Source organism: Haematobia irritans, chromosome 2 (genome assembly GCF_050003625.1).
Source record: "Haematobia irritans isolate KBUSLIRL chromosome 2, ASM5000362v1, whole genome shotgun sequence".
Lineage (NCBI taxonomy): Eukaryota > Metazoa > Arthropoda > Insecta > Diptera > Muscidae > Haematobia > Haematobia irritans.
The window spans coordinates 234960849-235032937 of record NC_134398.1 but is presented as its reverse complement, the minus strand read 5'-3'; the positions used below and the strand labels follow the sequence as shown (position 1 = coordinate 235032937).

General features: G+C 34.3%; 1 protein-coding gene across 1 annotated transcript; it reads left to right on the top strand.

The window, feature by feature from the left end:
* Positions 1-44372: 44372 nt before the first annotated feature.
* LOC142225332 (uncharacterized) lies at positions 44373-51876 on the top strand. The gene is made up of 4 exons (XM_075295106.1): positions 44373-44444; positions 44923-45106; positions 46172-50032; positions 50162-51876. Exons 1-4 carry the CDS (start codon positions 44373-44375, stop codon positions 51874-51876), a joined length of 5832 nt encoding a protein of 1943 aa, XP_075151221.1.
* Positions 51877-72089: the final 20213 nt, after the last annotated feature.

Genomic DNA, 72089 nt, shown 5'->3' with positions numbered 1-72089 from the left:
GACGTGTATCACATAACGAATGCAAATGACACGGGACGTGCCGCAAAGAGGTCGTTTTATTGGTGACATGTTCAAATTGTAAATTGTGGTCATAAAGCAAACAACATTCGCACAGCCATTCGATATAAAAGTTCAATGGAAATTTGAGTAAATACAAAACTGTGATTTAAAATTTCCATCGAAAATGGAACAAAAAGTAAACTTTTCCAATGAAAAGATATTGGAGTGCGGTCGAATTTACCCCACTCTCCAATTTTTCAATTGGACTGCAGATGATATTTTTTGGTATACCAATAGTTGAGCTAATCATTTCGCTAATGAGTAGCTAATTGTAATAAATTGTAAAATTTTATCAAAATTACACTTTTAATTCCATTGGGGTCAGTTATTAGCTAAGTACTGCGTCATTCGTCTTCCCATGCATTTTTCTTCTAAGGGGAAAACAACAAACAAAGATTGGTATAGCCTCTTTTAACCTGGAGGTTACTCGCTAACCATGCATGCAAATTATGCTGAATGAGCGATTGAGCAAGCATGTATTGAGGTGATGTTTACACATTGTGCCATTTCGTGTTTAATTAGGCTAATGAGAGTTTACACAAATATCAGAATGCATCCAACAGCCCCGGACATGTCCTCATCAAACTCTAGCAAACAAACAAACAATCTCATAAATGAGGCATACCTTCACAGGGAAACACCCATTTAATAAGTTCCCTTTTCCGTCACATATTCTCGAATACGAAAGCGAGTTAGTAAACGAGTAGGAATAAATGCGACAGCACTTACTTACTCGGTTACTCTTGATTGTCATTTGTGTTGTTAATTAACAACCATTCACGATATCATACGAGAGTAAGTGGACACACCATTCCAAACAAATCCCACGAGAGTATGCGAATACAACAGGCAAACACATAAACACATGCCAGGTGTGCGTCTATAACGACGTAAACGGGAGCAAATATACGATCGTAATGGTAGTGTGTATTGGTGGACCATTTATGGCACCGCACAGTGCGACGAAAAAGTTGTACACTAATAGAAATGAAATGACGGAATTGGTGTTCATGAAAGCCAGTTTGCCTTGAACTGCTGCTCGTCCTTAGCAGTTTTTTTGGGCTTCTTTAGGTTCCGCTTGTCAATAGCCCAGTATTTCTCAATTGGGCGGAGCTCTGGCGTGTTGGGAGGGTTCTTGTCCTTGGGAACCACCTGCACTTTGTTGGCGGCGTACCACTCCATGGCCTTTTAAGATGCCAAATCCGGTCAAAACAGTACGGAACAACCGTGTTTCTTCAGGAAAGGCAGCAGACGTTTATTCAAAAACTCTTTCACGTAAATTTCTTGGTTGACAGTCCCGGAAGCTATGAAAATGCTGCTTTTCAAGCAACAGGTACAGATGGCTTGCCAAAATAGATATTTCTTTGCGAACTTTGACAGTTTTATGTGCTTGAAAATATCTGCTACCTTTCCCCTTCCTTTTGCCGTATAAAACTCCTGTCCCGGAAGCTGCTTGTAGTCGGCTTTGACGTAGGTTACGTCGTCCATTACCACGCAGTCAAACTTCGTCAGCATCGTCGTGTACAGCCTCCGGGATCGCGCTTTCGCCGTCGTATTTTGTTTATCATCGCGAGTCACTACCTTCTTGTAAGTCGATAGTCCGGCTCGTTTTTTGGCTCGATGCACGGTTGTAGACGATACACCCAGCTTATTTGCGGCATCTCGGAGAAAGAAGTTAGGGTTTCGCTTGAAACTACCGGCAACTCTCTTTGTCGTCTCAGCGGCTTCCGGTTTTCGATTTCCCCCCGATCCAGACTTTCTGGCTGTCGACAAACGTTCCCCAAAGACTTTAATTACATTTGTAACGATTGATTTGGCAACTTTTAGCGATTTTGCCAGCTTTGCGTGCGAGTAGCTCGGATTTTCGCGATGCGCGAGCAAAATTTTGATACGCTGCTCTTCTTGCTTGGACGGCATTTTGACAACTGAAGAGTGAATTCCAAAATCAAAATAGGAGCAACACACACACCTTCAAAATGAGGGGTTTTCAGGTTTTTTAAATGCAAAATTGAAAGAAATACGTCAAGTTTATATTGACCAAATTTTGACCGTATCTTAACTTAAGGAGATTGTGAAAAGTCATGTTATACAAGAATTCGGAGAAAGCTGAAACAGTGTCATATCTTTGTATACCATATGTGTACATAGCGAGTAATGCTATTGAACGTGAGTCTCTACATTCTGAGAGCGTCTCACTTAGCAAACAGTTCACAACCGTATAGCATAATAGGTATCAAGATAACCTTTATACTTAGCGGAGTACAATGTTGTGATCGCAGTAATGTGATCAGAACATGGCAGAGTGCTGTTGAATATTACCCCAATATTCCTGGCACGCTCTACTATTCTAATTGTCAGGTTATCTATGTCGACATTAATTCTAAACTTCAATGTTTGCCCTTTAATCACCAAACACTTAGATTTCATTGCGTTAATATTTAGTAAGGCCATTGACCGATGCGATGTCCGATGTCTACGGGGTAAAATGCTTTAGAAAGATCTAAAACCATTAACAACACATACTATGGAGCGGCAGATATACTCCGACACTTCAGCAAGTGCAGTAATACAGCTATTTATCTCCCGAAATCCAGATTGTACGATGAGTTTTCCCTTTCAATTTGACGTTACTGATGATGCACATCTGAAATTAAGGAACAAGATATATCTGATCTGAAATCCAACTATTGGCCCATTGCTTAATAGACGTTGCACTGTAGAAGAGTTTCAATGAAAGACAATTTTTAAATTTTAAAATTAAAACATTTTAGAATTCGATTCGATTTAACGTTTTCCTCACAACTTCTGCTAGGATCCACAATGCATTCATTTTATTCCATGTTAAATGGCATGGCCAGGCCAAACGATAAGTAGAAAACTTGAAATGTGTAAGCGATGTGATTTCATTATCATACCTTGGAGCATTCAGAATAGTCACCATTCCATTGGATTCAAACACTATTGAACAAAGCCATACTTGCTGTGCATAGCTATAGATGGATTCTGTGGCACAGGTGTGTATGGATGAGACCACAACAGCATTTGTATAAATCTTCCATTTGGTTGTCACTTATCTTGGACATTAGCATCAATATGTTTCGAATCAGTAATAACATTTACTTGCCGGACGCATCTGCATGAACGCTTGTTATTTGTTTGTGTTTGTATGGGCCTTCTGCCGGACTGGAGGTTTGGTCTGACAACTACGATATCTCAATGATGTCCCATTGTTTTGCCTCCATGTAATTTATAACTTTAGTTTCTGTTATTGATGAGTTTTGAATTTCTAGACCGAACACAGACACATTCACTGCATGTACATAAATTAACAACACAGTGAGCGAGTAAAGTATTTGTACAATTGAAAATATTACAATATCTTGTGCACAAATGATCTTGGTCCTTAAATGTTTTCCCAACTGAGTGGCGATTTATTAGAAAATATACTTATGAATATTTACCATTGCAAGAGAGAAGTAACGTAAAAAAATCACACTGATCAAGTAATGGCAAGTTTGTAATATCCCCATTCTGTATAAAAATCGTGATACTCTCATATAGAAATATGGAGGTGTATATTTCTTACACTTCTTGGGAATCAAAAGCACGTAATTTGAATTGTACACTGAAAAAAAATGTTGTCATAAGGACAAATATGTCCTTAAAATACATACGCCGATTTTGTAGTTTAAAAGATTTATTTTTTTTTGCTGAGTGCGCGCTTTTCATTGAAGGCGTTTTTTCCTTGTAGTTGGGCGATTCGACTTAATTCAGAAATATTCTTCAATGTTATTGAAATCCTTTTTAAATGTATTGTATTTTTGTATCAACTATAAGCTAGGATATGTTTTCCAGGACTTTATTTGAAAGGCGCTATTTACTTGAATGACAGATTTTCTAATTGAAGTCGAGTTTGGATTTGGAAATACTAGTTGAGGTTAATGCGTCTATTAGGGAGCCTTAGTATCCTCAGTATAATTGCTAGCTTTTTTGGGATAGGAAGCAATACCGAAATAATTAAAGTAAAGACAAAATTTTTGGAATCCCTTAGATTATATTTTCTTACAAATTTTAAATAAAACGCAACCACTCTTCTAAGTCTAAGTTTAGATCCAGTGATCACAACATTTTACCAAAGTGACTTAGACTTTGAGAGTCTAGAGTTCACTTGGAAAAGTAACGATTTCAAATGCTTGGAGATGTACGAAACTTTATTCGGGCACTGTTCATAATCATATTGTCACGTAATGATGAATGAACATCTGTTATAAATGTGTACAGAGTGTAGACATATTTACACAAGTTTTGTGCATATCATCTATTCATTGTTGGTCTGTCGATCCGAGGTTTACATTTTTAGGATATTTCACACTAGTGATGGGCTATGTGCGATGGGAAATGGAAATTTTTAATGAGCTTTAATTCATTTGAATGACACATTTGTACAGAGCCCAGATGTGTGCATCCGCATAGGATTTCGATTTCAGAGTCAAATAGAAAAAGTGTTTATTGGAATAATGTTGTAATGGCATCTATGGTCCAAGCCAATGTCATTCGAATGATTCTGCTCGCCAGCACGAGGATGAGGATACTTTGATATATTCATTTATGCTGTAACTGTACTGAAGTGAATCTACCAATGCATGCTTGTTCACATCCATGTAGGCATGTTTATTCTCACAGCAGCTGTGAGTGAGAAAGCAAATCAATTATGTATGACATTAAATAATGCAAATTAATATATTTCATTTGCATATTGTGCACTTTAAACTCGTGCCTGCTCACAAATACTGCCATTTACTTGAGTGGCCGCCTGCATTGCTTAAGGAGCAACATTTGGTTGTATCCAGAGGATTATTTTGCTAATGCCAAATGGTTTGTCAGTAAAGTTGGCAAATATGTATGAAGGTAATTTAAATTAAAATATGCAATTCCAGGATTTGTGGTCATAATACTTGGGTGAGGAGAGTATAATTTCAAGAGAAACTTCTTCTTTAACAAAATTGGTTGACATTGTTAATAGGATGTTCATTGAATTTCGTATTCGTTTTCAATAGTAGCTTTGTGCTAAAATCTCTTTACAAAATTGAAGTAAGACTTTAGTTTGACTATTCCAATCGGTACACTTTTTAAATTAAAATTAATCTGAAGGTGCGGTTTCTCGGGAATAAATACTGGGAAAGTTAACTTGGGCATGATTTGTGGAGTTTTTCCATTGTACTTCTGCAAATGTGAACTGGTGCTGCATAAATTGCTACCATATACTAAGAAATAGCATATCTTGGGAAGATTTTATAGAAGCCTATGGGTTTGTTTAAATATTCTTGGCTACATGCACTCAAAAAACAATGAAAACAATGATGAAAAAACCAGGAAGGAAAATGTTGGTTAATTTTAAAAAATATTAACTAATTTATATTACCAATGTAGATGTCATGCTGATTGCACAAAAATAGGTAAATATTTTTCGACAAAGAAAAATATTTATTTATTAGAAATAATTATTTTTATTTTCACTTGTAAAAGAAAATTTCGTTGTTTGAAGGAACAAAATTGGAGTGCAAAATTGCAAAAAATGTCTTTAGCGCCATACGGAGTATTGGTAATATTTTATTTATTATTTTTTTTTTCCAATTAATGAATTGTTGATTGAAACGAGCTCGAGGTCTGTATTTTTTAATTTATTTTTTTTATTCAATATTTCGTCTTTTCATTGAAAGTCTGAAGTATTTGAAGTCTTTCAATGAAAAGACGAAATATTGAATAAAAAAAATAAATTAAAAAATACGTACCTCGAGCTCGTTTCAATCAACAATTCATTAATTGGAAAAATTAAATACAGGTCGAATACAATAAAAACAAGTTTGTATTATTTTTTTTTTAAGAAATTATGAGCAATTTTTGCGGGAGGCACGAATTTAGTAAATCTTTGTGTATTATTTGTGTACAAGTTTTACCCTTTTTTATTTCATTTAGCTAACGTACAAAGTTATTAAATTCAAGAAAACTTTCTCAAAATATAATAACTCCTTGAAAGAAAATAGAATAAAATTGGCTTTAGTGGCACATAGGGTTTCACTTTGTTTTGTCAGTGTAGAAGGTAGACTTTGTGTTGCTTGGACTCTAGATTGATATTTGTATAGCCCCCATTTTTTCCCCATTTCATAACACCAAATTGATAATGATAGGATAAATAAAATAAATAAAATATTTAAATAATAATAAAAATATTGATTAAAATTAGAGAAAATTTTTAATAATTGTTGGTTTTTCTGCCACAATGTTGGACTTTCACTCATAATCTAGCTCATAAAATTAAAAAAAAAAATGTAAATTTGTTTGTATGATTGGTTGTACAACTAATCTCATTACAAATCGGATACCTTCAATTTGACTTTACAATGGAAGAAATTAGTCGGCTTCTTTGTCTGGCCACGAAATGTTGATTAGATTTTACCCCCCGTATGGGACATGGCGTCGTATACGGAACTGATATTTATTTCTGTTACACATACGCATGGGGTGCATTTTTTCCAATAGTTGGAATATAGGATTGGATAATGAAGCTGTCGTATATTTGTGTTTTGCAGCATAACCATTACCCAGAAGTCATTTTCCAATTTAAGTGAATTACAGCCGAACATGTTAATATAGAACACCGGTTATAACAAACTTTAGGTCTCAATTATTATTCTTGGATTGGACAACAAATGAGTGCGTTTATAACGAATATGGTTAGCGAACAACATTTGACATAACAACATAAACTATTAATTTTTCACTACTAGTATTTTGTTAATTGCAACATGTACATTGAAACCTCTTCGAAGTGGACCCACGGTCGCCTACATTTTGCGCACAGTTGGGAAGTGTCCACTTACGAGATGTTAATTTTTAATGTGATACGTAGCAAAAAACTCGCGGAAGTTGTTCACTTTTGATGTAGCTGTATCAATTTTATAAGGGTTATTGAAGAGTAGAAGTTTGTTCATTCTTTATCGATGGAGTGTATAACGCTACAACCTTTCCTAGTAGTTGGTTACTCCAACCAATTTTGTGATTGAAATCGTTTTTTGTTGTTGATGTTAACAAAATTTGTAATTGACTTTATGGAAAAGATTTTAACTTCAAAAACTAATTAAGTCAGTTTACTTTCTCAGAAATGATTAAAAAAATCAATAGATTATTATATGACCTTTGTGGACGTTTGTATGGAAAAAATCGTTAATTTTCACATAAGTTTAAGCATTTATTCATTCATATATTAAGTTTGTATTACTCTTTTTAACAGTGTGTTAATAAGTATTGTAGATATTTTAACAGGATCAATTCACCTGAAAATTTTCCACATCTGTGAATGTAAATATGCTCTTTATTCATTATTTTCAATGACCCAATACATCCATTGTTAACAATTTTTATTGACTAAAAGGATCCGTAATAGACTACACTGTTATTTTTTCTTTGTGAGATAGAAAAATTGGTAGCATAAAATCACAGAATATACTCCCTGTGTGTATAAATGAGGATATGGCGAGCGAGAGTGGTTTCATCAAAATTCGATGAATGACACTTGAAATTCCATGCAAATGTGAATGAATTCTGTTGAAACACTGTCACTGGATGTTCAATCAAAACTGTCCAATTCAGTCTGAGTACTCTCCGATTGAAGAGACCCCTTCCCTCTCGGATGTCATAGCTAACCTTAAGTTTTTAATGTCGATGAGAATGATGAGTTTTTGTTTCTATACGCCACTCTTAAGTGCAGTTCATATCAAATTTCACAGATACAAATGCATTGGGCCATCTCACAACTGTCATGCCATCCCCTCCCACGATTCCATCTCTCAAAACTACAGTCGTTCTTTCATGAATATTTAAAAGTTTTGCTGCAAACACACACACACCCACACATTTCGGAATTCATCATTAAAAGTTTGCTCTTCAGTTGCTATAGCTGGCAAAGTGAGTAAATATGATAAAAACCATTTGAGGGAGTGGGTACTTTAAAGTACATAGAGTGCACTGGAAGGGAGACGAGAGTGGCATGTTCTTTTTGGTATTTGATAGATGGATGTGCTGATGTCGGAAGATGATGCTACAGAATGTTGGTTTTACTGCAGCCAATAGCTTTAAGCTGAAGGCATTCTCAACACCTTTTGCGGCATTCCTTGGTTCTCCTATGTTTTTTTTTTGCAAAATGTTAGTTTTTTTTGCGGAATAGTATTATGAGTTTTGTTGTGAGAAAAAATTTCAAGTTGAACAATTAAAAGAGTTTAGAGTATAGGAGTGTAGTAACTTTTCTCAAGGATTGTTAAGCTGTTATATCTTTTGTTTGATTTCAATAGAATTTGAATATTTTAGCAAAACGCAAAAACAAAAAACGAAATTAAAATAAAATTTCTGGAAAAGATAAAGTTTGAAAAATTAATGGTCAAGTGGACTTTTACAGTTTGAGTTTATTAGTCAGAATAAAAATTAAATCCTCAGTCATAAGCTATAAGCCATTGTATTTAAGGGAATCGCATTATCAATATGGAGAAGGATGCAATTTGTTTTACGCTATTCTTTATTTTTTGATTTTTTGTGTATGGCCAAATTTTTGTAACTGAGTTAATATGTCCGCCATGTATACTGATGGTTAATTCATACTAAACACCAATAAATTTATTGCATGTGTTTAAATCTGTAACCATTTTTCGATATTTCAATAGCCATCCAAGATTAACACAAAAAATTTTGGTGCAAATGTACATTTAAAACTATGGAAAGAAGCAAGGAGGAGCAAGAAGGTTGCTTTAACTTTGCACTATGGGCGAAATCACGATTTTAGCTGCAAAAAGTCATTTTTTCAACTTTAAATTTTTAAAATTTTCTAGATGCTGTTTACTAGCCAACATATTGATAAGAAAAAATCAAAACAAATTGGTACAGTTGGCAACTCTGTTTGTGTGGGAGCCACCGTGGTGCAATGGTTAGCATGCCCGCCTTGCATACACAAGGTCGTGGGTTCGATTCCTGCTACGACCGAACACCAAAAAGTTTTTCGGCGGTGGATTATCCCACCTCAGTAATGCTGGTGACATTTCTGAGGGTTTCAAAGCTTCTCTAAGTGGTTTCACTGGAATGTGGAACGCCGTTCGGACTCGGCTATAAAAAGGAGGTCCCTTGTCATTGAGCTTAACATGGAATCGGGCAGCACTCAGTGATAAGAGAGAAGTTCACCACTGTGGTATCACAATGGACTGAATAGTCTAAGTGAGCCTGATACATCGGGCTGCCACATAACCTAACCTAACCTAACTCTGTTTGTGTACAAACAGCTGTTAATGTTTGCAAAATTTTTAACAGGTGTAAACAAGATTGAAGCAACGCAATATTTATAAAATTAAATAGGGGTTTTTAACTTAATATTTTTATAAAAAAAATCAATGTAAATATGAGTTTTAATTCTCGAGGTATGTATTTTTACTGTATATAAAAAAAGTTTGCTATATGTTTGTATTTCGTACTTATTTTGATGTTTTTTGTGTGTACTTTTTTGTGAAATTTTGAACAGTTTTATCGTTTTTCGTGGAGTAAAACTAAAAATGTTTTGAAGTGGCATGGTAAATTTTTACATGTGATTATTTGTAGAACTCTCACGTTTTATGTCATGGTAAAACTGTCTGCATTTGACTGCTAATGAATGAATTATAAATGTTTTTTCAGAAACACTCAGGTTTAAAAATTCTGAAATATTTGAGTTTTGGTTGGGAAACAACAGAAATGTTGTGAATTACATAAAAGGAAAGATTCCACATGACCTACACACTAAATTAAGTACATTAATATGTACTAAAGCTCGGAGCTTATCGAATTTCATTAAAATAAAATGGGAAAAACAATCCAGAAATGAACAAGCATTCAGAAAATATAACGAGGAGTGGTTGAATCTAGACACAGTTTTTGTTATACCGAAAGTAAGTAACGCTACTGGGAGACCAAAAACAACTTATGTTAACAGCAGAGAAAGAAATAAAAGGAGATTAGCTTCCGAATTAGCTTCCCAGCAGGGAGATAATGCACAATTATTGGTTCATGCTGCCTCTATATCGGCCAAAATCTCCAACGAAACGGATTTGAAATTTGTCCTTAACCAAGTTGCTATGTCTCCAAACCGGCCATCTAAAATTCGGAAACTTCTTAATACTAGCCGTAAAGAAGTTACACCAGTTTCACCTGATGAAGCTCTAATGTTTTTGTTAGAAAACGGATTAACTAAACAGCAGTACTGCAATATGCGCCAATTAAACATAAAACACAATAGTGGTATTTTTCCGAGTTATGATAAAGTCTATAAGAGAAAATTACAATGTAGACCGGATGAAATTAAAGCGAATGAAAGTTCTGTCGAAGTATCGTTGCAAAATTTGGTAGACCACACAGCTAAAAGAATTTTTGCATATCAAGACGAAGTATTGTGTACAATGGATATTGAAGAATCAACCCTAATTTTGAGCTATGGGTTTGATGGTTCTACTGGACACAGTTTGTTCAAACAAAAATTTGTGGAAAATACCTCAGAAAGTTTCGATCAGTCCCTGTTTGTCACATCAGTCATTCCAATTAAAATAATTTCATCAACTGGTGATAATATTTGGGTAAACCGTACACCTCAATCAGTACGCTTTTGTAGGCCTTTAAAAGTGGAGTTTGTTAAAGAAACAAAGGAGCACATTTTAACTGAAAACCATAACATAAACGAGCAGATTGAGAAGCTGAAATCTTTGCAATACACGCTAAGTAATGGGAGACAAATTAGAGTAACATATGATTTATATATGACATTAATAGATGGTAAAGTGTTAAACGTGTTGACGAAAACTAAAAGTGCACAGCAATGTCCCATCTGTCACTCTGGTCCAAATCAATTTCGAACTATAAAAAACTTTGATTCTCCTCAGTTTGAAGCAAAATCTGACGCCTTGAAGTTTGGAATAAGCCCTTTGCATGCGTGGATTCGTAGTTTTGAGTTTGTTTTAAAACTGTCATATAAGCTAGACTTGAAAAAATGGCAAGTTCGAGGAAAAGAAGAGAAAAAAGTTTTAGCAGAAAAGAAACAACAAATTCAGAAACAGTTTTTGCTTCAAATGGGCCTCCATGTCGATAAGCCTAAAGCAAATGGCAGCGGCAACACTAATGATGGGAACACAGCGAGAAGAGCATTTTCTCGTACAGAACTTTTAGCATCTATTACTTCTGTAAATATTGACTTTTTGAAACATTTACACACAATTTTTCAAAGGTTTCGTGCTCATTGCATTAAAACCAGTAAAATATATTTCAAATACTACGAATGGTACCCGATGTCTGCCACAATGCACAAGATACTAGTGCATTCATCTCAAATAATTGAGGCTTCTATCGTACCCGTGGGTTGTCTTGCAGAAAATGCATCTGAGGCCCGAAACAAATATTATAAAAAAGATCGAATAGGACACGCTCGAAAGGATTCAAGAGTGCATAATATACTTGACATGTATCATAGGGCTATGGATAGCTCTGATCCATATATATCAAGTTTTTGTTTGCGAGAACGTACAAATAATTCAAAAAAACTTCCATTTCCTCGAGAAGTTATACACCTTTTCAAAATGCCTGAACTTCCACCAAAATTATTACAACCTTCAACATCTAAAGAAGCCTCCAATTGTAACTATAGCTCTGATTCTGATTATAGTCTAGAGTCTTTAAATAATTATTCACTGCAGTTAGAAGCAGATGAAAACGAAGAAATATAATGTGATTAATTAAGTCTTTTATATTTATTAGTAACGTTTTTCTTTTATTTAAATTAATAACTTCTTTAAAAATATTAATAAATTATCTAAAAATAAATTAATTGGTTTGTAGAACTCAATATTTTTTATAGTGGGCGTGGTCCGCCCACTTTTCTTAATTAGCTTTTCACATTTTAGCTAAAACGTATTTCAGCCATTACTTTGAAAAAAGTGGGCGTGGCCCGCCCATTTTTTTCTGAAATATTTTTTTTATAACTACAACCATACTCGCCAAATTTTGTGAAGCTAGCTTGGTGGGAAGTACTTTTTGACGCTAAAATCGTGATTTCGCCCATAGTGCTTTGATAAGGATATGAATAAATATAGACATTTTGTTTTTAATCGCTTTGAAGTTTTGGATAAATCTAGCGATTTCTGTCTGTATGTATGGAATATAAATAGAAACAATATATGCTTAATTTTTATTGCTTTAAGACGAAATATTTAAGATGTATTCTACACCCATGACCAACATGGTTCCTTCCAGAATCTCAGCATCTGATCATCTATACCTACCAGTTTCGATTAGGCTTAGGTAAGCTTAGTCTGTTGTGATGGACTTCACTCTTATCAATGAGTGCAGTCTAATTTAGGATTGAACCCATGATCCTTTCTATGAAAAATCGGAATGCTCATCATCGCACCACAGCGAATCGATTTTTATGAAAATTCTTATGGAACCATTTGCATAAAATTACCCTGAAATTCTATAATATACTCTGAAAAAAATATTGACCTAATATGGAATATTATGTAACTTAAATTTTGGGACTCAAAATTTACGCAATGCTAAGGACAAAATTCTTTAAAACAATGACATTTTAATTAAAAGAAAGTTATAATCTTCAAAAATTTTTTCATTAAATTTAGGACACAAATCTTGAAATTTTGCGTCTCTCTGCTGAAGTTGTAGATCTTTGAAGTAAGACAAATTTTCCTTAAAATAAAGAAAAATATTTTTAATTTAAAGAAATCGTCTTTAACTTAGCTGACATATTGAATTTTTAAATTTAAGATAAAAACGCTTCAAATATAGGCTAATACTTATTTTAAGGAATTGCATCTTTGGTTTAAAGTTTTTTTAGCATTAAGAAAACTGTTTTTACTTGGAAGTACCTGGCATAAATTGGATTTTGAAATTGGAATAATTACCTTTATTAATATATCGCAAAAAGAAAATTAAAACCCGATGAGTGAGATCTGTATCCAATTTTAATTTTATCGATCCTAGATTTAAAGCCAGGGAGGTTCGTAAAAATATCTTTATTTTAAAGAAGCCGCATTTTTCGCTCGGAATCAATACCAAAATCCTTAAAGGAAGGTCAAAATCTTTGGATCCAAGTAAACTTTTTTTTTGAGTGTGGTGACTTCAGAAAAATTTATGTTATATGATATTTGTAACATATACAACACATTCAACACATATACAACACATGCTTCAAGCACATAGATTTGATTTGGTTTGATCCAAACAAAATATTGTTTGTATTTTCTTTGTGTATATATATTTTTAAGGCGCCAATTGGTTACTTCCATTATTTTACTTGCAGCATACTCTTTAGGTCTCTCTTTCTAAACACATATATGTTTATGGTCTATTTCTAAATTAATATAAGTTTGCTTCCAAGCATATTATATTTACAAAAATTTTATGTCCCAAACATAATATGTTCTAACATATTAACATATATGTCGCAAACATGTTATGTTAGTTTATGACCATTATATGCTTGAACTTAAAAATATTGTGTTAAAAAATTTGAGTTCCAAACATATAATTTTAACACCCAAGAACCGTCTTTTTCGTCCGTGTACTTAAAATTTGGCCCGACCAAATATTCCATCCTATATTCCCTATTTTATTATTATGATTTGATTTTTGATATGATACGGTCTTAAAAATATGTTATACTATGCTGAGGCATAAAATCCATCGAATCATATCAAAAGTTTCATAAATAACCGGATTTTCTTCATACAAACAGTGACTTGCATACAAATTTTGCTATCATTGACTTGAGCCACCGTCGGGCAATGATTATCATGTCCGCCTTGCATACACAGGGTCGTGTGTTCAAGCGCAGTTTCGACCAAACACTAAAAAGTTTTTCAGCGGTGGATTATCAGTAATGCTGGTGACATTTCTGAGTGTTTCAAAGCTTTTCTAAGTGGTTTCACCGCAACGTGGAACGCCGTTCGGACTCGGCTACAAAGCTAAACATAGAATCGGGCAGCACTCGTCGTGTCAGTATTACCTCTCCAATCGAGCACCAGCAGTCCGTCCGCCATTTTGTCAAAATATTTATTGGTTTCAAATAATATAGAAGAGACTTCTTGTTGAATTAATTTATTTATTTATTTCAGTCTATGGAACGACAACGTTCCTTACAAACTCGAGCTTATAACTAAAAATATATTAGATCTAATGAATCTTGTGATAGGTTCATAACTATAATAATTCACTAAAGAAATTATTATGTTATGACGCAGTAACTTATATGTCGAATGGCACCTGGCTTTTACTGTTTTTTACTTGTTATTAATGTGAAGTATTTAAATTTACTATCTTGAGTTCCTTTTTTAATGTAATTTTCTTTTACATGGAACAAGAATAATAATGATGTGCTAACTGTTGATGAAAATAAATGTTCAAAATTTTCCGTTTTGTCTTTCATGTAAAACGAAACACGTATTTCCCAATAGCTTAACACTTTTTTCCTCTTTCGGAATACAAAATATGCTTTATCCAAATCCTAATGTTAAGACATTTTATTCGATAATGGAGTCTGGCCATAATGCATCATTCACTTAGTGCTTGATTTTTCTTTTTTTTTGGATTTCTCTTTTAATTCATCCGATGGATGTTTGTGTCAATCATGCCCTTATTCATTTGTATCCTCAGATATGATGACGTAGATGATGATGACGATGATGACATTAATAAGGATTATAGTCATGCGTTTTACTTATAAGAAGTTTATCATTTGTCCGCCCCATTACCCCGGCCTCTGTTTGGTTGCTACACACGTCGGACAAAATTCCATGTCGGAATGAAAAATTCCAAGTAAGACAAGATTTTGCCATGTGCTGGTCCTTACATGTTATTTGGCAACAGAAGTTACACATATTGTGGTTATGCTCGTCGTCCTTCCTCAGCCACTCATATACATATCGGCTTTAAATCACCTACCACAGGAACAAACCCACATACTTGCATACGCATTTGAAGCCATTTATTCCTATGGAAGCAAAAAGATTTCTTGGAGATCCTAATTTTTGTTCTTTTTCTTCTTCCTGGTTTTTGGGCTTTTATAAATGAAACATTAAGTGGTTTTTTAGGTTTTCTACTTTTCCCATGTAAATTTGGTGAGTGGGCCAGAAGATCTTATGTCCGTCCGTCCGTCCGTCCGTTCTCCATATATCTGGCCCATTCCGTTTTGGATATTTGTTCTTTTAAAAGCTTTTTTTTGCTTTGCTGGTTCTTGGCATTCTTCGGATGCGGTCTTAACAAATGTCATGTGAATATTTTGGGCGGGGAGTTAAAATGGATAGTGGAGCATTTGGGTAGTCTTTGTAATGCGGACGGTAGAGAGGGGGAGACAGCACTTAATTTCTATGACATGGCAAACATTATTTTGAGGTCATGTTTTCTGCCGGAAAATGAACATTTGTTACGCAAAGATTTACTCATCTTTACAGATGCAAAAAAGGCTTGTACCTTTTGAGGTTTGTTTTCTGAGAAACTCCCTTACATACATACGTACACTTCGGCATACATTCTCTTATCTTATGGGAACGCCCTGAAATGTGTGTAATGCATTAAGTAATTATGGCTGAACAAAAAGTTGCCTCATCTCATTAGGGTTTTTACAACAGTTTCACCGGAGAACTCGTAGGGATCAAACGAAAAACTACATTTTTGTTGAAAATTGTTTAACTCAACCGCTTATGGGGTAAGTGGATGAGTGGTTTTAGTCAAAAGTCTAGGGGGGTTTCGACGAAATGTGGTTGACGTTGGCAACAAATGTACACAACTTCAAACCATATACGAAGAATTTTATGGTACAAAGATTTGATGAATAAAAAATTTTTGGTGAGTGATGTCTTCTTTTAATTACATCAAATTAAATTAGTTTTATAATTTATAAAAGTTAACATTTATGACAATTTTATATTTATGTAATTTTTAAGACTTTATGGCACATCACTATGATATTAAGACTTACATATATGCGATATTTGTCATTCATAGCAAACAATAAAACTGACATTGAGTTTAGTCTTGTCCTTAATAATTAACAAGTATATACGCCCGTAAGTTCGGCCAGGCCGAATCTTATGTACCCTCCCCAATGGATTGCGTAGAAACTTCTACGAAAGTCTGTCATCCACAATCGAATTAATTGGGTTGTGGTATCTTAAAACTTCTTAACATCGTCTTCTAAATTGTGAGTTAGTCCATACGTGGTACATATTTGACAAGAAAGGTATGTATAAGTAAGTCTACAAATAATTACGAATCGATATGGACTTGTGCACGGCACGTAGATAGCCAGAATTGAACTTGATATGGACCAATTTTTGTGTGATTTGGGATCGATTTATCTGAGGGCTATATATAACTATAGACCGATATGGACCTAGTTAGGCATGGTTGTTAACGGCCATCTACTAGCACAATGTACCAAATTTCAACTGACTTGGATGAAATTTGCTCCTCCAAGAGGATCCAAAACCAAATCTCGGGATCGGTTTATATGGGGACTATATATGATTATGGACTGATATGGGCCACTTTTGGCATGGTTGTTAAATATCATATACTACCACCACGTACCAAATTTCAACCAGATCGGATGAATTTTGCTTCTCCAAAAGGCACCAGAGGTCAAATCTGGGGATCGGTTTATATGGGGGTTATATATAATTATGGACTGATATGAACCAATTCCTGCATGGTTGTGAGATACCATATAAATACTAACATCACGTACCAAATTCCAACCGAATCGGATGAATTTTGCTCTTCCAAGGGGCTCCGGAGGTCAAATCTGGGGATCGGTTTATATGGGGGCTATATATAATTATGGACTGATTTCGACCAATTTTTGCATAGGTGTTTGAGGCCATATATTAACACCACGTACCAAATTTCAACCGAATCGGTTGAATTTTGCTCTTTCATGAGGCTCCGGAGGTCAAATCTGGGGATCGGCTTATATGGGGGCTATATATAATTATGGACCGATGTGGACCAATCTTTGCATGGTTGTTAGAGACCATATACTAACACCACGTACCAAATTTCAGCCGGATCGGATGAAATTTGTTTGTTAGAGATCATATACCAACACCACGTACAAAATTTCAGCCGGATCGGATGAAATTTGCTTCTCTTAGACGATCGGCAAGCCAAATTTGGGGGTCCGTTTATATGGGGGCTATACGTAAAAGTGGACCGATATGGTCCATTTGCAATACCATCCGACCTACATCAATAACAACTACTTGTGTCAAGTTTCAAGTCGATAGCTTGTTTCGTTCGGAAGTTAGCGTGAATTCAATAGACTGACGGACGTGCTCAGATCGACTCAGAATTTCACCACGACCCAGAATATATATACTTTACGGGGTCTTAGAGCAATATTTCGATGTGTTACAAACGGAATGACAAAGTTAATATACCCCCATCCTATGGTGGAGGGTATAAAAAGCGAAAAAAAAACTATATTACATCCCAAAGATGGTTTTTATTTTAACTGCACAGGAAGTTCATTTGAGTCAATTTTTTATAACTCGCTTTTTTCATATTTTTAATGGGAAATTTAAAAATTTATTGTTTCAAATGGGTTAGAAACAGATTAGAAATTAATAAAATAGTGCAAATTATTTAAATCTTGCAAAAAAAAATGCTCAATCCTTTCTAGAAAAATGGCGAATTTTTGAAAATATTTGATGTCAAACGTTCCAGACAAGCGTTATAAAGCCTTAAAAATTATAAACAATTTAAAAAATTATTTATTCGTCAAAATATCACAAAATTTCTTTATTCACATCCAAGACACTGGATTCGCATCACACTTTAGGAAGTGTGGCAAATTCAGTGGAACGGCTGTTCAAATGGTGGAAATCCGTCCTATGACAAGCCCATGTTAAAATCATCGCTTCTGCGCCAATTTTGCACCACTTCCGGATCCAAAAAGAACATTTTCACTACTTTTTTGGCGGCGCTTTTTTTGCTGGGTATTTAAGACCCAGAAGATATTCATTTACATCTCCTATATGCATATACCTGTGGACCGTGTAAACCTTTTCACCCAGAATATTTTTAACCCATGCTATATTTTTAAGGTCATTATATATGTTTAAAAACGATGCTTTTCAAGCAGAAGGTATTTTTATATTAATTTTGTTTATGGTGGGGCCATTCCTTTTATATTTTTGTCATTGGTTGCTTTTCAGCTCTAGCCTGTCCTGTTGAACGCAAATAACAAAACGTTTCCTAACTTTATAGAAAATATCTAGTTGATGCCACACATGTCAAGATACCCTGATATCCCATGGATACCCACGAAGTTCTTCTAACGCTAATGGCATTTTAACCAACAATTTTTGTTTATAATTAAATTAAAATATTTATAATTGCGAAACTTTTTCTGCATTTCATAGCATTCCGGAGTCGCAATAAAAATATTTGTGAATATATTTTGAGAAGGCAACACATTTGTTAGAATAGTTTTTCTCTCAATATTTGCATTATAATAGTTATGATCAAATTCAACTCAAAATTTTAAATGTTTCCAATAACTTTTAACATCAACATGCGATATTAAGAAATGTATGGGAAAATGTTGTGATTTTTATTTCATGATATGAGTAATGGAAGGATAGTTTCTACGAAGAAATCGATAGAGATCTGGGAAGCTAATCAATTTGGTAAACATATTTTTCCATATTGATTCTTTAATATCATATGTACGAGTAGGTTTTATTGATCCCTTAGTATTACTTCTTAAACCCCATTTTAAAGGTTTCCAAGTGTTTCAAAGATATAGTAAATTGTTATTTTAACAGTTGCGCTTTGGTACATCAGCTTGTATCCAGATCCAGGAATTCTTCCAGTAAGTGGTTCCGCTTGTATTGTTTAATTGTTTTTTTTCTGGTTCATTCAATTCTAACATAAATATAAAATCTTGTTGTACACATAAAATTTCCTTCAAATTGGCTTGTCATAGCTGAATAATTAAATAAATAAATAATATTTGTATAAATGAAATGACAAAGTGTCTCTCGAAGGCTTTCAATATCAAATCTGCTAAAAGAAATTTACAGAGGATCTGTCAGCATCGATTGAATATTAAATTCGTCTTTCGAATATTTTGGAAGTTGGTTTTCACACCTTTCCAAAGGAAATTATATAAATATATATTGTTTTAATTTGACTTTATTTTGTAATTTAACATAAATTACAATAAAACTACAAAGATATTATGAATTATACATTTATATAGACCATATATAAAGGGTGATACGGTCAAAATTTGGTCAAGGGAAAACGCGTGTAAATCGGTGAAATCGTTTATTTAAAAAATCAAATTAAATTTCTTTTTCAAGTTCAATTAGTATAAAATTCAGGAAAAATATTCAGTTAGGCTTTCGCTTTTCCAAATCCGAATTGCCGGGCCTCACGCTTGACACCTGCCATCAGATTTTGTACAGCCACCTTGTCCACCTTCTTCGCCGCAGAAAGCCAGTTTGCCTTGAACTGCTGCTCGTCCTTAGCAGTTTTTTTGTCTTCTTTAGGTTCCGCTTGACAATAGCCCAGTATTTTTCAATTGGCCGGAGCTCTGGCGTGTTGGGAGGGTTCTTGTCCTTGGGAACCACCTGCACGTTGTTGGCGGCGTACCACTCCATGGCCTTTTTACCGTAATGGCAAGATGCCAAATCCGGCCAAAACAGTACGGAACAACCGTGTTTCTTCAGGAAAGGCAGACGTTTATTCAAACACTCTTTCACGTAAATTTCTTGGTTGACAGTCCCGGAAGCTATGAAAATGCTGCTTTTCAAGCCACAGGTACAGATGGCTTGCCAAACCAGATATTTCTTTGCGAACTTTGACAGTTTTATGTGTCCTTTTGCCGTATAAAACTCCTGTCCCGGAAGCTACTTGTAGTCGGCTTTGACGTAGGTTTCGTCGTCCATTACCACGCAGTCAAACTTCGTCAGCATCGTCGTGTACAGCCTCCGTGATCGCGCTTTGGCCGTCGTATTTTGTTTATCATCGCGATTTGGAGTCACTACCTTCTTGTAAGTCGATAGTCCGGCTCGTTTTTTGGCTCGATGCACGGTTGTAGACGATACACCCAGCTTATTTGCGGCATCTCGGAGAGAGAGGTTAGGGTTTCGCTTGAAACTACCGGCAACTCTCTCCCCCCGATCCAGACTTCCTGGCTGTCGACAAACGTTCCCCAAACACTTTAATTACATTTGTAACGGTTGATTTGGCAACTTTTAGCGATTTTGCCAGCTTTGCGTGCAAGTAGATCGGATTTTCGCGATGCGCGAGCAAAATTTTGATACGCTGCTCTTCTTGCTTGGACGGCATTTTGACGGCATTTTGACAACTGAAGAGTGAATTCCAAAATCAAAATAGGAGCAACATTCTACACACACTTTCAAAATGAGGAGTGTTCAGGTTTTTTAAAAGCAAAATTGAAAGAAATACGTCAAGTTTATATTGACCAAATTTTGACCGTATCACCCTTTATTCAGACTATATCAGTCGATATCTTACAGTTAAATATACTACGGCAGCGGTATCAGAGGCCAAATCGATTTTTCGATTTTTATAACAATTTTATTTTTGTTATTATAACAATTTTATTATAACAATAACAATACATGCGATCTGTATTTATATCACAATTATATATAGATTGATACAATAAATAAGAACTCAAAACAGTTCATTTGATGAAAATAAAAAATAAAGCAAAGACTATGAACATGCTTCCCACATGTCCTTAAATTTACGTTGCATAATAAAAAACTAATCGCTAATTTATTTAAGTTTAAATTTAAATTCTAATTGTGATGCTGAAAATGTAAATTCCAATAGTGCCCTAAAATAAATCTGCATTGTGTAGAACAAAATTGGTATTATTAATGAACATTTTTGTCTTTTTCTAGCTATAGAGCCGTTTAGCCTCATGAACAATACAGTTCAACACGTTAATGATAAAGAAAAATAAAAATCCTTGGGTTGAATCAAGATTCTTCAATTTGTTGATTTGGCAAATAAATTGTGCATCCTTTTCCGTTCATTTCGATTTATTTGCAAGTGACCACATTATCTAAGACCAGCAAAACAGGACTCCAATAAACATAGATAAGTGCAGAAATGTAAGGATTGCAAGCAAAATGTCATTGACATATGCAAATGGTGACAAACAAGAGTCGACAAAGACTAAACCACCCAAAAGTTGGTTTCGACATAGACCCGATTTGGATACAGTCCATGACATTCAAGGAGAACACGACTCGATTCAAATTCCCTTACAGAATGTCACAAATATCCAAAAGTAAGAGAAGTCGATTTATTGGTTACGCATTGAATCAAAATCAAACCACAGACCGTAACCAAAAGATTGAATTGCATTCTTTCGTATCAGCATGCATTCATACGCACTTACATATGCAAGAAATGAATTTGTGTGTATGTGGGGGGTTTAAGAGGATGTAAGATGTACATTAGAATGTGTCGAATTATATGAGCAAAATATAATATACGATATACCAAATATAATATACATTTATTTTTTTTTAGGCCGATAGCCTCTAGTTGCTATTACCCGTATAAATAAGTTTATTGTAATTTGTAATTATAAAAAATAAATAAATAATTTTGTTTTATAAACTACAAGAATAATTCACTATCGCAAGAGCAGTTTATCATCATACAGTTTATTTCCGTAGCTGGCTGAAAATATATAAATTTCAACCAGCCTGAAATGTAGTTTATATCTACTTTTATCTTTATATCAAAGTTTTATTAAAGAGTAGAAATATTTGAATATTCCTTATTATGGTTCTTCATTGCCATTATTTATTCTGTATTGTCATTATATATTATTATTATTTTTTTTTTCAATAAGAATTTTTTGTATTGATCTTCATTTAAGATGATTATTTTCAGGCCTAACATATTATGAAAGCAGGATGATGCAATGGTACCATTCCAAATATTTATTCTAAAGCACGCTTTTCGAGAGTCCATATTTGGTCTTATATACAAAATACAATTGTTTAGCCAACCCAATCCATTGTTTATGTGGTTTGTGTCTGTCTGAGTGTACGTGTAATTAACAACTTTCGATAACAATTTTCGAGAAATGTTTCCTTTTTCACCATTATTATTAAAAACAAAAAGCTTTTTAATTGGATTTGTGCATCTGCATGCATCTAGGACAAATACAACCACTTACACATCTGGCTTAAGTTCAAGCATATTTTATTGTGATAGATTCGATAAAATGATCCAATAAGTAATAGAACATTTCTGCGTACAGTACAAATTTTGCAAATTAATTTGCAATCAATCAAATTTTTTAAAATTGCAATTACAGTTTTTAAAAATTTAAAATAGTTTTCTGTAATTTAATAGTATGGTGAAGTAAATGCAAATATAATCACGTTTCAAACATTGTTATACTCGTACGTAAATTTAAAAAAAATATATATTTTCCCACATTTACTTTTGTTGCATAGCTCATTATAATGTCAGAGATGCGCTAACGTGTTATAAAAGGCCTTGAAATAGATTCATTGAAGAACCTTCTTCCGGCTTTTGTCTAATACATATAAAGGGAGCCAGTTTTATAACATTGCACCCTCAAATTGATGATATAAAATTTCTTTCGATACGATTGGACTGAAATTTGGTATTCAATTAGAACATAAAGTTACATGATGAAGTTGGCTTGTATCGCTCAATTTTTTTAACATAGTCCCCATATACATACATATATTTCTCTATTTATTACTTAATTTATTATAAATACAAATTACAATATTTTTCTTATGCGGACTAACAACCAGAGGCTATTGCCCTAAAGTCCCATATAAATAGATCGTTCAATATCCCACACGCAAAGAAAAAAACACGTTTGGAAAACTTGTACCGAAAACGTTTGTCATTTGTTAGAGTTTTTGAATTTCTTCAAAAATTTTAAACTAAAAAAATTTTTTTGTTACAAAATTTTTATTTTTGAATTTTTATAACACAGTCCATTTCGTTTATATCAAGCATTGTTTTTTCTGATTTTAAGTAAGACACATTTTGAAGTTTCATAGGAAAAATTTAATATAGTAGTATGTAATGTCGAACATCTTTTCGGAATCTTCCGAACATATTTGGAATATATGTAAAAAAACTTGTTGATCTTCCTTCGAACAACAACAAGGCGGGTATGCTAACCATTGGTCCACGATGGCCAATTAAATATATGTTTCTGTTAAATACACGCTCACAAAAAATTGCTTCTGTAACATATACTCCCAAACATATTTTGCTTCAAGCATATACATTTTTGGCTAAATTGGCCCAAACATTTATATGTTTGATCTCTACCAATATATAATATGTTTGAAAGCATATTGGTCTAAACAATATATGTTTGGGTAGTCTACGTTCCAAACATTTGGTATTTTTGCATCCATATTCAATAATGTTGTCTTCCAAAAAACAATATGTTATTATGTGACCATATAATATGTTTGGAAGCATTTTGCACCCAAAAATATTATATGCTTAAAAAAATTCTCCCAAACAATATTGTGCTCAAAATTTTATTTATTTATTTATATATTTACAATCATAATGAATTATGAAAATAAACAGGTAATATAGGTGCTAACAACATAGGTTTTCGACCTGAATGCTCAAAATTTTGTTTCTGCCCAATTGTGTATTCCCCCACATCTTTCTCACTTCCACGAGATTTTTTAGTTCTTAGCACCTTTTTCTGTAATACAAACATTATAGAAGAAATTATTCAATTTTATGATTTTTTTTATTTTAATTTTACCTTTTGCCGGACGGGGATTCGAACAGCGGACCACACAGTTTGTAAGGATCAAAGAAGTAGCTGATCAATTGCCCAAGGAAAAATAAAATGTTAATTTTGTAATAACAAGCAACAACCACCAACTTAATTCAATATCGCTCCCTGTTAAATAGCGCTCCAAGCTACTAAACACATATATGTTTATAGGCAATTTCTAAATTAATATATGTTTGCATCCAAGCATATTGTTACGTTTCTATATTTAGGCGTTTTTAATTACCCGACAATTAAAACACAGTTCTTTTAAATAACGACAATCTACAATTTATTTACTATGACTTCACACTTTACAATACGTTCACACTGAAGTTATTCGTTTGACGCTTTAATTAAGACTGACTCGTTAGCAGCATGCGAGCGCTTTTATATATGGCGGTGTGGCAATACGAGAACATTCTGGTAGCACTACAATATTCTGGCAACGCCAGAACATTCTTAGACAATGCTAGAAGGATCTACGACCATTAAGATGTTCATCTGGTGGCTGCCAAACACATACACACTCACATAGATATATGCTCGCATTACTACAACAACAACAATAATGACAATAGACAATGAGATGAAATGAGAATGCAGAATAACAAAGCAAAGGGGTTGCTATTCGATGAGAGAGTAAGAACTAACATTTCGGTAAGCAAACAAAAGAACATAAACGAAATTCAGGAAAATACTAGAAAATGAATAGATGATTCCAACAAGTGATAGCGAAATTTTATCGTTACAATTTGAAATTTAAAATTAACGGAAACTAATTTAAATAAACTTATATCTATAATTATTAAATTCGTAACAATATTATATTTACAAACATTTTATGTCCCAAACATAATATGTTCTAACATATTAACATATATGTCCCAAACATGTTATGCTAGTTTATGAACATTATATGCTTGCACTCAAAAATATTGTGTTTAAAAATTTGTGTTCCAAACATATAATGTTTATAGCCAAACATATGAAAAACAGTCTTTTTCATCCGTGTAGAGTTTCTTTACATCGGTTCGTGGGCGCGTTGCTTGTGCGATGATCGTTATAGCGAGAATTACCTGTTGATGACAATACCAACTGCGTAGCCCAGTGGATGGTGTGTTGGCTTACAAATAATATGATCCGCGGTTCGATTCTCCGTCCAGGCGAAAGGTAAAATTAAAAAAAAAATAAATCGAATAATTTCTTCTACATTGTTTGTATTACAGAAAAAGACGCTAAGAACTAAACCTCGTGTAAGTGAGAAAGATGAGGGAGAATATTCAATTAGCCAGTAAATGTTTTTTGAGGTAGTCTTTACGAAATTGTTTTTACATCCTTCCAAACAAACTTCCTTACAGCAAAAAGTAAATGCGAAACGATATTTGTTTGTCTAAAATTTCGTTTGGGAGGAAAGAATTATTTTGCGTGCACTTAGCGCCTAAACATTTAAAGAATTTATATATCCCTTTATAACATTATCGAGTAAAAATTGTTGATTTTAAGCGATTTACACAACTTTGAAATCTGAATACAACTTCCCATCTCTCCCATTTATGCATCCAAAAACAAGTGAACACATCATAAAAGAAAATGTAGGTTAATTTTTAATATTTTTAATTACCGTTGCTACTGGTTGATTCAAATTATTTAATAAAATTAGCCAACTTGAAGAAATATTGTTTAACATAAGTTATATTTCTCTGTTGTTTAAGAAAATGTTAAAATCTGTAAAATGGTCTTTAGCGCCATACAAAGTTCTACATGAATACAAACTACGAACAAATTTACTTTAATCACATTTTAGATAAATATGAACTATTTTGTGAGAAATTCGAATTTAGTAAAATTATGTACTTCGTTCGTGTAAAACCTTTTTCCTCATGATGAGTTCATATCATTAGAGTATTAAAAAAATAATTAAAATCAATATAATTTGTTCGTATTGGGGAATATTTTACTCTACTACATTTCATGAACTAAAATGATGCTAAATTTACTGTAGATTAGAAATACCCAGCAAAAAAATTTGGAAGTTCTTCCAAAGGCACAACTTTAAAAGCACTTCCAGAAGATGCACTCCCAATGATGTTCTTTATTTTAACTACCCAGGAAGTTCTTTTAATTCAATGTTTTTTAAATTGGTTTTTTCATACTTTTAATGGGTAATTTTAACTTTTTTTGTTTCAAATAGATTAAAAACGGAGTAAGAATTCATAAAATGATACAAATCATTTAAATTTTGTCGAAAGAAATGCTAAGTCCAATCTGAAAAAAATTGTGCATTTTTGAAAATATTTGAGGTCAAACGTTTCCGACAAGCGTTAGAAAACATTAAAAATTATAAAAATTATTTATTTGAGAAAATATCACAGAATTTTTTAATTTACATCCAAAACATTGAATTCGGATCACACCTAAAGAAGTGATGCAAATTCAGTGCAACGGCTGTTGAAATGGAGGACTTCCGTCCTATGACAAGCCCGTGTTAAATTAATTGCTTCTGCGTCAATTTTGCACCACTTCCGGATCCAAAAAGAAAATTTTCATTACTTTTTTGGCGACGCTTTTTTTGCTGGGTAGTAGTTTTTTTGGATGTGAAATACCCGATTTTGGTATGGTAATCTCCCATGGTTTCAAACACAACTCAATAGGCTGATTTTATAGTAAGTCAATGTCAAATGTCTATGCATGAGATGTCTCTGCATCTTCTCGTACGCATGTAGTTGTATTCCTTCACAGAGTACTTACGAATTCATGACTACGCTATTTGTAATCTCTCGTTTACTTATTTTATAAACTGATGTCAAAGTAAAAATACTTGAGTTTGTCTTCGTTTTATTTGTTTTGTTGTGGGGTTGGGTTTGTTGTTGCCTTTGTAGCTGTCGTTGTTACTTCAACAATAGTTCCTTGAGATGAGAGGAAACTTTTACAAAGTCCTTATGTATGAATATTCGAACAGCAAATGACAACAGCTCAAATCTCCAGAATGAGTTCTATTACTTCTTTGGAAAACCAAAAGTAAATATGAACGAACAGGGAATTAGTTATGTTTGTATTTTTTTATGCAAAACAAAAAATGTGTGGAAGATGTACACACACGTGTACAGACCACAAGCACTATTCCGATAACGCTATCTTTAAGCCATGGTATACTGCGTTAATCATACACCGAAAAACGGCTTACCCAGTTATGAGAGATTTTGTCAAGCCAAGTAAATTTCATACTTGGTACTAGGAAATAAATTTACTAGTTTTTCCTGCTTTTTTCTTCATGTGGTATCGAAAGTGTTAACCTCAATCTAAATTTACAAATTAAGACTCGACTTTAGGTAGAAATTATGCAACGATTTCTTTGGATAAATTAACCTCAGTTCAACGGAATTTTCTTTTATTTAAAGATACCCATTTTAAAGACGAATTATTTGAAAAAATCTGGCAGTCTAAATCATTGTAGATATATTTTTGGATTAAGGTAACAGGTTGGCTGATAAGTCCCCGGTCTAACAAAGAAAACCACATTTTTTTTTTAATTCGGTTTTATTATTCAACATAGTTCCATTCAAGAGCAATACAACGATTATAACGATATTCCAATTTTTTGATATCATTTTGGTAGTACTCTTCGGTTTTGCCTCAAAATAGGCCTCAGTTTCGGCGATCACCTCTTCATTGCAGCCAAATTTTTTCCCCGCGAGCATCCTTTTGAGGTCTGAGAACAAGAAAAAGTCGCTGTGGGCCAGATCTGGAGAATACGGTGGGTGGGGAAGCAATTTGAAGCCCAATTCATTCATTTTTGCCATCGTTCTCAATGAGTTGTGGCACGGTGCGTTGTCTTGGTGCAACAACACTTTTTTCTTCTTCTTCTTCTTCATTTCGACCTTCCAACGGTCGAATGATATGACCAACATGTTCCTTTGATATCTTTAAGGCCTCTGCTATCTCGATCAACTTCATTTTACGGTCATTCAAAATCATTTTGTGGATTTTTTTGATGTTTTCGTCGGTAACCACCTCTTTCGGGCGTCCACTGCGTTCACTGTCCTCAGTGCTCATTTCACCACGCTTGAATTGTGCATACCAATCAATTATTGTTGATTTCCCTGGGGCAGAGTCCGGAATCTCAAGATCAAGCAAAGTTTTTGCTTCCACCGTATTTTTTCCCTTCAGAAAACAGTATTTAACAAAACACGAAATTCCTTTTTTCCATTTTTTTCACAATAACAAAAGTTGCTTCACAAAAGACGCTCTATCTCACAAACTAATTGACTTACAGACGTCAAATTTTGACACGAATCATTTGAAGGTTGGTACTATATAAAAATAATATGCATTTCATACTAGCGACGCCATCTATGTGTCAGACCGGGGACTTATTAGCCAACCTGTTGTGCAATAAAAATTTATCTTGTGACAAATTTGAAGAAGATTGTTTAATAAATGAGGAAAATTTGATCAAATATTTCGTTGCGTTACAAATGAAATGAGAGTGCATGTATACTTCCATCATATACACAGAAAGAAAGTAAACTGTTTTATAAAGGGTGATTCTTTTGAGGTTAGGATTTTCATGCATTAGTATTTGACAGATCACGTGAGATTTCAGACATGGTGTCAAAGAGAAAGATGCTCAGTATGCTTTGACATTTCATCATGAATAGACTTACTAACGAGCCACAACGTCGAATTTTCAGTGAATGGGCCCTAGAAAAGTTGGCAGAAAATCCGCTTTTTTATCGACAAATTTTGTTCAGCGATGAGGCTCATTTCTGGTTGAATGGCTACGTAAATAAGCAAAATTGCCGCATTTGGAGTGAAGAGCAACCAGAAGCCGTTCAAGAACTGCCCATGCATCCCGAAAAATGCACTGTTTGGTGTGGTTTGTACGCTGGTGGAATCATTGGACCGTATTTTTTCAAAGATGCTGTTGGACGCAACGTTACGGTGAATGGCGATCGCTATCGTTCGATGCTAACAAACTTTTTGTTGCCAAAAATGGAAGAACTGAACTTGGTTGACATGTGGTTTCAACAAGATGGCGCTACATGCCACACAGCTCGCGATTCTATGGCCATTTTGAGGGAAAACTTCGGAGAACAATTCATCTCAAGAAATGGACCGGTAAGTTGGCCACCAAGATCATGCGATTTGACGCCTTTAGACTATTTTTTGTGGGGCTACGTCAAGTCTAAAGTCTACAGAAATAAGCCAGCAACTATTCCAGCTTTGGAAGTCAACATTTCCGAAGAAATTCGGGCTATTCCGGCCGAAATGCTCGAAAAAGTTGACCAAAATTGGACTTTCCGAATGGACCACCTAAGACGCAGCCGCGGTCAACATTTAAATGAAATTATCTTCAAAAAGTAAATGTCATGGACCAATCTAACGTTTCAAATAAAGAACCGATGAGATTTTGCAAATTTTATGCGTTTTTTTTTTAAAAAAAGTTATCAAGCTCTTAACAAATCCCCCTGTAGAAAGAATGAACCACGTCGTTCGAAAATTGAACTAAATTATACTCCACCTTTTGAGGTTCTCACAAAGCGTTGTTTTCAGCAAGGAAAATTTAACGCCCTGGTGTACTTTTTAACTACAACTCACAAAATTATAACCTCTCATATAAGAAAAAATGAACTAAAATTAAAAAAACTAAAATTAAAAAACAAAATCATTAGCGCCAAATCATGACAATTTCATGACCATATTGTAGTTCATTCTTACAAATTTTGGGAATCGTAAGAAAATTTCTTTTGCGTTAGTTCATATTGAACTTATGTATACGGTCATTGGACTTTATACCCACGTTTAATTCATATGTTTGAGACATGATTAAGAAAAGTAAGATTTCATTAAGCATTTAATTACTCACAAATACATTTTTTTCCAATCAAAATAAGTTAAATTTAGAGTTAGTTTAACTACGGATTTTTTCGGTGTGGTTTAGGGAGTATGCAACAAATGTAGTAAACAACGTTATAGATACGACTTGTGTAATACAAAGGGAAATAGTTATAGACGTTGTTGGATTGTCTTTTAATTTCAATCGTAATATAACGCTCTGTTATTGTAATGCACAGAAAAAAATATCACCAAAATATTTCCAATTAAAAAGTTGATTGAAGTTGAAATTTTTTTCAATTAATAAATTAAATACAATTAACTATTTAATCAAGATAGAAACATTAAGCTAATTATACCAATGATAAAACATTTTTAAATTTTAAATTAAAAAATTAATTGATACAATTAACTTTTTAATCAAACTCGGAAGACTAAGTAACTTAAAAAAAGTGATCGAAATTTTTTTTAATTTTTAATTAAAAATTTATATCAAACTAAAAATCAAACTAAAAACACTAACCCCCCATTTTCATGAAGCTCCGTTAGTGCTACGTTAGCTAACGAATTTTTATACCGTGATATCTATATATATGTAATCTTGCGTATGCCAGTTAGAAACTTAACTGCTGAAATTTTTTCAGTTGAAAGATAACCGGAGAAAAATATTTTCATTTTTCTTTCTATTAACTGACAGTTAAAGTCTAACGGAGCTACACGAAAATGGCCGTAAGTCAGTTAAGAAAGTAATTGAAAATAGTTACGTTTTTAATGGAAAAATTTAATTAAGTTTTGCATTCAACATCAATTAAATTTTTAACTGAATCAATTAAAAAATTCATTGAAAATTGCTAATAAAATCAATTAATTTTTAATCTAGCATTTTTTTAAGTTCCAATTAAAACTGTGATTGATACTATCTTTTTCGTGATTGAAGACATTTCAATTAAAAAATTAATTGGATCAATTAATTTCGTGATTGAATCAGAACATAATTTTTTTGTGTGTAGGTTTCACTCGTTTAGATGACATAAGTTAATATTTTAAAATTTTATATTTATGTATGTATAATATTTATTTAATTTGTCAAATAGATGTATATTTCGAGGGAATTAGATTAAATATAAATGTTATTTGTTTATTATTGTTATTCAAGTAAAAAAAATTATGTTATTTATGTATAAGTTCATACTTCTTGTACTGATATGGATCAATAAAGAAAGAAAAGAAAGATAAAGCCCCGATATTTTAGGCTCATTTAGAAATTCAGTCCATTTGTTAGGTGGTGAATTTCTCTCTCATCACTGTTAGCTACTCGATTCCATGTTTAGCTCAATAGCAAGTGATCTCCTTTTTACAGCTGACTCCAAATAGAGTGTCGCATAATGTGTGAAACCAGAAGCTTTTGAAGCATTCAGAAATATCTCTAGCATTACTAAGTTAAACGTTAGCTGGAAACTTGTTAGTGTACTGCCGACAATGGAATTGAACTTAGCCTTCTGTGTATGTAAGGTGGGCATCCTAACCATTGCACCAAGTTGTCTCCCTATGGGTAGAGAAAATGTAAAATGGACTCAATCCTTGGATGTGCTCTCACAACTATCATAGAGTATATAACAGTCGACCATAGGGCATGGATAACTTTATTCAATTTGAATATTTCCATTCAAATCGTCACTCAAACCATAAACTTGATGATATTATAGATTCTGCTTGAAAGGTTAGGAAAAGGAGAAGTTGCTTGATTTTTATTTTTGAGTGTCAAGAAAAGTTTTGAATTTAAAATTGTTAATTTAAATAAACATATGCCATCCCAACCCCCACCAAACCTTCGGCATTTGCTTGCAAATTTTCTATTTGAGCTTCTGGAGTAGACGACAATAAGGACAAAGCATTGACAAACAAAGGAGGCATGAAAACTGAACTTTTAATGTCAATTGGATAATTCAGAGAGTATTTACACAAGTGAATACATTTGTTCTGTAAGTGTTAGTTGGGATGTTCGAAAGTGTTTTGTTAGTAAATAAATTCATAATTGCTATTATGCAAAACATTTTTTACGTTCGCATCGTATGATTGTGTTGAAAAATCAAATGGTTTCCGAGTAAATTGATGGTTTAGCGTATAACTGAGCAATAGAGTATAAGAGATGTAGATTCCTGAGAAATAAAATATTCTTGCAAAATTATTTACACTAATTGGTAGGTTAAAAAAAAAAATAGTGGGATAGAATTGGAATTTTTTCACGAGTCTAAAATGGAATATATAGTAAAAAGAAGAATAATCTAACTAGTGCGAAAATTGAATTTCCACAACGAGTTGTTAAAATCAGGAAGATTTAATGCGATCTTGTACTTTTTAACTACAGTTCACGAAATTATACCCTTTCATAGAGGAAAAAAATGAACTAAAAGTGACCAAATTATGACCATTTTAACCATACAGTAGTTCATTCTTACTATTTTTGGGAATCGTACGAAAATGGTTTTTTGCTTTAGTTAATATTGTGCGGTCACTGAACTATCGATGCTTGATTTACCTGCTCTAAGGAATATTGATATGGTTCAAATAACCTTCGTAAAATACTTAGTTTTTGACACTATAAGAAATTGCACAGTATGAGTTTTTTTGGAACTACTTTACGTTTTTCCAATTTTTTATTAACGAATCCTTTTTTCTTAAAAAAAAAAATAGTAAGAAAATATTAATATCTGTCAGAGACGAGCATTGAAACATACAAGGGCAAGCTTTGTGTCAAATTTTACAGGCATACTATTGTCAGTTGGATTTCGCATAACCATAATAAATTCTGGGATATTTATAAATTCAAATCGACGTGGTTGGTATTTTGCATGGCCACACGATGTAGCTAAATCCGATTTTTGCCACCACAATTTTCACAGTTTCAACAATTTGCATTCACCGCGTTGCATTCAAAATGTTATTAAAGCCAGTGTATTTCCAATATGCTACACGAGGATGATATTTAATCATTAAAATATTACTTCTGCATGTTTTTATACCCTCCACCATAGGATGGGGGTATATTAATTTTGTCATTCTGTTTTTACCACATCGAAATATTGCTCTAAGACCCTATAAAGTATATATATTCTGGGCCGTGGCGAAATTCTGAGTCGATCTAAGCATGTCCGTCCGTACGTCCGTCCGTACGTCCGTCCGTCTGCTGAAATCACGCTAACTTCCGAACGAAACAAGCTATCCACTTGAAACTTGGCACAAGTAGTTGTTATTGATGTAGGTCGCATGGTATTGCAAATGGGCCATATCGGACCACTTTTACGTACAGCCCCCATATAAACCTAATCTCAGATTTGGCTTGCGGAGCCTCATAGAGGAGCAAAACTCATCCGATCCGGTTGAAATTTGGTACATGGTATTGGTATATGGTCTCCAATAACCATGCAAGAATTGGTCCATATCGGTCCATAATTATATATAGCCCCCATATAAACCGATCCCCATATTTGGCTTGTGGAGCCTCTAAGAGAAGCAAACTTGATCCGATCTGGCTGAAACTTGGTATATGGTGTTAGTATATGGTCTCTAACAACCATGCCAAAATTGGTCCATATCGGTCCATAATTATATATAGCCCCCATATAAACCGATCCCCAGATTTGGTTTGCAGAGCCTCTAAGAGAAGAAACGTCATCCGATCCGCTGAAATTTAGTACATGGTTTTAGTATATGGCCGCTAATAACCATGCAAAAATTGGTCCATATCGGTCCATAATTATATATAGCCCCCATATAAACCGATCCCCCGATTTGGCTTGCAGAGCCTCTAAGAGAAGCAAATTTCATCCGATCCGGCTGAAATTTGGTAAGTACGATCTCCAGATCTGGTTTGCAGAGCCTCTAAGAGAAGCAAACGTCTTCCGATCCGGCTGAAATTTAGTACATGGTTTTAGTATAACCATGCAAAAATTGGTCCACATCGGTTCATAATTATATATAGCCCCCATATAAACCCATCCCCAGATTTGACCTTCATCCGATTCGGTTGAAATTTGGTACGTGGTGTTAGTATATGGTCTCTAACAACCATGCAGGAATTGGTCCATATCAGTACATAATTATATGTAGCCCCCATATAAACCGATCCCCAGATTTGACCTCCAGAGCCCCTTGGAAGAGCAAAATTCAGCCGATCCGGTTGAAATTAGGTACGTGGTGTTAGTATATGGTCTCTAACAACCATGCAAAAATTGGTCCATACCGGTCTTAATCATAAATCTTATTTCTATAGAAAATTTTTTCAAAATTTTATTACTATAGAAAATTTTGTCAAAATTTTATTTCTATAGAAAATTTTGTCAAAATTTTATTACAATAGAAAATTTTATTTCTAGAGAAAATTTTGTCAAACTGAATTATATACGCATTTAATCGGCCTTTTTTTGTTTAATATACCCCGTATGGACTAACTTACAATTGATAAGACGGTGTAAAAAAGTTTTAAGATACCTTGCCATCGGCAAGTGTTATCGCAACCCAAGTAATTCGATTGTAGATGACAGTCTTTAGTACAAGTTTCTATGCAATCCATGGTGGAGGGTACATACGATTCGGCCTGGCCGAACTTGCGGCCGTATATACTTGTTAGAAATACTAACTGTTCTTTGTTGACTCAACTTTTAAAATATCGATAAATTCACATTTCAAGGTTTATTTGTATATAAGATACTTTTAAATTTTAAATTAATGACTTCATCGTGAATATAAAAAAATATTTTACGTTCATTATTGCTTTTGTTGTTAGCCATTATGTAAAATATCCTTACCATTTTCTGTGGGTGTACAATAAATTGAATTAAATATTGCCTTAAATTCATTGAAAAACATGGATAATTGGGGAGGGTTTTTTTGAATCGCCTCTATTGCGAAAGTTTGAAGTTTAGTTTTTTTTTGTATTTTCTCTTGGACTAAGCAAACTAAGTATCCACAGTGGAAAAAAAGACGAATAACAAGAAATCTCTAAAGCCAATTCACATACGAATCGGGTGAATGCATGTGAATTGTCAGTGTCTTTTGTAGCTTGCTTTTGGTGGAGTTGATTAAATGAAAACCTAGGAAAGAGCAGCAGCAACAACAACAACATCAACAACCGCCCTCGTTGCAGTCGGGTCTACGGCCCGGGGCGGACACAGGGTTTTCAACCCTGTCCAAGGACTGCAAACCCCCATTTGGAGTATGCTTATTTCCCGAAAAAATCGAAAATACCAACTCCAAAGGGCTACAACAACAACAACAACATCAACAACGAGAATCTAAACAATCAACACATTTTATTTTGGTTTTTCATTGGTTAAGTGAAGATAAGTTAACAATTTTCGTTCTTCCTGCTGTTCTGGTGTAATTTATGTGCTCTAAGCATTCAATTGCAATGGAAAGTATGTGAGTGTATATGTGTTGATGTGAATACCGCACAAATCTATCCTTCGACTCACACAAACACATCCACATACATTTCATATCGTAGTATATAACACCTACCATGATGTATAGCGAAAGCCGCCTAGGATACAACTCCAATAAAGTGATTCGGTATTTATTTTCCAAGGAAATCCACAATGTTGAATACCAGGATTCAGCCTCACGATCCTGCTCCCGTTGTGTGGTTGCTGTTGGTTTTTCTTCTTGAAATTGCTGTTGCCGCTTTGTTGGCCTGGTTGTATTGCAAATTGTAAACGGAAATACAAAAACTGAGCTGTAGTTAAAATCGTTATCGATGAGAGAATGAATTATATGCACATGTGCATATGTGTTTGCATGGTGGTGTGTGTGTGTATGGATGAGATTGGGAGTAGGAGGCAAGGAGTATTTGTGCATGTTGTGTAGATTTATAGCATTTTCCGTATCCGGAAACATTTTTAATTAACTCCCCGTTGAATTGAAAGCGATTTAGTTGAATACAACAGCAATGGGGAATTGAGACCTGGTTTAGTTACAATTTCAATTTAATTGCGCCTAAGTACTAACCATTTTCAAAGAACGAACTGCAAGCAAACAAATGGCAACACAAGACATTAAGAGGGCTAATGCTTTGACGATAACTCATTGTATAAAAGAAGTAAAATAAGTGGTGGTATTGGCACAAGAATAACCATAGATGAGCTTTGGATATAAAATAAAATTGGTTGGATTTGACTTTACACGCACAGAAAAACCATGTTTGGACATGGTTGCTGCATTCATTTAATGCTTATCTAGAGCATGTAATTGCCGCGAAAACCATGTATTTTGTCTTTGTAAAAAAAGTTTTCGAGCGGAGAAAAATGTATGGTGGCAATAAGCATTAGAATGGTTCTCAAATACCGCAAACATGTTCTATCATTTAAATGATAGAATTTGAGACCATTACATGGTCAGGAAAATCATGTACCTGACCATTCATTTATTTTTTTTACTTTTTTGCAGTGAAAAAAGTATTTGTATAGGTTACGTATAGACAAGTCTAGAACCATTACATGGCCATAAAGACCATGTACATTGTTTTCGTGACCATTTACTTTTTTAATTTTTTTGCAGTGAAAAAAATTTTATAAAAACATTGAGCAGGTACACACGATTTTCATTTTGCGCGTCAGTCGTGTGTTGATTGTTTCTTTGAATGGACGGAGAATACGGATGTACTGTGTTTTGTGTTAATTTATTTATTCAGAAGTGACACGTGGGTTTATGTGAACACAAAAAAGGAAAGTGTAATTGAAAATATGTACCTGGGGTTTGTTCTGCATTTTGCTATATGAATCATTTATTTTTATTTGCAGTTACATGATGTCTGCGTTTGTACATTTGATAGACACGATGTAAATATGGAATAATTACTTATTGTTGACATGGAAATAAAACAGAGTGTGTAAAAATATATGATGTTTGCTTGAACGGCATTATAAATACAAATAAACAATGAATTAGTTTATAAATAAATAAAAACAAATAAATAAAGTTAATTTTGTGTTTTCTTTTCTCAAGTGGCGTCCTTTTTTCGACGACGAAAAAAGTTTTTTCATAAAGATCAAAACATTTTAGGTTGTGACCATGTTCTTGTAACTAGGAGAAAAACATTTTTAATGAATACCATAACATTTTAAATCGTGACCATTGTCTTTTCATTCAAACAAAATTCTTTTTATCAATAACATTTTAGATGAGGACAATTATATTTTTCTTAGAACCATGTTCACTGAGCCAACATGGTTGCAGGTTATAATGTTACATGGTCGCCGCAAAAATAGCTCCTATCATATTATTTTGCTCTTCGAATATGTTAGAAAAGGGGTACCGGTTTTATGATACGCACAAAAAACAAACACACAAACAATTAAAACGTACGACGTAATTTGTAAATACAATTACGAGTTTATATCAAAAAAAAAAAATTTCTTTAACAACAATTTATTGTTACTTCAAAAATTATAATATTATTTTGTATGTAATTTTGTATTGGCTTGCAAACCAAACCTATTTGAAAAAAAAAATCATTACAATGAAGATCGATTTATTTAACGATTTTTGGAATTTTTGAAAAGAAATTTCAAATATTGTGTGTACACTGACTGAAGACATTTCATTTTTTCCTTTTCTTTTGTCCGTAAAACATATTCGTTAATACCAAACAAAACATATTATACTGAAACAACAGTGAACCCATCATGATGAAAATTTTTGGTTAATTAGAAAATTTTGATTATTTTTAGAAAATTTTAACTAAACCGTAATACAAACGCTGACATCACTTCAATATCACAAAAAATACGTAAATATTTTTCGACAAATTTAAGAAAATTTATTAGACGCAGTTAATTTTTTTTTTGCTTGTTAAAAAAAATTTTAAAGTTTGAAGAAAAAAAATTCGAAGTAAAACTTGCAAGAATCTCTTTAGTGCCCTACGAGATGGACCCATTTGTAGTAAATTTTACAAATTTAAAGAACTAATGAACTATTTTGTGAGAAGTACGGATTTAGTAAATCTTTGTGCTTCATTTGTGTATACATTTTCTCCGTTTTTAGTTCATTTAATTAACGTACGCAAAAAATTATTAGAGTAAAGGAAACTTTCTCCAAACATAATAATTCCTTAAACTAAAGTTAAAGTTTAGTGACATAAAGGGTGATACGGTCAACATTTGGTCAAGGGAAAACGCGTGTAAATCGGTGAAATCGTTTATTTAAAAAATTAATTAAATTTCTTTTTCAAGTTCAATTAGTATAAAATTCAGGAAAAATATTCAGTTAGGCTTTCGCTTTTCCAAATCCGAATTGCCGGGCCTCACGCTTGACACCTGTCATCAGATTTTGTACAGCCACCTTGTCCACCTTCTTCGCCGCAGAAAGCCAGTTTGCCTTGAACTGCTGCTCGTCCTTAGCAGTTTTTTTGGTCTTCTTTAGGTTCCGCTTGACAATAACCCAGTATTTCTCAATTGGGCGGAGCTCTGGTGTGTTGGGAGGGTTCTTGTCCTTGGGAACCACCTGCACGTTGTTGGCGGCGTACCACTCCATGGCCTTTTTACCGTAATGGCAAGATGCCAAATCCGGTCAAAACAGTACGGAACAACCGTGTTTCTTCAGGAAAGGCAGCAGACGTTTATTCAAAAACTCTTTCACGTAAATTTCTTGGTTGACAGTGCCGGAAGCTATGAAAATGCTGCTTTTCAAGCCACAGGTATAGATGGCTTGCCAAACCAGATATTTCTTTGCGAACTTTTACAGTTTTATGTGCTTGAAAATATCTGCTACCTTTCCCCTTCCTTTTGCCGTATAAAACTCCTGCCCCGGAAGCTGCTTGTAGTCGGCTTTGACGTAGGTTTCGTCGTCCATTACCACGCAGTCAAACTTCGTCAGCATCGTCGTGTACAGCCTCCGGGATCGCGCTTTGGCCGTCGTATTTTGTTTATCATCGCGATTTGGAGTCACTACACAGAAAAAAAGTGTCTTGTAAATTTAAGGAGCATTTTAACTTCCACATAGTTCAACAAATTTACTGTAATATAGTTCATTTTTCGTAACCACAACGAAAATTAACTTAGCTAAAGGAAAACTTATAAAAATTCAGTAAATGTTTTTTAGTTCACTAACTACGAAATGGGAAGGATTTTTCCTTTCTTTGGTTGAATTGAATTTCCAACACAGTAGTTAATGCATCATTGATTCTATTATAAAAATACATGGGCAATATAAAAATCTTACTACGAAATGTGGACAATTTACTAAGAAAAAATTTTGTTTGAAAAAAAAATTATGTAGTAAAAATTAACTTAACGACATTATCGATTCGTATGATGGCTACCTACAGATTATTTCCCTTTTTATTATAAGTTGGAGTGTTTTTCCTCACATTGAAAATTTTAGATAAAGTAGAATAAAAAGTAGTTAATATAATCCTTGACGGGTGTATATCATTTTTTATAGATTCCTCATAAATTTGGTATATATTTTACGTTAACTTATAGATAGAATTCCAACTTCTGGAAAATGAAGTGAGAAGAGATTATTGAAATCATTGCATCATGTGAGGGAGTTTTTAGAGACATTTTGTGTATATCTCGTATGGTTGTTTGTGTTTGTTATTGCGTCATTTATGCTGTTGTTGGTTGTTTTGATTCTAGAGACAATGGAATGTTCCTTTGTGTGTTGTTGGTATCTTTTGTGGTGCGAGTTGTTTTCTAGCAATAGCGAGATCAGAAATAGAGCGTGTGTGTGTGTGGAGTTGTTTTTCTTTACGGCAGGTATGTATCCTTTATGACTATTTGTGTCTTTGAGTTTTATTGCTGCATTCAGTTCTGTTGATGTATTTATGAAGTGCACACGTGGATTTAATTTTGCAAAATTGTACATGCAGTATTGGTGTTTATTAATGAAAATGCATTTATTTCGAAACTGAGAAGTGAATGATGTGATGTTAACATAGAGAAATCAAAAACGTTTTTTATTGATAAAAAAAAAAACAAAAATATACAGCATGAGTGGTAATAGGATGATCTATATTTATTCTACATCTGGATCACAGGTTGGAGATGCAACCAGTTTTTTGAAACTATATTTTTTTGTTACAGCAATTCCTACAGGTGAGTGAGTACTAAGTTCGAGTTTAGCCGCTAAAATTAAAAATAAATCACTAAGAAAAGTATGAAATTATACGTCTTCGATACAAATTTAAATATAACTTGATGGAGAATAGCCCAGACCAATTTTTTTTTATAAAGATTATTTTTTTATAATGGATTATTAAAGAAAACTTATCATGAAAATTGCGATTTTAGCCGCTAAACTCGAACTTAATATCCACTTTAAATACTAAATGCTATACTGACAAGTGGAAATTATGTCTAATTTTCTAATATTTTTTTATTTCAAATATATTCAGAGAATAATTTCAAAAACGTCCCATTAGTCTATGGATATGATTCCAATAATGTACCTACTGGATGGATTTTTCAATGTGGTAAGTTTTTCTATAAACGGTATTTTGTCCGTTTTTAATAAAACCAAAATTTCAATTTATTACAAATAATTATTTTCAATTTCAGGTAGACAGGTATTGCAATGGTAATTTTTTGAATATTCTTACTGTTTAATGCTAATTTAATGATATCCTTATTGGCTCTAGGAAATACTCTTGTAAGTTAAAAATCAATATGAACGATAGAATTTGATATTTTTCTTATATTTTGTATAACTTTGCAATTTCAGATGCTTATAACACAAAACCGCCCAACAAAAGTTAGCCAAAATCGATGAAATTGGACAACAATTCAATGAATATAGCAACTTGTGCCACATATATCTTTCATACGGATAGAAAACATGGAAATTTAAATTAATTAGTTTAGTCCTAATAACATAGAATATTACTCTTATGAAGAAGCATGAACTACCGACAAGTAACTGCATCCAACGTACGAATAAAAATATTTCCTTTATTGTATATCATAAGCCATAGTTTTGTGTAATATAATAATAATTTTTTGAAATAAAATACTGGTGGTTATAGAAAATTGACTTGTTTTGTACGAAAATTTTCTTAGTTGTATACAGGCTTGTTGTACCTTTGATTTCTCAATTTCTCTACTTTTTTGAAAATTGTACTGACAAACAGTTTATTTCAAACCAATTTCTTAATACGGGTTGCCCAAAAAATTGTTCATTTTTCCGGATAGCAGGAATATTTTGAATAAATTTAAGTATATTCTTCCCACAGCATAGTAATAATGAACTAAAATAGGATGCAATACATGAACTAATTTATAAGAAAATCATGAAGTTATCTAGAGGAAAAAAATCTTTGGCGCCAAATCATGGTCATTCTTACTATGGGTTAGTTCATTTTTCATAAAAAATAGTAAACTTTTTTTTCGGTGTACCTTCTTGTAAGTCGATAGTCCGGCTCGTTTTTTGGCTCGATGCACGGTTGTAGACGATACACCCAGCTTATTTGCGGCATCTCGGAGAGAGAGGTTAGGGTTTCGCTTGAAACTACCGGCAACTCTCTTTGCGTCTCAGCGGCTTCCGGTTTTCGATTTCCCCCCGATCCAGACTTCCTGGCTGTCGACAAACGTTCCCCAAACACTTACATTTGTAACGGTTGATTTGGCAACTTTTAGCGATTTTGCCAGCTTTGCGTGCGAGTAGATCGAATTTTCGCGATGCGTGAGCAAAATTTTGATACGCTGCTCTTCTTGCTTGGACGGCATTTTGACAACTGAAGAGTGAATTCCAAAATCAAAATAGGAGCAACATTCTACACACACACACCTTCAAAATGAGGGATGTTCAGGTTTTTTAAATGCAAAATTGAAAGAAATACGTCAAGTTTATATTGACCAAATTTTGACTGTATCACCCTTTAGAGAGTTCACTTTTTTTTGAGTGTAGCGACAATCGTTAAATCACCTGTCAAATCGTCGAAGTCACTTAAATTTCGTTAAACAGAAAGTACTTTGTCCAAAATTTCGTCCCAGAGGTAAGTATTTTGTTTTTGTTTGTAGATTTCGAAAAAAAGATTTTCAGGGATTTGAAATACGACTGTTAAAAAACTGGTGTATAATACAAATTTCAGAGAATAATCCAGTTAGATTCTTGATATCTACACAAAAAGAAAAAATACTTTCATATTACATGTTAGCCTGATACCGAAACAGGCAATTGACGTCCAAATGCATTATATCTAATTATACAATTATTTTTCGAGCTTTATGGACAGATATAGATTAAGGAACATGGTTAATAGAGCCATTGAAAAGAAAACGCCAGATACCAATCTATACACGCCTGGACTGTACATGTTTCGGTTCGGGCGAATGAACCTTTCCACAGCCTTTAGTATAGATCTGGCTGGGAGATATAACTCAATTTTGGGCCCTTTATGCTAACTCCTTATGGAGAAAACATTTCTTTCTTTCTTTCACTTTCTTTTGGCGCGAAATTTTATGCTAATGAAATTCCCCTTTGTTACGAGGCATTTCCTCCAAAAAACAAACCCGGTTTTATTTCAAGCTATACAACAATTGTCACTAATCTTTCTTATATGCTTTATTTAAATATGCCTTGCGAGAGTGGGAAGGAAAAATAAAATTGATTCGTGAATAAAATTGTTACAACACACAAAAATATTTTCAATTAAAATGTTGATTGAAGCTGAACACTTTTTCAATTAAAAAATAAATTGATACAAATAACTTTTTAATCGAACTCGGAAGACAAAATCAGTTAAAAATTTTAATTAAACATTTAATTGAAACAATAATTTTTTTGATCAAACTAAAACCACTTATAACCATTTTCCTGTAGCCCAGAAGTAATTACAAATATCTTCACTCCGGTTAACGATAACTGAGATAATTTCAGCAGTTAAGTTCCCAACTGACATGTGGAATATGTAGGTAAAATGACAGATGTGTCCGTAGTACGGTTTAAAAGTTCGTTAGCTAACGTTACACTAGCGGAGCTTCATGAAAATGGAGATAAGTCAGTTAAAATAGTTACGTTTTTAATTAAAAAATTAATTGAGTTTTACATCAATGAACCATCAAGTAAATTTTTAATTGAATCAATTAAAAAAATATTTGATTTTTTCTAATGAAATCAATTAAGTTTTTAATCAAGTATTTTTTTATGCCCAATTAACATTGTGTAATATTTTGGTAATTGAAGACATTTCAATTGAAAAATTAATTAGATCAATTAATTTCGTGATTGAATCAGAACATGTCTTTTTCCGTGACGTTTACGAGCGAACTCACACTTACCCATGTGCTAATCACGTCTTTTATTTTATTGATAATTGAACGCATCGTATTTTCCTATTTTGTTACTTCAGCTCCTTTGAAAATGTCGTGAATCGTGCTTTAGTATTATATATAATTGACAGTGATATAATTGGCAGTCAATTTGACCATCTTGTCTTATATTCTTTGAGAATGGTATGACCTGTATCATTAGGAAGTCTAGTAAATTTTTTTCCCAATCAAAATTAGGTGACGTTGGCTAAACATAAATTAGGCTCATTATTAAATAAAAATATAATAGAGAGAATGTGAGTAATCAGTTTGGTCTTCCAAGCGACATCTTCCATAATTGCCCTCTAATGAAAGATGTTACTGTCAAACATAACATGACATTATTGGCATTATGTGAAATTATGGAGAACAAGTCAAATGTTGCGTTCTTAGAATAACAACGAGATGTCATGGTGGTGGTGTCACCGCCATGGTGGTGTCTCCGCTGATGCTGTGCCAGCCAAATACTCCAAGAATAAATGAAAGCGAATTAAAAACTTGCTGATGTAGCTTCAAAAGTAATGTAGGTACCTTTGACATTTTGAAAAATTCATGGTACATAATTAATGTGGTTTGGCAGAGGGAAAAAACCGCCATCGGATAGCTCTTTCTATCAACAGTGCCAGAAGTATTGCCACAAAGGCAAATCATATAATTCGTAGTATGTTTTAGAACGTCAAGCGGTGTGGCAATGTTCTCTCTGTTATTATGGCAGACGAAATGTCGCTGCTTTTCTTTGACGTCAGTTAGTTTTGGAAATGCTAATGAATGTCCCAAAATGATGTACACTATGCCATTCAGACTACCAACCAAATAAATGACAACAAAATTTAATTTATTTCGTTCGGTATGATTTTTTTCCTCCCCCTAAAGCTCCGAACTGTTGGTCCACTCCAGTGGAGCATATCCGCCCCTCCCTTTCACAATTGTTCATCCAAATGGCAAGTAGTAAATTGTATGTCATCACCATCCAAGTAAAAAGTTGGGAGTTTTTGTGTACTCCTCTGTATTTGTGAAATATGTCCAATTGAAATGGACGTTGTTTTCCTTTTTCAGAGCAACCAAACGCTCTTCAAACGATGACAGTTGACGCATTAGTCTGCAACTGTTGGATGGAGGCCACTTTGGGTCCAACTCCGTTGCCGCCGTTGAGGCTTGGGCGAAGAGGGATTTGACTAATTTCTCTAGATTGTCCATTTAGATGTCGCATCTATGGCATGCTTAACTGTAGCTGGAAAAAAATCTTAATCATGCCTGTCGCCATTACAATGCTCATGGATAATAGTGCCTGGGTTTTTGGTCCCTATCTATTTATGGAGTTGGTATGGTACAAATTGTAGTGGTTTCATTCACCACATACAGAATCGTTTAAAATCTCCTAATTTTCTACGCGAATATTTCATAAGAGGTTTGCCTTGTGGTGATTGTTTATTTGATGGTGGAATTTCATTCCACAGCATTGACGAAGATTGATACCCCAAAGGCTAAATGAAATTCTTAGGTAAATAATTCTTTCACTTTATGTTTTTGCCTTGCGGATTCATTTACTATGCATCATCATTCCTTCGTTCAGTGTTTCTATGAAATTAGGGAATTTGTTTGCTCAATGAGATGAAGGGAATGTGTTTGCCTTCAAGTTGAATTGGTGTGGCTCTACAAAGACGGCGTCAAATCATTCTGAAAACATCAAAAGCACAAACCAACTTCACCATGTGTCAGTGGAAGTTAATATCTCCAAAATGAGCACGTGTTCTATAAGACATTAAATTCGAAATGTTTAAAGTTTTCAATATTTTACAGCAAACAAACCTTCATTGTTTCAACTTGAGTAGTAATGTTGTACGAAAGGAAAGTGTAGAAATTGAAAAGGTGATTTTACTTCTCATTATTTGTACTCCAACCCTAGAAATACATCGGGTAAAAATGGATGTCCAAAATAGATTACTTGCTGACGTATGGACAGTGGTGCGAACTCTGACGTTTTGTAGTCATTTGATGAAGTATTTCCTTTTAAAATTTTTTATGGCAATTTACGGTGTTTTTCAAAGTAACTTAGGATTTTTCATAAGTTGTAAAAACGACTTGTTTACAGTTTTTAATCCCAATACTATATATTTAGCTGGCTCTAAACCACATTCGTCTTTAATGAAGAAAAAAATTTCAAATCAGTCAATATAAATAAAACTAAAATTCGGAATTCATTTGTCCAAAAATTATTTAAAGCAAAATAATTCTGAATATTATAAAGTCAGATTAGTTAAATTCACTTTATTCATTACCGACAAACTTTGCTTATGCATACAAATATTAACCCTTTCACTACCGAAAGAAACCTATTGATAAAAACTTTTATTTTTCTTCTGTTTTTACTTGTACTAACAGCATTTAGAACAAAAACTGTCATTTTGAAAACCTACCTCAATTACTTCAAGAGCTATATGAGCTTGTGCTGAAAACTTGATTCTTGAATTGTGACCAAATAGCCTTACGAAAATACGCGCTATTTGGCCTATAATATCTTTCAAGGTGTTACCGCCAAATCTCAATCACAACTATAAAACATCGCTAGTGGTAACACACCCTAAAACTATTGAATTTTTATCAAATAATTATCGAATATATTATCGATTTTATTTATCGATTCTCTTTTGTACATCATTCTTATGTTACAGAAAATTATTCTTTTTCTCTAAAAAGTTGGTTGCGCGTAGAATACGCTAAGTATTAATATATAAAATTTTAATTTGTCTATGGTTTTGATACCAAATAAGTAAGTTTATTAAAATTCGTGAACCATTACAAAATATAAATTAATGAATTTAATTTGTTATTAAAGGAATTTAAACATTTGGTTGTGTCAATAAAGATAGTCACGAAATAAATATTTCACTGAATTGAACCAATGTTTTTAAATCTAATCAGGCCATAGCGAACCTACTTTTTTGGGAACAATTTTAAATTCTTATTTGCTGAAAGTGAAGGATTAAAGAGCAAACTGTTGCAGCTGGAAACCAAATCTGTAATTAATCCTCTCCATATATATCCCGAGCAACTGACCATCAACGTGGATTACATAACCTCTACAGCATCGACCCCACATCAACTTTGATCGCAGTCTCTGCCACACGTAAGTACGCCTTAACCATGTCTCCTACGATAAACCAAAATCTGCCACAAGACCAAGTCGACTCGCCACCTCCTGTTTGCCAATTTTGCCACGAACATATTAACGAAAAAACCATATTCTGCGGCAAATGTCGCCAACCATACCATGAGCATTGCGCTAATTCAATAACCCCTCAAGAAAGTCCTTGGGTATGTCCTCTGTGTTCCAGTAAGAAACAACGTTCTCGAAATTCAAGCATCTCATCCATTTCTTCTTCCACGTCACTTACATCTAAACAGAAGCTTGAGCTAAAAAAGCTAGAAGAAGAAAGACAACTGAAAGAGAAGCGTGACAGAGAATACTTGGAAAGGAAATATAGCATTCTCCAACAAATAGACGAAGAAACCACAAACAATTTCCAAGAAATTTTGCAAGAAAATATCCCAGACCAAAATAACACCCCCATAGCCGAAAATACAACAATGCAAGAACCAATTAACGATCTTCCGAACATAATCTCAAACACTTCTATCATTCCTCACACTTCAAATTTTAACCCAGTAACTTCAGCTGCCGTTCACCAATCTCTACTAAACCAAGATAATACACATAATAGCTCTCATCCGTTTCAATTTATACCAAATACAACATCAATGCAATCTACAGCGAACATAAATTTAAACACCAACCCACAGCCCCTCGATGGCACCAATAATCAGTCATTCATAAATCCCGAACAGGCCCGTGGTTTCCAAGAATATATTCAACAACAACAGCCTCGACGACGGAATTTAACGCAAGAGCAACTTTATGCACGCCAAACTGTTCCAAAAGAACTACCGATATTTTCAGGAAACCCGGAGGAATGGCCTCTATTCAGCTCTACATTCGATTGGTCAACAGCTGTGTGTGGCCTCACCGATGCAGAAAATTTAATCAGACTACAGCGTTCATTACGTGGCAGTGCTCTGGAGTCTGTGGAAAAAATTCTAATTCACCCAACATGTGTACCGCACGCCATATCTACTCTAAAAGTATTGTTCGGGCAACCAGAGAAAATTGTATTCTCTCTTAAAAATAAAATTAAATCGTTGCCACAAGTTAATCCCAATAAAATGGAAACCATCACCAATTTCGCCGTGCATGTAAAAGGTTTACTATCTACCATCGAAGCCTGCGGGCTTACGGATGAAATAAATAACACCACTCTAATGCACGAACTTGTGTCAAAGCTACCACCTTATTACCAACTACATTGGGGAACTCAGAAATTATATCTCCAACAAAACAATGTAAAAGCAAATTTGGTCGAGTTCTCAAATTGGATTTTTGATCTTGGTTTGTCGGCCAGTACAGTAAATAATGAAAGCAATGTAAGTTCTGACATTTCTTCTAATCGAAAACAACGGAATGTGCATATTCACTCCCACACCAAAACAAACAAAAAGAAATGCATAATTTGCAGCGAAGAATGTCAGAATGTTCCAAACTGTAAAAAGTTTTTGTCAGCTGATCGCAAAGAGCGATGGAATATGGTGAATGTTTTTGCACTATGTAGGCATTGTTTACGAAAACACTCTGGTAGTTGTTATAACAAAGAAAAGGTATGCAATGTAGACAGTTGTCAATTCAAACATCATTATTTGCTACATGGATCCAAAACAAATACAGGTAACACCGTTCAATTGGCTCAGAATAGAGAGAATAAAAACAATAGCAGTGAAAGAGAGCAAGAGAACGCAATCGAAGAGAATTTGCAAACACACAACAACCACCGACAAAATATTCTCTTCAAAGTTGTACCCATAACTATCTATGGAGACAACAACAACAATATTTCAACGTTTGCATTCTTGGATGATGGCTCGTCCATTTCACTCATCGACGAGGGGATTTTGAATCAACTGGGTTTGAAGGGGGAACCAGAGCAGTTATGTTTGAAATGGACATCAAATGTAAAACGAATGGAGAACAATTCCCAACGTTTAAATATACGTGTGAGAGGTGGGAACTCCAAAGAGTTTGTGTTAGAAGTTCGTTCTGTAGAAGAATTATTACTGCCGAAACAATCTCTTGATTATAAGACAATCTCTAGCAGATTTTCTCATCTTAAAGGGATCCCAGTTGAAAGTTATAACAATGCAGTTCCAAAGGTTTTAATTGGGCTGGACAATATAAATGTTTTGACGTCAAGCAAATCAAAAGGAGGGAAAAGCAATGAACCCATTGGTATAAAGACAAAGTTGGGATGGACTATTTATGGGCCTTGTGAAAATGTAAGAGCGCAGCACTACAACTTTCACATGTGTGACTGTAGCGAGAGAGATAATAAATTACACGAAATGGTTAAAGATTTTTATAGGATCGAAAATATTGGTGTATCTTGCTCAAAGATCCCATCGAACAAAAACGATGAGCGAGCTCTGCAGCTTTTAGAAAAATACACGACACAAAGAGAAGACGGCCATTATGAAACATGTCTGTTATGGCAATATGACAATATAAAATTGCCTAGCAATTACGATATGGCCTTGAAACGTCTAGTTTGCCTTGAGAGGAAGCTTTTGGCTGATAAAGTTCTTCATTCTACTTTTCAAGATATTATTTCTGACTACATAAACAAAGGATTTATTAGCAAAATTGAAAATTCAGAATCTTGTGGAAACGTATGGTATCTTCCGATTTTCCCAGTGTTTAACAAAAACAAACCTGGGAAATGTAGAATCGTTTGGGATGCGGCTGCAAAATATAATGGAATTTCTTTAAATACAATGCTGTACAAAGGACCAGATTTTTTATCATCTTTACCAGCCATCTTATTTAAATTTCGTGAAAAATCTGTTGCATTATGTGGCGATGTAGAGCAGATGTTTCACCAAGTTTATATTAGGAATGAAGATAGACAGGTCCAACGTTTTTTGTGGCGAAATTGTAACGTAGAAAAGGAACCTGATATTTATGTAATGAACGTAATGATATTCGGTGCGTCATGTGCACCCTGCATATCACAGTACGTGAAAAATAAAAACGCTTCCAAATTTATTAACAAGCTTCCTGAGGCCTCCTCTGCCGTAATAGAAAATCATTATGTGGACGATTTCCTTTATTCTACTGATACCGTCGATCAAGCCGTTCAGATCGCAAAGCAGGTACAATATATTCAAAGACAAGCAGGCTTCAATCTTCGAAACTGGACTTCAAACAAATCAGATGTAATTTCATGCCTAGGAAATTCTTCAGAAAGTGACAAACCACTAGACATAGGTCCAGATGAACAAACAGAGAAAGTCTTAGGAATATTTTGGAATCCAAAGAATGACTTTTTCATATTTAAGATATCACCTCACATACGAAATAACGAAGTCATCCAGGGGAATAAACCGGCCACAAAACGTCAAATTTTAAAAATTCTAATGACGATTTTTGACCCTCTAGGCCTTATAGGAAATTTCCTTATGTACTTAAAAATATTACTCCAAGAGATTTGGAGAAGCGGTGTGAGTTGGGATGAACCCATAAAAGATGACCAATTGGTAAAATGGAGAAAATGGCTCCAATATCTTCCAGACTTAGAAACCATTAAAATTCCAAGATGTTACCTAAAATCACTTGGTAACTATAATAACACTAACCTGCAACTTCATACATTCGTCGACGCGAGTGAGAATGGATACGCAGCAGTTGCCTATTTGCGCATTGAGTTCAATAACCAAATAATTTGCTCCATAGTGGGTTCGAAAACCCGAGTAGCTCCTTTGCGAATGAACTCAATACCACGACTCGAGTTAATGGCGGCACTAATAGGTTGCAGATTAGCAAAATTTGTTATTGAAAATCACTCAATTCCAATAATGAAAAAATATTTTTGGTCGGACTCAAAGACGGTTATCAGCTGGTTAAACTACAATAACAAAAAGTACCACCAATTTGTAGCTTTACGTGTAGGTGAAATACTTGAATCATCTGATCTACATGAATGGTTTTGGATTCCGGGTAAACTCAATGTAGCGGATGAAGCCACTAAATGGGCCAAACGACCTGACCTTACTGAGCAAAGTCGTTGGTTTAATGGACCACCATTTTTATTAAAATCTGAATGTGAATGGCCAAAGAGCGAATTTATTCCAGAACCTACGGCTATGGAAACGAATCAAGTTGTTCTCAAACATGAAGAAAATACATCATTTATCGATATAAAACGCTTCTCAAAGTGGACCAGAGCTGTAAGGTGCGTAGCCTACGTCATAAGATTTATACTCATTCTTAAAACAAAGAGAAAAGATTATGGTGAATTCACATCTGCTGAATTGGAACGAGCTGAAATGGTTTTATATCGTCAAGCACAAAATGAATTTTACTCTGAGGAAATATATGCTTTAAAGTCCAACATGACATTGCCAAAATCAAGCCCTCTTTATAAAGCAACACCAAAACTCGAGGATAACATACTTAGAGTGGACGGACGAATAGAAAATGCACTCGTGTCGGCAAATACAAAAAATCCAATTATATTGCCCAAAAATAGCTATGTCACTTATTTACTTATTCTCCACTACCACAGTAAATATCACCATGGCAACAATGAAACCGTTGTCAATGAAATCAGACAGCAGTGGTATATTCCGAAATTAAGAACTGTGGTGAAAAAATTATCGAAACTATGCCAACACTGCAAAATTAAAACAACAAAACCATCGTATCCACAAATGGCTAAGCTCCCAACAGCACGACTAGCTTCTTTCTCTCGCCCATTCACATACACCGGAGTAGATTACTTCGGCCCCTTAATGATATCCGTTGGTCGGCATCAAGAGAAACGCTACGGAGCTCTCTTCACGTGCTTAACTCTTAGAGCTGTCCATATCGAAGTAGTAAATACACTTAATACGTCTTCGTGTCTGCTAGCCATTCGGAATTTTATATGCAGACGTGGTACACCTAAGGAGTTCTACAGCGACAATGGTACGAATTTCGTGAGTGCAGAGAAAGAGCTTCGAGAGGCAATAAAAGAGGTGAATAAAGACGAGCTTGTACGTAATTTCACCACCTCCGTAACCAAGTGGAATTTCATCCCCCCTTCATCACCACATATGGGTGGCGCATGGGAGAGAATGGTGAGATCGGTAAAGAACATTTTGTACAAGATTGCCCCTACAAAAACACCATCAGAAGAAACACTACGAGGAATGTTAGCAGAGGTAGAGAATATTGTAAATTCCCGTCCCCTCACATACGTTCCTCTAGACACAGAAAATGAAGAAGCTCTTACACCAAACCACTTGTTGCTTGGCTCGTCGAATGGGATGAAACCTTTAGCTATGTACGATGATAGTGGTCATACATTAAAACAGAATTGGTTGATGTCACAACAGTTTGCCGATAATTTCTGGAGAAAATGGGTAAAGGAGTATTTACCAAATTTAACACGACGATCGAAGTGGCACGAAAAGGCTAAACCTATAGAAGTCGGCGACTTGGTCGTTGTAGTCGATCCATCTAATCCACGAAACGTGTGGCCGAGGGGCAAGGTAATTGAGACTATGCTAGCGAAGGATGGTCAAGTGCGTAAAGCAAAAGTTTTAACATCTGGTGGACTATTAGTTCGACCTGCAGTGAAGTTGGCGATTTTAGATGTGGCTCACAATTAGGAGTATGAATGCGAAAACTTCTTTTCATACTGCGCGGGGGTGTTACCGCCAAATCTCAATCACAACTATAAAACATCGCTAGTGGTAACACACCCTAAAACTATTGAATTTTTATCAAATAATTATCGAATATATTATCGATTTTATTTATCGATTCTCTTTTGTACATCATTCTTATGTTACAGAAAATTATTCTTTTTCTCTAAAAAGTTGGTTGCGCGTAGAATACGCTAAGTATTAATATATAAAATTTTAATTTGTCTATGGTTTTGATACCAAATAAGTAAGTTTATTAAAATTCGTGAACCATTACAAAATATAAATTAATGAATTTAATTTGTTATTAAAGGAATTTAAACATTTGGTTGTGTCAATAAAGATAGTCACGAAATAAATATTTCACTGAATTGAACCAATGTTTTTAAATCTAATCAGGCCATAGCGAACCTACTTTTTTGGGAACACAAGGTGTGAGAAAAAATACAAAAAAGAACCCGTAAAAGTATCAACTATAGTTTTTGTATAAATGACCATTTACTAGAAACATACAGTACAAAAATTGTCTCAAATTTTCGCATTTTTCGTTTATTGTTAAAGAAGTTTATAAAAATGTATTTTAGACCTCACCAATATGGACAATATTTATAGCTTATTTAGATTAAAGCCTTTACTTTAAAATAACATCGATTTGGTGTCTTTTTCGAATGTCCTTCTAAGTGGACATCGGTAGTGAAAGAGTTAATAATAATAACAATTATACATGTAAGAATAAAAAGTAAAGGATTTAAATTCGCTTGGAGAATAGGACATGTTTTGTCATCTAGTGCTTAAAAATGTAGTCACAATCAGAAATATTGTTTCTAGCTATATCTTAAAAATTATTTTACGTAAAGACTCTTACAGTGTGACCAATCGCTACGAATTGTCGGCGATGACTAAATAATTGATAAATGTGTCATCGATCATATTAACCCTCTAATGCGCAATCCCGCCTTTAGGCGGGCATCGTTAAATCAGGAAGCTTTAATAAAACATGTCTTAAGACAAAAAAAAAAGTTTAAAATAAAAAGAAAACTTAGTTAAAACTGTTCAAGAGGCTTTGTAGTATATACTGAATTTTACCGTATACATTTTTCTTGTTTCGATTTCTTGCTTTTGTGTCGCAAGCATTGAATATTTAATCAGCTGGCAAAAAAATTTATGCATTAGAGGGTTAAAAAGCGCCAGTATCGATTATGTGTGGTCACTATCTGGGATATGCTTTGAAATGTTGGTCGGGGACATTATGTTATAGTCTAAACGGCGTAATAAACGGTACATAATTAAAACGATCTGAAGCCTTTACTTATGTTTTTTAGTAAAACATTTATTTTGTTCCTAAATCTTTGTTTTCAGTTGTTTTATAAGCGATGATTTTGGCGTTTTTTTTTTGGGACGAATTTAGGATTTTGACAATAATTCTTTTATTTTATGAATAGTTCCCATGGAGCAGAGTTATATAAAGGGTGATACGGTCAAAATTTGGTCAAGGGAAAATGCGTGTAAATCGGTGAAATCGTTTATTTACAAAATCAAATTCAATTTCTTTTTCAAGTTCAATTAGTATAAAATTCAGGAAAAATATTCAGTTAGGCTTTCGCTTTTCCAAATCCGAATTGCCGGGCCTCACGCTTGATACCTGCCATCAGATTTTGTACAGCCACCTTGTCCACCTTCTTCGCCGCAGAAAGCCAGTTTGCCTTGAACTGCTGCTCATCCTTAGCAGTTTTTTTGGTCTTTTTTAGTTTCCGCTTGACAATAGCCCAGTATTTCTCAATTGGGCGGAGCTCTGGCGTGTTGGGAGGGTTCTTGTCCTTGGGAACCACCTGCACGTTGTTGGCGGCGTACCACTCCATGGCCTTTTTACCGTAATGGCAAGATGCCAAATCCGGCCAAAACAGTACGGAACAACCGTGTTTCTTCAGGAAAGGCAGCAGACGTTTATTCAAACACTCTTTCACGTAAATTTCTTGGTTGACAGTCCCGGAAGCTATGAAAATGCTGCTTTTCAAGCCACAGGTACAGATGGCTTGCCAAACCAGATATTTCTTTGCGAACTTTGACAGTTTTATGTGCTTGAAAATATCTGCTACCTTTCCCCTTCCTTTTGCCGTATAAAACTCCTGTCCCGGAAGCTGCTTGTAGTCGGCTTTGACGTAGGTTTCGTCGTCCATTATCACGCAGTCAAACTTCGTCAGCATCGTCGTGTACAGCCTCCGGGATCGCGCTTTGGCCGTCGTATTTTGTTTATCAACGCGATTTGGTGTCACTACCTTTTGGCAAGTCGATAGTCCGGCTCGTTTTTTGGCTCGATGCACGGTTGTAGACGATACACCCAGCTTATTTGCGGCATCTCGGAGAGAGAGGTTAGGGTTTCGCTTGAAACTACCGGCAACTCTCTTTGTCGTCTCAGCGGCTTCCGGTTTTCTTCCCCCCGATCCAGACTTCCTGGCTGTCGACAAACGTTCCCCAAACACTTTAATTACATTTGTAACGGTTGATTTGGCAAATTTTAGCGATTTTGCCAGCTTTGCGTGCGAGTAGCTCGGATTTTCGCGATGCGCGAGCAAAATTTTGATACGCTGCTCTTCTTGTTTGGACGGCATTTTGACAACTGAAGAGTGAATTCCAAAATCAAAATAGGAGCAACATTCTACATACACACACCTTCAAAATGAGGGGTGTTCAGGTTTTTTAAATGCAAAATTGAAAGAAATACGTCAAGTTTATATTGACCAAATTTTGACCGTATCACCCTTTAGTTTTATTCCATCAATTTTATCTATAATAGAATCTTTCAAACAAAAAAAAACATATTGTATTAAGTTTTCCACACATGTATATCTTCTATTATATTTGTTGTCAAACAGACCAGATTATTACCTATACGGGAGCCACCGTGGTGCAATGGTTAGCATGCCCGCCTTGCATACACAAGGTCGTGGGTTCGATTCCTGCTACGACCGAACACCAAAAAGTTTTTCAGCGGTGGATTATCCCACCTCAGTAATGCTGGTAACATTTCTGAGGGTTTCAAAGCATCTCTAAGTGGTTTCACTGGAATGTGGAACGCCGTTCGGACTCGGCTATAAAAAGGAGGTCCCTTGTCATTGAGCTTAACATGGAATCGGGCAGCACTCAGTGATAAGAGAGAAGTTCACCACTGTGGTATCACAATGGACTGAATAGTCTAAGTGAGCCTGATACATCGGGCTGCCACATAACCTAACCTAACCTACCTATACATACCTTTTTTGTCTAATATATACCACGTATGGACTAACTCACAATTTAGAAAACGATGTTAAGAAGTTTTAAGATACAACAACCCAATTAATTTGATTGTGGATGACAGTCTTTCGTAGAAGTTTCTACGTAATCCATGGTGGAGGGTACATAAGATTCGGCCTGGCCGAACTTACGGCCGTATATACTTGTTTTTTTATTAGTTTTCTTTTTAATTGTTCAAAACAGAGATCTGCAACGAGTACGATCAAGCCTACTCAATCACATCTTTAAAAAGAACGAATACAATCACTCATGTGCATAGAAAAAACGAGTTCGTTCTAATCACTCAACCAACAACAAAAATGTTGTGAGTTAAAAATGTATTGATTGAAGAACTTTGTTTCAATCGAACAAATCTCACACTCGTTTTGGTTAGGAGGTTGTGAATGATTATACCGAACGCGACGCTCAATTTCAGTGAACATGATCGGTATGATTTTTTCGTTTGTTGTGTTTTATTTGATTTGATCAAAACACAAATGAACAAGCCTGAATAAAATCAAGCAACATAAATTACATTAGCTGTAATAAGTTAACACAGGTTTAGAAAACAAAAGAACTTTTATTTCATTTAGTTCTATGGCTTAATTCTATAATAAGGAACTTCATTAACTTAACTAGGCACAAGTTTGAAAAAGCAATATATATATATATATATATATATATATATATATATATATATATATATATATATATATATATATATATATATATATATATATATATATATATATATATATATATATATATATATATATATATATATATATATATATATATATATATATATATATATATATATATATATATATATATATATATATATAGTTTTTACGATTTTTAGATATTATAATTTTTATATAAAGAATTCAAAAACAGTAGGCTGTCTACAGCGCCCGGTCCAAGCCTATTTCTTTTCTCTGTTATGATGTTGCCGGCTAGAGAAAATGATCTCTCTGCTGCTGCACTGCTAGCTGGTATTGAGTGAATTTCAAAAGCGAGTTTCGACAAATATGGATATTTGATCTGGCTATTTTGCCACCACTCCATCAAATTAAAGTTTTCGGACATGTCTACACGTTCATTGCAATATTTTTCAACCTCGTCCTCAGGTTTGGCTCCCATTTGTGAAACTGAAGATAATTCCAGCAAGTTTGCGAAAAAGAAAGTGTCGCTGTTTTTATTAGACTTTGGCTGTTGGCTAGCTGCATCTATATCTGTGCTACTACACAAATCAAAAGTAAAATTCGTTATCGAAGAGGACGAAGGAGTGCTCGGATTTGAACTTTCTGCATAACCACGAATTCTTGAAATGCAATACTGTTTTATACTATGCAAATCATCTGGCTGCATATTTATTGCCGGAGGATATAAGAAACAAGCCACTTGATGCAACAGATTCAAATTGGGGATCCATATTTCCTCAATGAAGTTTATAACATTTTGTTTTAAAATTGAAATTGCTGATAAATCTTGGGAATTAGGCTTGCAAAGACTTTTAATTGTTATAATGGACGGAAGTACATAGCACAAGGATGGGGAACTACAGAGTTGTAATTTTTTGAAAACAACTTCAAAATTTTCGCAGATTTCCACTAGGGCTGTTATTATCGTTATGTTAACGTGCAATAATCGTAGGCTTTCCTCATTTTTGGCCAACACATTGTTAATTTCGCTCCAATTGTCCATAATCGATTTTAACATTTGGTAATGTGAGTTCCAACGTGTAGGGCATTGACTTTTTAAGGATGTTGGTAGAAGATGTTGCAAATTTGCCTTTTTGAAGTATTTCACAATTTTTTTGCAGGACTCCAATATATCCGTGAGTTCTGTGGCGGATGCAAATGACTTATCTAGCACATTAGAAAACAGATGACTGCTGCAATTGAGGCGAACATTGTTTTGTAAAGCCTTTACGATATTCGTTCCCCTGTCACTAACAAATTTTACTTTTTCGATATTTGGGACACCGATTTCATTAAAAACACATTTAAGCTTTTTTAGAATGTTGAAGCTAGTAGATCGCTCAAAATCCATTGATTTCATTCCTAAAACCAAGTCAATGAACTTATTGTCTTTTTGATAATGAAATGTCACGCCTAAAAAATTTCGCTTAATATAATTGTCCGTCCACATGTCGATGGTGGTTGATGCACCACCACTGCTCACAACATTGATAATTTCCTCTTTAAGTTGCTGCCTTTTTTCTTTTGCGCACCTTTGGACACTTCTGGAAATTGTCGTTGGATCGGGCAACAAGTCATCCACATCAACGCTTTCACCATAGTTTGCTCCAATCTTTATGAGAAACTTCGCTAAATGTTTAAATTAAAGCCTTCCCCAACAACTGCGGAAAATGGTCGACAATCTTGGGTCACCCAATTTATGCATTTTTCAACAGCATCGGCTTTGTCTTCAGCGGAGATGAGTTTCAAGGTCTGCGGCTGTTTAATTATTTTGCAGCAAGTATGTCGTGTTAAATTCGATGTTTGATTAGTAAGGTATTTCAACACTTTCTTACAACTGCGGCAGTATACAAATCCAGATAAAACTGTACCGTCAGGTTTAATAATATCAGCCAAAATGCTCCACACAAAACTCCGACCCTTGCGTTTGCCAGACAGTGTGTAGTTACCATTTTCAACATTTTCAGCTACGCTTTCAGAATTTTCCTCCATTTTAAGCAAAAACCGAAAAACTAACACGTGTTTGTTTTCAGTGCACTTGTACCGAGTTTGATTGTGCGTTGAATAATCAAATGTCTCGAACAAACTCGAATGAAAACAAAAGTTCACTCTCATTCATTCAATTCCAAACAACGTGTTTGATCATTCCTTGTTACTGAATGAATGCAACCAGTGATTTAAACTGAGTGTTCGATTGAGATCAATACAACATCGCTCACTCTCGCTCATCGAACCAAACAAAAGCATCAACATAAATCGAGTTACTGAACGAGTGTGATTGAAAAAATCTGTAACTCGTGCAGTTCTCTGAGTTCAAAAGTTGCACTTCAAATAGCCTGATTGCGTTCTTTCTAATACTTGTCCACAAGGACTGCATCGGAAGTGGAAAAAATCATTGGGGGATCCCACGATGCCCTTTAGAAGAAATGTTTGTGGACTTGTCCAAAAGGACTGCATCGGAAGTTGGAAAAACTCGATGGGGGATTCTGGGATGGGCTTTAAAAGAAATGTTTGTGGAACAACTCCCAATTTTTTTTGCTGGGTATGTGTTAGAGTAACAGATTTATTTAATCCGATATAACCTTGGTTATGGTCTATAATCGGTATAAATATTTCGCTTCTTCTGCAGTGTAGGAAGGAAGTTGAAATAATCATCTTCTTACATTTTTAAGCCCCCAGTTTTAGCAGACCCAACGATAGGTGGCAGGCCCATACTCGTATTTCACGTTCACTTAGACCATTGTGATACTACAGTGGTGAACTTCTCTCTTATCACTGAGAGTTGCTAGATTCTATGTTTAGCTCAACGACAAGGGATCTTCTTTTTATAGCCGAGTCCGAACGACGTTACACATTTCGGTGAAACCACCTCGAGAAGCATTGAAATATTCACAAATTTCAGCACCATTCTTTTACTGGGTTATTAAATGCTCTCTTACTGGGTTGCTAAATCCACTGCCGCATACGCTTGACTTTGACCTTTAAGATGATTCTCCCACTCGTAATTTCTTGGTCACATATGTCTGTGTGCCTAAAAGGAATAGGGAACTCAAACTTTAACAATCAACTAAGGCAGAAGAGTTGAAAAAAAAAATGGCGTACATAAATCCTAAGTGTTTGACTTTCGAATTTTGCCAATAGAGACCGAGTTAATGTCTTTGCTGTCTGAAAGCGTTTTCATTGTGCAGTTGTGCGGAAACTTGAATACGTGAGAAGAAATTCCCATTGGCATTAAGCATAGACGGCAACATTAACATTTGTTTTGTCAAAGAAAAACAGAAATAGAATAATTAAATGTGATAAGATCACATCGCCAATACGCTTGACTACAGATTACTCTGCCTAAAGCAATATCTTAATCGTGATGCATGATGCTCGTGTATTGTGATGGGGGGTTTTTCCATTGTTGCTATGAAATATTAAGATTCAAGAATTTACTTAGAAAACGAACATACCCAGGAAAAAAGTTGTAAGTTGTTCCACAAACATTTAACCCATCCTGGGATCTCCTATCCATTTTTTCCACTTGCAATGAAGTTATTTTGGACAAGTCTTGGAAAATAAATTTTGAACAATCAAATATCACAAAGAAGAATGGAAACCCAATAAAACAGTTTAACGTTTTAACTTTCGTGGAAGTTATTTTGAGAAGGTTTTGCAAAGGAGAAAAATACCCACATATATGTAAATAAAAATAGCTGCCAAAAAAGAAAACATGTCGTCAAAAATATTTTACAAAAAAAGAAACAAATTTGTCTTTTTTTTCCTTCACAATAATAATGCAATTCTCGAGAATTAGATAAAATGTTTTGCCCATGTGCAATGCAATGGATCCAAAAACGAAGTACTTTGGTCCTGTGACAAGGGCATGTAAAATTTATTGGCAATGATCCAAACTCCACATAATCCCAAACAGGTTTCAAGAGAACAATGTAACTTTTTCACAGGAAACATATTTATATTTTATATTGTTGTCGCAAAATAACAAATGTCAAACATAATAAGCTTGCCAAACTCAGATACATAATTTTCGCGAATAAAACATGTTTGCGACAAACATGTTATATGAAACATGTTTGGAGTGATCATATTCCTTCTGTGGGTGAAAATGTAGACTACTTCTCGATCACAAGATGGGGATCTAAACTACTGTTTTGGAAACATATTGAATAATAAATTTGGCTTACGTGTTATCACTTAAATAGCTTACTTGTTAATAAACCATTGCTGGAAATTTTTGAAATGGGGCTTTATACCACTATGGATTTAAGTGTTAAGCTTGCACTCAGAGAAGGAATATGATCACCTCAAACATGTTTCAAAGGCAAAATGGTATTTTTGGAGTGGGAAGATGTAGCATGTTTATCGCAAAATTATATTTCTGATTTAGGCATGTATTTTACAGTGTTGCCAACTCCCCAAGGCCAAAAAGCACCAAAAAAATATTATAAATTCTAACATACCACCTTCCACCACAAAATCGAAAATTAAATGCTCTACTACTAAAAAAAAAAACAAAAATTTCTGAAGATGTATTATAGAACTTTTGTGAATTGAATTTCAAAAAGTTAAGGTGGGTATTAAGATCGAGTTTAGCCGCTAAAATATAAAATAGTCATTTTTTCACAATTACTTTTCTTTAATAAATCATTTTAAGGAATACAAACTTTGTGAAAATTTGCTTTTGGCTATTCCCCATCAAGTTATAATAAAATTTGCAGCAAATATGCATAATTTTATGCCCATTTTTTTTGAGACAGTTCTCACTTTAGCGGCAAAACTCAAAATACCCTAAATAACAATATTAATTAAAAAATAATCAATACCAACTTCATAACAATCAAATTCTATATTTGGCAATAAATTTGAGTTTCTTCGGCTCTTGAAAGTCTAGTCAAAATTTTTGTATCAATTAAACTTAATACTGTTCAAAATAAAAAAGCACCAAAAGCACTAAATGAAAATGCCAGAAAGCACCAAGTTGGTGCTTTTTTTTGAAAAGGCACTAAAAATGCAATTTGGTGCTTTTTAGAAATCAAAAAGCACTAAATTTGGTGCTAAAAGCACCAAATTGGCAACACTGGTATTTTATGCTTGACGAGAAAATAACATTTTTGCTGCAAAAATGTTCCGTGCTCCCTATCCTAAAATAACAACAAGCAGGAGCATATTCATATTCCTTCTCTGCGTGTGGTGCTAGTAAATCCTATTTTTTGCGAAAGTAAACTCAGTACTTAGATGAATGGTTCCAATATGTTCTGCACTTTAACTTTGTAATTTCTTTGAAAACATTTTATGGAATGTTAAATGTTATAATTTTTTATATTCGAGTAATACAACATGTTGGACATTTTATTATGCTTGATGTAAATTTTGTTGATGGAGCTCTTTTTTATTATCATCCGATCTATGTCAATTTTTATTATGTCTAAGCTTTATACTCAATTCTCAGACGCTGGACGTTGCCCCAGGTTTGCATTTTCCACGGGTCCCCAGTTAATGCGCTCCATTCAATGTTAATGTAATGTATTTGCTTTTCCTTATTTATGGTCCGTCTCTCGACATTCGAGTGAATGTGTGCGTGAGTGTTTGTGGGTAAGTGTGGCATGAATGTGTGTTGATGTGAGGGGCGAAAACAAATGAAGCTTTAATTTGTAACAATTGTCCCATAGCTCTGGCTTCTTCACAAAAATTGTGTGCAGTTAACAAATCACCACAGCATTTATTTACTTGAGAAGAGATTCCCTCTACCATTTAACCCACCCGCTCTCCAGTAAGTATGGTAAACCAGTCACACGTATATATATACACATACAAACAAACGCACACTGCTGGAGGTCAGTACATCGCGTCCCGTTTTGTGGTTCGTTTGCCTGAATTTGAGTTGGGTTTGGTGTTGATAAAATGCTCCATGCTCCGTCCTCGGTGTTGTTGGACAAACGTGTGTTGGCAATAGCCATTATGCTGCTTTTATCAACTGTTTGTGACAACAACCCACATTTATCGCTTCTTCATGGACTCCTTCAGTCCAGTCCACGCTTGGAATATCTTTGAAAGTCATCTGGGGGAAGGAGTGTAGAAAATGAAGAAGAGACCCTCTGTGGTGACGTCTTAACTTTTGCTTGGAAGACAATAATTTCGTACAAATGATACCAACTTTATTGACCATTTGAGATTTGGTACTTGTATGGACTTTGTGTGGTAATGGCGTTGCCATCAACTCATACAGAGACATGTGTTCTTACCCGTACACATACTCACACACCCAGAGTTGAAGTTTGTTTTCGGAGCTGCTTTGAAATTGCTAGTGCTTTAAGGATTTACGAAGTGATATCAAAATCAGTTTTAGTTTCTTTGGCTTCTTTGAACTAATAGGGTCTCAGCTGATGGAGTCAAATATGGAGACATTACTTTTTTGTCCTTGTTAAATTATTCACGTCTCGTTGGAATGGTAGCGAGGATAGAGTAAAGCCATTCAGCCAATGAACATATGCTGAAAAATATTGCAAAGTTTACTACATTTTGGGAGCTTAGTTATAAAGTCAATTTAGTGATGTGTAAAAGGATTCTATTTACGAATGGAAGACTATATTTACGGATGTGTTTTAATTAGGGGGGAGAATGCGAACGGTTAACCTACACAACTTTAGAGGTGAATTCATGACATCAGAGCGGAAAATAATTTCAGTTATTAGTACAGAGCCAAACCAGCAAAAAATATTTCAGCAGTAAAATTTAGTTGCGCTTCTTGGTATATAATAAAGTAGGCAGTGCATTCACACTGCATGTATCGGCGGCAATACCGTAAACTAGTTTATGATCATTTGTTTACGTTATTGCAACCAATTCATGCAGTATAGATGCGCGAGAGGTACCAATAACAATATTGCTCACTTCTGAGCAATATTGTTATTGAAATGAGCAATTATATCAGCGCTATGTTGAAGCTGCTATAAATCGGGACATCGCCCACAAAAATCAGTGCTGATTCCGTTGTTTTGTAAGCAGTTGGTACTGCCTCTCTCTCCCTGCTGAAATAGTGCTCCATTTTTTGCTGGGAATGATCCGGTCTTTCTATACCAGACTTACCCTCATTTTCATGTAGCTCCGTTAGTGCTAGGTTAGCTAACGAAATTTTAAACTGGACTATGGACACCTTGCCTATATATTCCCTATGTCAGTTAACAACTTAACTGCTGAAATTTGTTCAGTTAAAGTTAACCGCAGAGAAGATATTGGCCATTAGTGTTTTTAGTTTGATTAAAAAGTTGATGGTTTGCAATAAACTTTTAGTTAAAAATTAAAATAAATTCCATCACTTTTTATACCCTTCACCACTATTGTGGTACAGGGTATAATAAGTTTGTGCATTTGTATGTAACGCCAAGAAGGAGTAATCATAGACCAACCTTTTAGTATACGGATCGGCTTAGAATTAAATTCTGAGTCGATTTAGCGATGTCCGTCTGTTGCTGTATTTTTGTGTGCAAAGTACAGCTCGCAGTTTTAGTCCGATTGTCCTAAAACTTGGTATAGGGTCCTGTTTCGGCTCAAAGACGATCCCTATTGGTTTTGGAAAAAAATCGGTTCATATTTAGATATAGCTGCCATATATATTTTTCACCGATCTGGTCATAATTAGCGTGTATATCAACCGATCTTCCTCAAATTCCGTACATCCGAATATTTTATAAGTCTCGAAAATCTTGCAAAATATCAGCGAAATCGGTTCAGATTTAGATATAGCTCCTATATAAAGCTTTCGCCCGATTTACACTCATTTGCCTACAGAGGCCAATTTTTTGTTCCGATTTAGTTGAAATTTTGCATAGGGAGTAGAATTAGCATTGTAACTATGCGTGCCAAATTTGGTTGAAATCGGTTCAGATTTGGATATATCTCCCATATATAGCTTTCGCTCGATTTACACTCATATGACCACAGAGGCCAATTTTTAACTTCGAGTTAGTTGAAATTTTGCACAGGGAGTAGAATTAGCATTGTAGCTATGCGTGCCAAATTTGGTTGACATCGGTTCAGATTTAGATATAGCTCCCATATATATGTTTTTCTGATTTCGACAAAAATGGTCAAAATACCAACATTTTCCTTGTTAAATCGCCACTGCTTAGTCGAAAAGTTGTAAACATGACTCTAATTTTCCTAAACTTCTAATACATATATATCGAGCGATAAATCATAAATAAACTTTTGCGAAGTTTCCTTAAAATTGCTTCAGATTTAAATGTTTCCCATATTTTTTTACTTAAATTGTGTTCCACCCTAGTGCATTAGACACTTATTTATTTATTTTTTTTTTTAATGTTTTATTAATTCATTATAAAAATTTACAAATATAATAAATGCCTCAGCGCCAATTGGCATTATTGAGGCTAGTTGGCATATATATCAATACATCATCTTTATATATAATGATCATACAACTTGTACATATATATAACAGAAGCAAATGTTTATGACTAAGTTTAAATTAGCTCTTCAAGTTTAGAACAAATATAGTCCTTTAAGGATTTTTTAAAATGTGATATTCTAGATAAGGTTTTAACTGTTTCGGGTAAAAGATTATATTCTTGACATCCGGAAAACTCAATTCTCTGTTTCGTTTTTTCCGTACGGCAGAATGCTACTTTTAATTGTTGATTATTTCGCGTATTAAACGTATTCTGATTTCTTGTAAAGCTGATAGTGTGGTGACCAATATTCTGCAAACTTTTAAAAACATACAAGCACGTTTGAAATTTATATATTCCTCTCAAAGGTAAAATCGATGGAAATTTGTTACGGAATAAATCATATGTCGAATGACTGATTGGCAAATTAGCTACAACTTTTAGGGCTTTATTTTGTAGGCGTTGTAAAGACCTCAACGCAGTGTTTTGTTTGTTGGCATATACAATTGCTAAATAATTTAGATGACTCTGAATTAGAGCATTATATAGAAGCAATTTTATTTCTTCGCTAAATTTATATCTAAATTTGAACAAGATGCCAATTGCTGGCGAAATTTTGGATTTCAAATGTTTAATGTGCATATCCCAGGCAAGGTTAGATTGTAAGTGTATACCTAAATACTTTATTGTACTGACCTCACGTAACACTTGACCGTCAACTTGAATACAGAAAGACGAATTGAATCGTCCTTGAGGCCGGAATCGCATTAAATTCGTCTTCGAACTATTAATAAATAATCGATTTATGCGCATGTACTCAAAAATCAAAGCGACGTCTCGTTCCATATAGCACTTAACCACTTCTTCTGCCACATATGGATAAAATAAGCACAAGTCATCGGCATACATGAACAGTCTTCCTTTCAATTGTAAATTATTTATGTCATTAATGTATACAAGAAACAAGAGTGGGCCCAACACGCTACCTTGCGGAACACCATACTCTACTAGAACTGTCTCACTCATTTCCTCATGCACTTGAACAAACTGTCTCCGATTCCTTAAATATGACTCCAATAAGGTCAACTCATCATCAACTATACCATAAAACTCCAGCTTTTTCAGTAAAATGTCGTGATCAATCATGTCAAAAGCCTTCGATAAATCAAAGAAGATTGCAGCAACACCACTATAGCCCTTGTCCAACAAATCACACACATAGTTCTGGACATTGATCACAGCTTCCTCAGTTCCAATACCCTTCCTGAACCCATACTGACATTCACTAAAGAATCCGTTCGCTTCAAAATAGGATGACAATTGGCGACCAAGAATCCTCTCAAAAATATTATTTATTACAGGCAGTACCGATATCGGACGAAAGTTATTATAACTATCAGAATCTTTCTGTTTCGGTATTGGTATAATCTTGTGCAACTTTAAGACGTCAGGATACTGTTTTATATTTAGAATATCATTAAAAATATTAACTAAATGAGGGACAATGCTGCGATAACATGTTTTTATCACCTTTGGCGATATACCATCATGTCCGCTGCTTTTTCCCAAAGACAAGTTTAAAATCTCCATTTCCATCTCGCTTTGAGTAGTATATTCGAATTTGAAGATTTGCTGACAATAATTCAACGTTCTCAGTGAATTGAAATTGTCATAAATGTCAGTGGGGATCGCTTGCTTCAAATCTCGGATAGATTCCCAAAAACAAATCACTTATTAAAACCGCCTTAGTCTTGTTGTCCGTTACGACGTTGCCAGACGAATCCCTAACAGAAATTATATTCCCTTGATTTCTTCCAAGGGTATCGTTCAAAAATCTCCAAGTACGTCGGGGGTCATCATGAATATCTGATAAATTCCTGGCGAAATAATTGTTCATCGAATCCCTATACGAATTACGAATAACTTTACTTATACGTTTTAATCGTGAACACAAGTGTAGATCATTCGGGCTCCTCCTTCTGAGTCTTAAAAGTTTATTTTTAAAATCTATTAATTTGCTCAAGTTATGATTTATCCAAGGGCTTATATTTTTCCTAAACATAACTCTTTTAATTTTAGTAGTGGTTGAGTCCTCAATTAATAGTCGAATTTGCGACAATAGATTTCGTGTGTCCTCGGACGGATTACCAACATGGGTCATAGCATTAAGCTTCCTTTCAGTGTACTCAGCCAATTGTTGAAAGTCACAAATGGAATATTTTTGTAAAATGTCATTTTTTGGCTGAATACCACATTCGATAGAACAGAGAACAATATTATGGTCGCTAAGATCACATTCAACCGAATATATATTCATAGGCTTCACAACATTACTATAAACATGGTAAATACTTGCACAATTTTGAGTCTATAGATTTTGTAAAAGTCTATCAAATTCTGTCCAAATCGAGTGATATTTAAATGTATGTATTTGGGACAAACCATTATATATAGCACCCAACACATTTGACGGATGTGATATGGTATCGAAAATTTAGATCTTCAAAGTGGTACAGGGTATAATATAGTCGGCCCCGCCCGACTTTAGACTTTCCTTACTTGTTTTAATTGACTTAGTCTTCCAAGTTCTTAATTGGAAATATTTTGCTGATATTTTTTCTGTGTACCAAACTTAATCTGCGATGGTTCCTTATCGCTTAGTGAATTACACACTGGTTTATGAAAAGCTTAACCCTAGCAGTCATAGCTTACAATTATATTTATAATTTTATTGTAAATGTAATTAATTGATAAATAAATAAATAAATAAATGAAAAGCTTAATAATTCTATAAGAAGATCGAAATGAGCTAGGACATACTGCGTCTATTATCTATATTCGTGGGGGTAGCGTAATTAGCGCTTGGATTGCACACCGGGCTTACAATTGAGGTACTGTACAGCTCGAATGTGATATTTAAACATTTATTGAATAAACTAAATTATTGAAATAATCCGATGCTTTCACATGTAGAAATCGATCTTCTTAATAATGGAAACGATTATATTTGAATTATGGGGGTGGGTACGTAAGATTCGGCTCGGCCGAATTTACATCTTTATACACTTGTTATTTGATCAAGTCTGAAATATGATGAGATTATTTCGAGAAATACATCAAAAATATAGAAAATGTTGAACTTGACTAGATCATGAAATTTTTAAATCTGGAAACCATTCAAAAAAGTTGATGGTTTTTGAGGCTTCAAATCACTTTTAACTTTTTCCTTTAACCATGGTCCAATTTATTTTTGAAGAGAATTTACTTACGCTAGCGCTTTTATGAATCGGTTTTTATCCCATAATTAAAACTACGGAAACATTAATCGAAAATCGACATGAGCGTGACTAATTAAGTGTTGATAAAGCGTGAGTGACTTCTTCCATTCGTGAGTGAGTTTGTGCGATAATAGGTCTGTTCGCATACTTTTCCAGTAAAAAATATCCAGTAAAAACTAGAAAGAGAGTAAGAGTGTATTTTACTCTCTTTGCTTAAAATTTCTATAGTTAGCGTGGGTGGTGACCCACTGTGAAATGTCCTATGCATTTCTAGTAGTTTCATACAATCCGTTTGGGTTAGGCCATAAAATGGAGATGCCATGGTCTTAAACTGAGCATAGAATTACAATGGACATATGTACATGTCTCAATTTGTTGGAACTACAGCAAGTCTTTAAAGGTAATAATGAACAGTGTTGCCACATAGCAAGCAATGGGTGTAATTTCTTTCTACTTCAAATGAGTTAATTTTTGTGTGTTTCAGATGTCACTCTCGTCATATAACCTTTCCACATTTAGTTCACTTGTGTACCATTTAAATGCTTAAATGTTCAAATTTTAAACCGTAGTTTCAAGTTTCTAGTTCTATACTTAAGAGTCAGGACTAGAATATAAATCTTATTAAATAACATGTCACTTAAAGTAACATAGATTAATTTGAGAAACGAATTCGAATTGAAATTTGTATGACATGATATCTTTTTACCATTTGCCATCGATCAATCATTTAGCCTGATCTTCTTTCAATTCTCTTACACAAGGAATACTTTTTGTTGATGAATGTTCTCCCGAAGTTTCTCAACAAATCTACAACAAAATAAATGGCAAATATAATAGCCCGTAAGATTAAATTTACAAAGCAATAAACAATAGCGATTTGTCATCAACACCTCACCAAATATTTTGGAATATATCAACTTCAAAAATCGTAATGGCTTTGTGGGCTTGTGGCTTGGCGACTTCATAAAGTTATAGTAAAAATGTCATTGAGCACATATGTGAGTCCTGTGCCAGGCAATCATAAACATTCAACAAATATATTAAGGATAATTTATTTCTTTATGACTCCAGCTCCAAAGAGCCACCTCAATTACTGCTCTTAGTAATCGAGTAGGTGGTGTCTGTATCCACCGGAGACCAGGATATAAATGTACATGTCCAATATAAATGTGTCGGTGTGCTCTTTGGTATTGCATTGGGACTGTCACACGCATTCACACAAAGCCCTGAATCCCAACTCACATATTTCCCTTTTGTTTTTCCAAAACGTAATTTTGTTGCAAAATTAGATTTTATGACCACAATTTATCCTTTTTATGTTCATGGAGAGGGGTAATGTGAGTGTGTGTGTGTGTGTGTCAAATGGTCTTACTTTTGCACGGGTCCGTTGTTCCCTGAAATGAGGATATGGCAAGGATGGCTCCTGGATGTAATATTTTCGCCAAAAATTAGTAACCTCACACATTGTCATAATCAACTAAAACTTCAGTTTTGAAATGATTTCCATAAGGACTTGAGGCTATAAAGAGAAACAAAAACAACAAACATTTGGAAATAAAATGGTTTGAAGGATAGCGGCAAAAGTTGTTATACTCGTATCATAAAATTGTTTTGTGCCACATGGAAAGTAAATCGGCCATACACAATCGACTGTTGACGCCAATAGTGAGGGAAGTTGGTCAAACACTGGTCTCATTCGTGCTAAATGACCATGGTGCCCAAAGGAGCTAAAGGGGAAATATAAAATCACGTGGGGATCGTGAAGAGAAGACTTCCTGGATGGAACCACAATACAAATGTATTTAAAATTATTACCCGTGTAACAATTGGGGGATATAATTAGATATGATTAGATCTCAAAATTGGCCCTTTTAGATCGAAGGAGAATAACGCAGATAGGGTGATACATAATTATATATAATTCCATACATGACGAGATCTAAAATCAGATTCAACTATATATAGTGATTGATATAATTATATCAAAGACATTATGTCTAGGCCAATATTGAAATCTGCTCTGCTTAGATATGATTAGATCTTATTATTTTTCGGATCTACTACATATTTAATCGTATCAAATTAGATCTCTTAATTTTTACTTGGGTACTCAAATTAAAGGTATTTAGTGATGTTAGTAATTGGGAATTTTATGTTCTTTAAATGTTTTTTATTTCATTTCGATTCGGTTTAAGCACTAAGAGAAATCGTATAGCCCCAAATAGAGTTGTGCCTGGTAACTCAGGTTCTCAATTAGAAATCAACGCATCCAATGTTTGTTGGCAGAGCTAACAGTCACATAAATTCGAATTATTTATTAGACCTGAAACGCACTTTAGGCATTAGACATAAAAAGCTGGTATCGCAAACGTTACGTTCCATTACAATTTTATGAATTTCTTCGAACAGTTAGGTTATGTAAGGTATAGTGGCAGCCCGATATTTCAGAATCACTTAGACTATTCATTGAGATACCTCAGTGATGAACTTCTCTCGTATCACTGAGTGCTGCCCGATTCTATGTTTAGCTCAATGGAAAGACACTTAGAGAAGCTTTGAAACACTCAGAAATATCACCAGCATTACTGAGAGGGGATAATCCAGCGCTGACAAATTTTTTGGTGTTAAATTAAATAAAATGGCGCACATTTGATCGAAACCGTGTACAATTTTTCGAAATATAAGATGACAAATTTTGTTTTAATTTCCAAAAGTTGTGTTTGGTATCTGAAGGGGATTGTTTTCTTTAAATGATGTTTCTTTGAACCTGTTTGTGTGTACACACAATCTGGTCTATAAATAAAATCGATAGTCGAATGTTGTTGACATCTACATGGTCCAGTGGAGTGTGTGTATTTGTTTACAAGTCATATGGTCCGTGCTTCCATTCTTCATTCTCAAAAAAGTAAAGTTAAAAATATTAAATCGAATATTTGCTTGTAAATTGTAGATTAGATTCCTAAACATATTGCATTTATAGAATTCATGTTTCATTCCATTTTGGAATATTATGACATTTGTCTTAGATCAAGGTGATAGCGTTTGGCACCCCATATATGCAGATATAATAACGTCCACCCTGCGCAAAATATATTTTTTGGAACACCTTGCTGCGCATCCTACTATTGTAGGGATTAGTACCAACAAATATGTACGTTGGCATCTGGAATCTTCTTTTATTTTTCGTTGTTGCCAAAAATCTTATTTGTTTTTATGACTTTATTGCATTGCCAGTCTGTTAGAGGGGATTTTTGGATTTTAGATACAACACTAGCGCAATTGAGAGAAGGGAGGTTTCACGGGGGTCGCAATGACGATTTAGTTCATATATGTTTATATTTGTCTGCTTGTTTTTTGGTCGTTCAGCTTCGGATGTGTTGTTTTGCGCAAATATTTTTGGAGACTTAGTAATTTGTAGGTTTATGGGGAGTCTACTAAGGCTTCATTTATCCAAACGGAACTGCTCTGCATATTGGAAGGCAGTCCATAAAAAAATACACAAATGGAACAACAAAATAAGTTATGACCAAATAAGAGGGCAAAGATTGTATGTCAAAAGAAAAAAAATGAAAGAATTTTGCCGAAATTAAATTGCTCCATGCCATCGAGGAAAGAAATGCCTGCAATAGGGATATAAAAATATACGGGCTACAGCTTATGAGAAAGGAAGCAAATTGTTATACGTTCAAAGATTCTCATACTTGGTTATAATATAGTCTAAAGTGTACAGTGTTTGCGTTCTTATCCTACTCAGCTCATACACCATTAATCTATCAAAAATGTCTGTCCCAGAATTCGAAATCTTGGCTGGAAATTAAAAGACTTGTTAAGTTTAAGTTGATCATAAAAATACTAAAAATAAAAAGATTCAAAGAACATTTTTTTACTAATACTTATAAAGGATTCGGGCAGGTGTCAAAACAATATCACGACCCGTGTAGAAAACAAATAAGGAAAGTCTAAAGTCGGGCGGGGCCGACTATATTATACCCTGCTCCACTTTGTAGATTAAAATTTTCGATACCATATCACATCCGTCAAATGTGTTGGGGGCTATATATAAAGGTTTGTCTCAAATACAAACATTTAAATATCACTCGATCTGGACAGAATTTGATAGACTTCAACAAAATCTATAGACTCAAAATTTAAGTTAGAGTCATTTTTATAACATTTCGACTAATCCGTGGCGATTTTACAAGGAAAATATTGGTATTTTGACCATTTGTGTCGAAATCAGCAAAACATATATATGGGAGCTATATCTAAATCTGAACCAATTTCAACCAAATTTGGCACGCATAGCTACAATGCTAATTCTACTCCCTGTGCAAAATTTCAACTAAATCGGAGTTAAAAATTGGCCTTTGTGGTCATATGAGTGTAAATCGGGCGAAAGCTATATATGGGAGATATATCTAAGTCTGAACCGATTTCAACCAAATTTGGCACGCATAGCTACAATGCCAATTCTATTCCCTGTGCAAAATTTCAATTAAATCGGAGTTACA

Coding starts and splice junctions, on each gene's coding strand:
- LOC142225332 (XM_075295106.1), top strand. CDS start 44,373: ATGCCTGTCGCCATTACAATGCTCATGGATAATAGTGCCTGGGTTTTT. Junction 45,107..46,171: donor GGTGCGAACTCTGACGTTTT/GTAGTCATTTGA, acceptor ATATATCCCGAG/CAACTGACCATCAACGTGGA. Junction 50,033..50,161: donor GTTAATGGCGGCACTAATAG/GTTGCAGATTAG, acceptor ACCAATTTGTAG/CTTTACGTGTAGGTGAAATA.